This window comes from Typha angustifolia, chromosome 3, assembly GCF_048772165.1.
Source record: "Typha angustifolia cultivar Huaian chromosome 3, ASM4877216v1, whole genome shotgun sequence".
Classification (NCBI taxonomy): domain Eukaryota; kingdom Viridiplantae; phylum Streptophyta; class Magnoliopsida; order Poales; family Typhaceae; genus Typha; species Typha angustifolia.
Window position 1 is genome coordinate 5,781,154 of NC_133241.1, and position 60,948 is coordinate 5,842,101.

General features: G+C 35.6%; 4 protein-coding genes across 14 annotated transcripts; 3 read left to right on the forward strand and 1 right to left on the reverse strand.

Annotated features, from left to right (window-relative positions):
* The first annotated feature begins 9,959 nt into the window (after nt 1-9,959).
* Nucleotides 9,960-12,857, forward strand: LOC140758085 (lysine histidine transporter 1). Its single transcript, XM_073094110.1, has 7 exons — nt 9,960-10,249; nt 10,358-10,741; nt 11,150-11,543; nt 11,833-11,938; nt 12,037-12,128; nt 12,295-12,363; nt 12,444-12,857. The coding sequence occupies exons 1-7, from the start codon at nt 10,065-10,067 to the stop codon at nt 12,540-12,542; spliced, it is 1,329 nt and encodes a 442-aa protein (XP_072950211.1). The 5' UTR covers nt 9,960-10,064; the 3' UTR covers nt 12,543-12,857.
* A 2,757-nt stretch (nt 12,858-15,614) lies between these two features.
* LOC140758114 (uncharacterized) lies at nt 15,615-29,691 on the forward strand. Of its 2 annotated transcripts, none has more exons than XM_073094149.1 (16): nt 15,615-15,763; nt 15,866-15,941; nt 17,193-17,336; nt 17,470-17,839; nt 17,918-18,013; nt 18,091-18,170; nt 18,254-18,329; nt 18,422-18,589; nt 23,458-23,562; nt 23,661-23,756; nt 23,841-23,933; nt 24,144-24,185; nt 24,313-24,354; nt 28,300-28,430; nt 28,521-28,647; nt 29,034-29,691. In XM_073094149.1, the coding sequence occupies exons 1-16, from the start codon at nt 15,688-15,690 to the stop codon at nt 29,181-29,183; spliced, it is 1,872 nt and encodes a 623-aa protein (XP_072950250.1). In that variant the 5' UTR covers nt 15,615-15,687; the 3' UTR covers nt 29,184-29,691. The 2 variants fall into 2 exon arrangements, with proteins under 2 accessions (XP_072950250.1, XP_072950251.1); XM_073094150.1 differs by having other exon boundaries at nt 17,205-17,336.
* A 1,014-nt stretch (nt 29,692-30,705) lies between these two features.
* Nucleotides 30,706-37,985, reverse strand: LOC140778393 (transcription factor GTE10-like). Of its 4 annotated transcripts, none has more exons than XM_073123108.1 (11): nt 37,849-37,985; nt 35,966-37,200; nt 35,795-35,843; nt 35,563-35,715; nt 33,031-33,101; nt 32,545-32,614; nt 32,344-32,424; nt 32,131-32,243; nt 31,969-32,035; nt 31,754-31,884; nt 30,706-31,668 (listed from the first exon to the last, which is right to left on the reverse strand). In XM_073123108.1, the coding sequence occupies exons 2-11, from the start codon at nt 37,181-37,183 to the stop codon at nt 31,405-31,407; spliced, it is 2,217 nt and encodes a 738-aa protein (XP_072979209.1). In that variant the 5' UTR covers nt 37,184-37,200; nt 37,849-37,985; the 3' UTR covers nt 30,706-31,404. The 4 variants fall into 4 exon arrangements, with proteins under 4 accessions (XP_072979209.1, XP_072979201.1, XP_072979191.1 ...); XM_073123100.1 differs by having other exon boundaries at nt 35,966-37,237; XM_073123090.1 differs by having other exon boundaries at nt 37,799-37,985.
* A 7,386-nt stretch (nt 37,986-45,371) lies between these two features.
* Nucleotides 45,372-60,532, forward strand: LOC140758126 (thymidylate kinase). 7 transcript variants are annotated; one of them, XM_073094167.1, is made up of 7 exons: nt 45,372-45,499; nt 46,966-47,068; nt 49,210-49,542; nt 50,816-50,927; nt 51,015-51,074; nt 51,650-51,754; nt 60,169-60,532. In XM_073094167.1, exons 2-7 carry the CDS (start codon nt 46,980-46,982, stop codon nt 60,307-60,309), a joined length of 840 nt encoding a protein of 279 aa, XP_072950268.1. In that variant the 5' UTR covers nt 45,372-45,499; nt 46,966-46,979; the 3' UTR covers nt 60,310-60,532. The 7 variants fall into 7 exon arrangements, with proteins under 7 accessions (XP_072950268.1, XP_072950271.1, XP_072950270.1 ...); XM_073094170.1 differs by having other exon boundaries at nt 51,654-51,754; XM_073094169.1 differs by lacking the exon at nt 60,169-60,532 and adding an exon at nt 59,913-60,156.
* The last annotated feature ends 416 nt before the right edge of the window (nt 60,533-60,948 follow it).

Genomic DNA, 60,948 nt, shown 5'->3' on the forward strand with positions numbered 1-60,948 from the left:
CACCGACCCATCCTCCTTTCTAACCACTGCGCTTGCTCCACCTTCAGTTAATGCTCCATCAACATTCACTTTTAGCCAGCCATCCACTTCTTTATCTCTTTGGCCTTCATCTTAGGGGCATTCGATGCTTGGCAATACTCTAAGGTGAGCTGAGGCGCCCTCATCGTCGCCACCTTTGGACTCACTCTTTCGTTCTGGAATGCTACGTTGTTCCGCTGCTTCCAAATGGCCCATAAGGTAAATGCTATCAAATATCTAGTCCTCTTAGTATGCTCTACTTCTTGGTGGACGTTTCCCATTAGCTAACCCCTTCCTGGGTTGTACGTCATCCCCTGGTTCTGTGCATAAAGCACCTCCCAAACCTATTTAGCAAACCGGCATGTGAAGAGGAGATGTGCCATTGTCTCGCCATGTAGCCCACACACTACGCACGAGTCATTCGAAGCCATTCTCAGTGATCGAAGGTAAGTCATTGTTGGCAATCTGTTCCTGAATACCTTCCAGCAGAAAGTTTTTATGCAACGTGCTATCGGCAAGCTCCATAGCCTCCTCCACCCCGGCCAGCTCTCCTCTTTGTGCTTATTTAGGAATTTGTATATAGACTGTACTCTCAGCTCACCTGCTGGCTGCCAGCTCCAAATCTATTTATGCATGGTGCTACTCCCATACTGCCTCAACTCAATGTGAAAAGCTACCTCCTCACCCCCTTCCTATATTAGCTGTTGCCTCGGCCATAAGCTATATCCAAGAGGTGTGCCACTAGGAGTTCTTCATTCAGCATAGATGCACTCATAGTTAGCGGTTGCTTACACCATGGAGTTTCGGACATCCAAGGGTCCTTAGCCGCTCTGGTTGAATTGTCATTACTTACCAATTTTTGACAGCCGCCTTTAACAGAAGCCACAGCCTTGTTCGGAGGTAGCCACACCCATGAAGACCCTGGCGCCACCCTCGTCTCCCACGGGCCGAGCTCTCCATATTTTTCTCTAAGTAGGTTTACCCATGGAATGTTCTCACGATTAAGAACCTTGAAGGCTAGCTTACCTTGCAATGCCGCCCTTGCCAGCTTCAGCCATCTAACTGCCAACCCTCCTTCATCTTTATTTAGTGTCACCGCCTCTCAATTGATGAGGTGCATACCTCGACTTCTGTTGTTGCTCCACAGGAAAGTAAGGGCAATACCTTCAATCTTGTCTAGGATTGAATCCAGCACCCATATACAGCTTAACCGGTAGGTTGGTATAGACATCAACGTAGTGTTTACTAAGGTTAGCCGACCAACAAGAGAAAGCAATCCCTTCCAACCCGCCAGTTTTCTCTCTACCCTATTAACCAACCCCTGATGCTCCTTGGCTCTGACTCTCTTTCCTGAGATAAGAATACCCAGATAAGTGAAAGGCATTGCAACTCTCCTCAGCCAAGCATGGCAGCTAACTGGTCAGCTGAGGCTGGACTCATCCACTCCGATAGGAACTGTTCTGACTTGGAGAAGTTTACCCTCTAATTAGTTAGGGATGAGTAGTTTTGTAGGCACTTCAATAAGCATTCTACATTAGTAGTGGTAGCCTGAACAGTAATTAGTAAATCATCAGCGTATAGAAGGTGGGAGAGGGTTGTTCTACCTACGCTGAAACCCACCAGCTCCCCTTCTTTGCTCTTGGCATTGAGGATACTAGATAGTAGCTACGATACCAGGATAAACAAGTACGGCGACAATGGGTCGCTTTGTCGGAGTTTGCGATGTGGCGTGATCCACTCCAATGGGGATCCATTGACAAGCACCGCGAACCTAGGAGAAGAGATACATGCATCAATCCATTTGTACCATAGGTTAGGGAAGCCCATATGATGCAACGTACCGAGGACAACACCCTAGCGAACTCTATCGTGCGCCTTCCATCTTGATCATCATAACCGACGGCCTGAGCTTGTCATGGGTCATGCTATGTGCCACCTCCTGGACGGCCAGCGTGTTGTGTGCAATGGAGCGGCCATATACAAACACACTCTGCTCGAGGCCAATAAGATTTGGCAGAAGCCCCTTCAAATGGTTCACCAATATCTTAGCTATCACCTTGTAAGAGACGTTGCAAAGGGATATCAGTCTGTAGTCTTGGACCTTGGTTGGGCAATCTTTCTTAGAAACAAGCGTAAGATATGTCCATCCCCATCTTTTTGGCATGCTGGCAATGGTGAAGAAGAAGCTCACTGTTTTACAGAAGCTATTCTCAAGGATGTGCGTATACCTGATATACACCTCCACCTAGATACCATCAAGCCTCGGGGCTTTCATTCCAGGTAGACTTTAAAGTGCTGCCTTGATCTCCTCGTTTGTTATGGGGAGGGTTAAACCAGCCGCTTCCTCCGCAGAGATGACAGGAAGCTCCAGCAATCTAAGCTCCACCGGGTTTAGTTCCTCTGCTGATCCCCAAAGATTTGAGTAAAACTTTACAAAGGCTGCCTGCAACTCATCATCATTTTGGGTCCAAACTTCTTGTTCTTTCTGAATAGCAGCAGTATGGTTACGTCGACGTTTCATAGATGCAGTGATATGGAAAAATCTTGTGTTTAGATCTCCTTCGCAAACCTATTTCATCCGGGTCCTTTGCTGTCGTTTTATATTTAGCTGTCTACTTAGCACTTCTTTGCGGTGGTATTGAGATTGAAGCTTAGCAAATTCCTCCTCGTCCAATAATCCTTCTGCGTCCAACTTCTCTAGCTGCTTAATAACCTTGGACGTCTCCTGGATGTGGGCATCCAACTTCCCACAACTTTGCCTTCCCCATTTCCGGAGGACCTAGTGCAGTTTGCATAAGTTGTGAGTGAAAGCATGCATTGGGTTATCGTTAGCCTTCTGTGACCAAACCTCCCTCGCTAGCCTTTCACTCTCCTCATGTTCGAGCCAAATTAGCTCAAACCGCATAGGTATTTTCAGTCCTTTGCTCTCTCCTATCATCACTAAGAGTAGGGGAGCATGGTCCGAGCCATTGAGTGTTAACTAGAGCACAGTCTAGCCTGATCCATATTCTATTAGAGCCGAGCTGGTTATTACACCAGGTGAAATGGTCCATCATAACCCAGATCAATGAGGCCCGACTCTTCAATAAAGGTCTTGAATGCTCTACATTTAGGCCCTAGTATCACTAAATTAGCACTCCTTTTTTCATTAACTGATGTATAGGCATTGAAGTCACCAACTATGCACCAGGGGGAGTTGATGCTCAAAACATTGGTGAGCTCCTCCCATAACCCTTTTTGGTCACCTAGCTAGGTGCTAGTGTATATAGCCGACCAGCCCCAAGTTTGACCATTTTTGTCTGAGATAACGATATGTACCGCATATCTAGACGTCGCAAAGACATCCACTCTTCCAACTTCTTTCTTCCACAAAATAATGATCCCGCCAGATCTACCTTCTGCCAAGACTGCAAACCAGCTCCAATATCTCCCTAAAGTTGTTGCCACCCCCTTGGTAGATTCCTCGATTAGGCGAACCACTCCTGTCGTTCAAGCAACACTCTTTGGAGTTTGCTTGAGACTCAAGCAAAACAAGGAAATCCAACCTGTGTTCATGGTTTAGATCTCGGCATCGGTCATGAACCTCTTTCTTCATAGCACCTTGACAGTTCCAAATTATTGCTTTGGACATGATATCAACATAAAAAAAAAGAAAGTGAGCTTAGCTCATTGGGTCCTCCCCCTCTTCGGGGCGTGGGATTTGTCTCCTTCCTCCTGCCTAGGCTGGCCTATGGCAAAGGTCTATTATCACAGTCCTCCCCTTTCATATGCCACCAAGGCTAGCTGGACCTGCCCTTAATCTATCTCCATTTCCTCTTGACCTTCCCCCATGTCTTGGGTTAGGGCCACCTTCAGTTTTGTGACCATTTGATCATGCACCTCAGTCTCCTTTCCTTTGGTTGGCGTTGTTGGTCCAGAACTTGCATGAGTTATCTCTTCTAGAACGACTTCTGCTGGGTATAGTCTTTTCGAAAGGTCCTCCTGGATTCTCTCTTTAATAGTCCTCATAAATGGGGTACGAGGCTTCCTACTATTGCCTTAGCCGAGGCGCACCTACATGCCATTGATAATTGTCATTCTCTGATCAACCACCTCTTTGATGCGACGCTGGCTCTCCTAACGTTCCTCTTCCCCTTTGTCCCCTTTGCCTTCCTGGCGCTCCATATCTTCCTCCCTCCTTTCACTAGCTTGGCAAGTTTGCAGCACCTTCGTATCTTGGTGAAGTTTATCTGAGCTATCTTAGAAGCATGCAATGAACCCACCATAACATCTATTTTGGCTTTTCCTTTGTCTGTCACCCCCAACGTACCCTCTTATAGTTTGGTATTTGCATGGCTTTAGTGTGCCTGACATATGAGGTTAGGTGAGGTGTCCTTTTCGCCAACCATTCTTTTTGCTGAGATATGACCTCCCTTTTTCCCATTTCGAGGAATGGCCATCTCTTGGTAAGACTTCCTTCCCTCTTGTCTCTATCCTTGTGCCCAAATCTCCCTATTGACCTTTGGCCCACTCTAGACATCCCTACTATTTTCCATTGGTTCTCTAGCTGGTTTTGCATAGTTTTTCTTCCTCGGCATGGCCTTTTCTGGACGGTGAACCATAGTCCGTAAATGGACTCCTGCTCCTCTGCTTGTTGCTCCCCTCGGCTGGCCTCGCCTTCAATGTTGCTCGGTTGAGCTAAGCTACTATTCACCTATGTCTCTTTCTTTTCCTTTCTGGCTTTGCACAGCTTCGCGCAATGGGTTGCCCTCCCACAAGTAAAGCAATATAGGGGAATGTTTTCATACACTACCATTTGATCCAAATTATCCGTTCGTGGGCCTAACCATATAGCCATTTTCAACAGCTTACTCAATCAACCTCTACACATACTCGGGCAAAGCGACTTCGAGTATGGTCAAGAGTTGTCTCATTGACTCTCAACAGCTTCTCAAAGTAAGCCGCCATTGGGATGAGAGCCTCAAGTACCCAGTACTCCTGGGACAGGTTATGCAATTGAATCCACACTGGTGTCGTGGTGAATGCATCCTCTGTTGGCCAAAAGTTATTCAGTCATGGTATTAGATTGAAGATCATAACTAATATTGTCCATGCTCTGTTGCTCAGTACATATGCTTAGTCTGTCTCTCTTTCAAACTTGAAGATATAGAATCCCTCCTTTATGTCGGACACTGAGAAACTGTCGATCTCATTCCATAGTTTAGCCGGGATGTATTTGAGTCGAGCTAAGGGATACCGCTACCAAGAAACCGGCCAAACAAGGTTAGCCGCCATCTATCCCGGCACCTATGTAGTACCTCTGGCTCTAGGATGACGCAGTCGTTAGTTTAGGCTTTTATCTAAGCTAGATTTTCTTTCGAAATGCATCCTTTTGGGCCGAGAGTCCGTTGGTTTCCAACCACTACTTCAGCCCAGGTCTTCCTCTCGGCTTGTTTATCTTTAGAAGATTTGGAGGACGAAGCTCTTTGAAGCGACAGATCCTCTCCTCTTACTGGCGCCAGTAGTGTTCTTCCTTCCTCCATTCAGTTTTTCCTGAGTGGTCACGTAGTTGAAGAGTTATGTGAGTTGTTTGGTCTATTTCAAGAGACTATATGCCACCTGCTCTTTGGGTGCATGTTTGTGAGAGATGTATGAGAAGTGGTTGATGGCTACATGGGCATAGGAGGGTCCTTGCAAGCCAAGTTGAATGAGCATTGGATTCTCTCATTCTGGGATAAGGATGGGAGGCGTAACAAGACCATCAAAGCCATAATAGCCTTGAGTATGTGAGAAATATGAAAGGCATGAAATAGCCGAGTGTTTCGAGACGAAAGGAATTTGGCTATAGAGGTTGCAAGGAAGGTTGCACAATTGGCGCTAGAATATGACTAAAATGATACTTATAAGAATAAGCTTGTGAGGTCCGGGAGGAAGGCTAGGTGAGAAATACCACCACATGGATAGTTAAAAGTCAACACAAATGAGGCTTACGATGAAAGTGAGTACCAAGGAGGTAAGGGATTTTTTATACGCATGATAGTAGAGCGCTAGTTGTGGCTGCAGCTGAGGCAATTGCTAAGATTCCTTCGGAGTTCAGCGAGTTAATGATAGTGCTGGCTAGGCTACAGGAAGCCAGGGTAGAGACGAGAAGTTGATCGTGGGATTGGACGCAGAGGTTATGGTGATGATTCTAAAGGGTTAGAGGGTGGTGCCATGGAGGTTACGTGGGCTGGTCGTGAAATGCCAGGGGTTAACCAAAATGTTTATTAGTGTGACCTTTGGTTACATCTATAGGGAGGGGGAATAGAACAGCTAATTGGGTTGGTAGGAAAGGGAGAAGGGTGGCCACGAGGTTTGTGTGGAATGCTGGATCTCGCCTACCAAAAGAACTAGAGGTTATCCTTCGGGAGGACAGACTAAGGGGGGATGAATCTCTGATATATTAACTAGATGAGTTTTCAACTCCTTATTTCCACAAAAAAAAAAAAAAAAAAAAAAAACTCTAGACTTGATTCATATCAGCCACCATTGGCCCAGGGTGTAGCTTCTTTGCTAAAAAAATTTTACAAAAAAACTTGGATTCTTATCGCCAACTAACTCTAGTCTAAAAAAAAAAGACTTGTATATCTACATGGCCGAGAAGGTCTTATAGAGTCTAACTCAACCCAAATTTCAAAATATTATTATAGAAAAACTTATTTATTTTAGAAAAAATTACTTTGTGGTTTGACGGCTCAACCTAAATATTTATATTTAGAAAATTTTATAAATCACGCCTTATATTATACCTATTTTATATTCATACCCCGTATTTAAAGATTTTATAATTCAATCCCTTCTTTTTTTCTATAATTCTTATTTAACACCCAATGTTATTTTAACTTATTTACGTCGATCAAATTGTTAAAACACCCGCGTCACTCTCTCCCCTCCCCTCCTTTATACTCACTCTTCCACCATCTTCTTTCATCTTCCCAACCACCTCCTCTTGTAGTCTTCGTCGCCACAGCCATCACCTTTCCTAATCTTCCTCATTCTCCTCCTCGTTTTCTTCTTCATTTTTCTGAAATGAGAGGGAGGATGAAGAAAACAGAATATTTCTTTGCTAATACCGTTCAAGTTAACCTAGAGTGGGTGCTAGGTTATAAAATCTTTTAAATACGGTATATGAATCATAAAATATGTAAAATATAGTGTATTATAACGAAATATTCCTTTGTTGATACTATGCAAGTTAATCCAGAGTGTTAAATGAGAATTATAAAAAAATAAGAAATGGCCTGGTTATAATATCCTTAAAAGGCGGAATCTTTTTTTTTTATTTTGAAAAAAGATAAGAGCCATTTCTCAAAAGACGAAATATAAATTAAAAATATGTAAAATATAAATTGTGATTTATTGAATTGACTTATATCTTGAATGGTCTAAAATTAAATTTAGATACATACGAAAGAATAAAAAGATTATTCATTAATTTACGTTTATCTATTAATTAGATAAATTAATATAAACTAGAGATATTTACCATGTTACAATGGATAAGATACATACATATTATTTTTCACCGTTCACTTTTATTTTTACATATTCTCGTATTTGTACTCACTCCTCAATTGAATAGAAAGCTAATGAGCTCAGTGTTTTATACACTAAAATACTCTTTGGAAATGAGAACAAAGAGCTCTTTAAACCAGATAAATGTCCACATATTTGATTTAGTAACCAAACACACTAGTTCTTCTAAAAGCACGGTTAAAATTGAGCATGAGTGTTGTTTTTAAAATGGGCAGTGGAAAGGGATTTACTCCATGAGTTAAGAGTAAGGAAACTTAATATGTCGAAATAAAAATAATGCTGACAGACACTATTAACTAAGGGCTATTTGAAGAAGAAGATAAAAAAACCTCTTACATTTTAGTAATAATAAGCTGAATGTATTTATTTCGATACATATAATTTTATAATAAAACACATAAAATTTATATATTGAAAAAAAAATTCAAACAAATATCGTCTCTTTACTATCCAATATAAAAAAGGTATTCTCGCAAATTATCAAGTTTAATATTGGCATTAAAACTAGTTTATAATCAAATATCATATCTTTTTCTAAACCGACTTAAACTATCTTATTCAAATTTAAAAAGGAAATAAGTGTAGCTAACCAGGAGTTACTGCCAGAATATGGCGGTATAGTATGAACACCATTTATATTAGTAACAAGCTCACATGAAACGTAACTTCTCTACCATAAAAGAAGAAAAGGATATTGATATCAAACAGTGGAGAGGATAATAATAGCAATTCTACTCCAAACAAAATAAAAACAAAAAGAAACGGTGGAAAGAGAGTTATAACCGTAGGATTCATGTGAACGTCTCGTGCCTTAGACTTTGCACTCATTCATTGAGAAAGAAAGAAAGAGATAGTTTGAGAGAGAGATTGAGGGGTTTCTAAACTTAGAGTTAAGGCCTTATAATTTACAACTACTGAGTGATGGGTAAATTTCCCAAAAGAGAGAGCTTTTTTTGTAAAGTTTCCGACCAAACTAGTCCAAAAAATATGTGACTATAAAATTATTTGTTAGAATTATAGTAAATTACTTCTCATTTGATAATAAATTGAGTGACAATTTATTTTGATTACAAAAAAAAAACCTCTCTTTTATTTTCCATCTATGCTTTAATATTACCAATATTCCATTTCCTCTTAAATCCTACCCAAATATAGCAACAAAGTTGTCAGATTCCGCGTGACAGATCCTCCTCCGCTCAATCTCTCCTACCCGACCACCAAACAAAATAAAAATAAAAATAAAAATAAAAATAAAAATAAAAATATTCCGGCTGTTCGAAAGATTCATCCCCTTCCACCTCCCCTTGCCTTTTCTATAAGTCTTTTTAACTATTTTAAGTTTATGCCTACATATTTAGTTTATTTCAAAATTTAAAAATTAAATGTGTTTAAAAACTGTTAGCCACTTTCAAATATAAATCTCTAAGTTGTTCATTTCCTGTCCTCCAGTAATAATTAACTATTATTGGAAAAATAATTTACTACCAGCAAAAGAAAATTAAAATAATAAAAGAATAAAGAATGGCAGAAAGAGCTTAATATGGGTGTAGAATCCTTTTGTCATGCCAAATATTATACCCAGATAAATAAGTTATAGATACATGAGAATTATTTTTGGATATAATTTATTAGTTCAGCGATTTATATAACCGCAATGATGTATATGTTTTAAATAAAATTATTAATTTAGATAATGATTTTTGTAATTATGTAATATAGCATTTATGTGGATAAAAACTCAGTTAAGCAGGTAAATAAATTTGTAATAAATATATTGTATAGTTTGCAGACTTGGACCAATAAATAATGCTAGAATTTATGTGAAATATATGGCTCGGATTTGCAATCATTTACGGAGAAAATTATACTTTGAGAGAGAGAGAGAGAGAGAGAGAGAGAGATGTTTTTGAACGTAGATTTTAAGACCATATCACACCTCAATAATTGGGGAGAATTTGCAGCTTCATTTATTGTCATCTATATTAATATTTCTAATTTTGGGATTTTTATACATATGCCCTCAAGTTTTTTAAAATATCATAATAATCAGTACATTTTTAAATGATTTCATCATTTGAATATATTTTGCACTCCAAAGAAGCTTATTTTAGTCATTTGAATATATTTGTTCGTCCGTTAGAATTTTATTTTTTTCGAATAACCGTTATAATGTTTAAAAAATTTTAGTTGTAATTACGTAGAAAACCCTAGTAATTTTATATTTCCTCTTAAGTCCTACCCAAATCTAGTAACAACGCTGTCCGGTTCCACGTGGCAGATTCACTGAATCTCCTCTCTCCGCGATCCAAGATTCCCCTCCTTTCACCTCCTCTCTTAGCTGTTCATTTCCTGTCCTCCAGTAACTACACAACCGGAACGAAGGAGTTACTGTGGCTTTAAATAGACAAGAAGATGATGGGAGGCGAAAACTACTCTTTTCTTATTCACTCTAACTCCCCTCCTCCTTTTAATTTGCGTTTCGGTCCTTGAGGATGGGCGGGGAAGACGACCGCGGCCATGAGCATGAGAAGTGCGAGAAGGACAAGAGCATCGACGACTGGCTTCCGATCACGTCGTCGAGGAACGCAAAATGGTGGTACTCGGCCTTCCACAACGTCACGGCTATGGTCGGCGCCGGAGTCCTTAGCTTGCCCTACGCCATGGCCGAGCTCGGCTGGTGAGATGCATATATATATAGAGAGAGAGAGAGAGAGAGAGGAAAAAGTGATCTTTATATTTGTTTTCTCTCTCTAAAGGTACGTCGGTTATATATAAACATTCTCAGGGGCCCTGGAATCGCCGTTCTCGTAATCTCGTGGGTGGTCACCCTCTACACCCTCTGGCAAATGGTGGAGATGCACGAGATGGTGCCCGGGAAGCGCTTCGACCGCTACCACGAGCTCGGCCAGCACGCCTTCGGGGATAAGCTCGGCCTCTGGATCGTCGTCCCGCAGCAGCTCGTCGTCGAGGTCGGCGTCGACATCGTCTACATGGTCACCGGCGGGAAGTCCCTCAAGAAGCTCCACGACGTCGTCTGCCCAGACTGCAAATCCATCAAGCTCTCCTACTTCATCGTCATCTTCGCCTCCGTGCACTTCGTCCTCAGCCAGCTCCCCAACTTCAACTCCATCTCTGGCGTCTCCTTGGCCGCTGCTGTCATGTCCCTCAGGTAATCAAGAAAAATTTCCAAAGCTATGAGCGACTCCAGCTTTGATTTTGTAACGATATTTAAGGCAACGCATCTTGGAAGACAAGAGTGATATAGGATGTTATTTTTGAAAAAGAAATTCTATATATTATTTGATAAGAGAATTGCTGAACTTTTATGCCATATGCTATCTCAAGCTATTATTTGATTGTATCCATAAACACAGACATGTCTCTGAGCATCAGAGGTGATTTTCTATATTGAGATTTGATCGATTTATGTAAGCTGATGCTCACCGATTGATGTAAAGGATTGCTGCTGAAACCTTCACTTGTAATCTCAACTAAGAATTAGACATTAAGACCTTACAGTTCAACTGTTTACTTCTTTCATACATTACTTCTGACTGATTCTTGTAACTTCCTGCAGTTATTCTACAATCGCATGGACAACTTCAGTCAGTAAAGGGAAGCAGCCGCATGTCGATTATGGTTCCATGGCGTCGACGACATCAGGAGCAGTCTTCGACTTCTTCAGCGCATTGGGTGATGTCGCCTTCGCTTATGCAGGGCATAATGTAGTCTTGGAGATTCAAGCAACCATTCCTACCAGTCCTGAGAAGCCCTCGAAGAAAGCAATGTGGAAGGGTGTCGTTGTTGCCTATATCATTGTCGCACTCTGTTACTTCCCTGTTGCACTTATAGGATACTGGGCATTTGGCAATGCAGTTGATGATAACATCCTCATTACATTGGAGAAGCCTAGATGGTTGATTGCAACTGCTAATATGTTTGTAGTGATCCATGTCATTGGAAGCTATCAGGTGCTACTTCTACTTCTTTTTCATCAATCTGAATCACCTGCCTGATGTGCCATATAGCCAATGTTATTGAATCTATTTGATAAAAAGTCTTACCAAATTACCACAGTAAAATCAAAACTTATCTCTGTTTTGAATCATCTTCAACACATAAAACACCCAAATTTACAGTTTATGTTATGCAGTATGTTCAAATTAGGAGATATGATTTATGGAGAAAGGATCGTCTACTCTTTTATTAGTAACTAGTTAAAATTGTTTAATGAGTTTCCTTTCTAAATCATTTCCGCAGATCTATGCCATGCCCGTCTTTGATATGATAGAGACAGTTCTGGTGAAGAAACTTCATTTCCCACCGGGCCTCGCTCTTCGCTTGATTGCACGTTCCGTTTACGTCGGTAATGTCATTTTCTCGAACTATCTTTAAAAATATCTTCCTTTATAAGCATGCAAAGAAATAGTTCTTTTCAACTCATAATGTTTCGACAAAATGCAGCATTTACTATGATTGTCGCTATAACCATCCCTTTCTTTGGTGGTTTGCTTGGATTCTTTGGAGGCTTTGCATTTGCACCAACAACCTACTTTGTAAGTTACTATACAACTTTTTCTTCTTCTAACTTCAAATTCTTGGCCTTCAAGTTACTCTCTCTAGGATAGCTGCAGTATCTAAATAAGTTGCACTCCTAATATTTTCCTCCTCATCTGCCTGAATAACTATTGATTTTTGAATTCATTTGATCAAATTCTACAGCTTCCCTGCATAATGTGGCTGGCCATATACAAGCCAAAGAGGTTCAGCTTATCTTGGTTCACAAATTGGGTAACTTGTCTGCCAATAGACTTATTTTTCTTTCACTTAACTAATTCAAAAGCTGATACATTGCTGTTCATGGACCTCAGATTTGCATCATACTTGGTGTTCTGTTGATGATCTTATCACCAATTGGAGGACTGAGATCGATCATACTGAGTGCGAAAAGCTACAAATTCTTCTCTTAATCCTACTAGTTACTATATAATGTAAATGATATCGATCTGAGTTCGGATGAAGATGGTTAGATCAACATGCTGAAGCATTGCAGTTTATAGTACTGAAACATGCCACTGTTTGTAATATTTAGACTCTGGTCAGTTATGTGCTTAGGCATATATCAAGATTGTCATCTTGAGGACATGTTGAGCAAGAACTCATTGTCAGTCTTCGTTTTTATGGTTTATTTTGTCTAGTATAAAGTCCTTGCTCTTGCTTGTATTAAAATTATTGTTGTGATGATATTAGCAATTAAATGTTTGTGTCAATACTTAAAATAATTATAGAATTTACTGTCATAGACTTAGGTCAGTTATACTTTGAAGTTCCGAAACTTATCCGCTGGCTCTTCGATAAATGATATTCGAAAATTATGTATACTACTAGTTGGAAGAGAAACAAATGAAACCATTGTAAGAGTTCAGACTCCTGAATGTTTAAGGTAGTACTTCTTATAGATCTAGCTACATGAGTTGCATAAAGCATATATTTGCTAAGAATTAATAATGTGGAACATCACATTGGTAGACTATAATTTGAATACAATTTATGCTTTTCCTTCATTGTTTTATATGTTTCCTTTCACACAGTTAGTGTTTAATTGGAATACTCAAATACCTCAAATGTGATTGTAATTAGGGCTGTCAAAAAGTTTGTCGGCTCACGAGGATCGTAAGCTTGACTTGAGCTGTAAACAAGCCAAGCCGAGCTGAAATAAGTTTTTCAATTAAAACAATTAGCTTAATATATTTTTTAATATAATATAATATATATCGTATGTGTTATGATTTATGATAATGTGTTATATCGCGGTTGGTTATATCCTTCAACCTTAAAATAAGATGTGATATTTAAATTAGTTGGATAACATTTACTCCCACGAGTCGAAACTAAGAATTGGAATCATTTTTATACCCTCAAAAGTTATAGTATTATAGCTACGAGGTAAATATGGAGTTTTTGACCAAACTAGCTATGTTCCAAAACTTTTTTATCATAAACTATTCTTAAACTTATTTATCAAATGGGGTTTAATTGACTATAGCCTTAACAAAAATGATAAACTAATAAGCATTTCTTTCTCTGGGCAAAAACACTTATTAGTTTAGTATTTTTGTCTGGTCCTAAAACGTTGATCAGTTCAACGTTTTATATATATAAATCTATTTAACTTAGTTTTTCAGCAATTTAGGAAAAAAAATTGTTTAGCTATAAAAGCGCTGAATTGATCAACATTTTTAAAAATTATCTAGCTATAAAAATGCTGATCAATTCAGCATTTTTATTAAGGCTATAGTGAATTAGACCCATTTAGTAAATACATTTGAGGGTAGTCCATTTTGACTAAAAAACTTGTAAATATGGTATAAAACTTTGGAAAAGTTTAGCTCAGTAAGCCTATATTATTAGGCTTGTCACACTCAACATTATACCAATAAAACTTTGCCTTTCATTTATTAAATTTTGACCAAACCAACCTTATACCTATATTATTACTTTTAAAACCTGTGTACCCGAATAGATTTTACCTCAAACTTAATAGAGTATGTGGCACGGTAGCCTTACGTAAAATATTGATAAGTTTAGTTTTTTACTTAGCCAAAAGTAAAATGCCGATCATATTAGTGTTTTATATTATAAAACTCTAAAGAGTTAGCGGTTTTTATCAAGAAAAACTAGAGAAAAAATTTTGAAAGTAAAAATCTAGAGGAGCACTATTTTTTTTGCAATTCTGAGTGTATTTAGTTGCAGGAAATGACTTTGTGATTCTAACTTATAGAACTTTTTTCATATCTTCATGACATATTTTGTAACTAAAATAGATAACCCAACCAAAGTTATGAAGTTACAATTTTTTTTCATTATAATTTTACTTATATCTCTCTCAGTTTAGTATTTTCAATAATAAAACATTTAATTTTCAGCATTTTATGTATATCATCTTTTTCTAATAAACCGCTAAATTGTTCAATATTTTTCTTTTTATGTTTTACTTAAGAAAACGTTGATATGATCAATATTTTACTTCTGGTTGGGTAAAATGCTTTAACAGTTCAACATTTTATTTAGGGCTACAATGAAATAAACTCTTTTAGTATTAAATTTGGGTAAAAAACTATTTAATTTATTATTATTATTACTATTGTTATTGTGGTATTGCTGTTGTCATTATTATTATTATTATTATTATTATTATTATTATTGTTATTATTATTATTATTATCGTTAAATAACTCTATTCAATTTAGTCCAATAACCACGAGTGAGAAATAGAGTGCTAGTTTTTGACCGAACTAATCATTTTTCATAACTTATTTATCTAAATAAATTATACCTCAAACTTAATACCAAATGAATATGTGACCCAATAGCTCTACATAAAACACTAAACTTTTCAGCATTTTATCTAGCTAAAAGTAAAACATTAATCATATTAACATTTTATATTAAAAAAAGTTGAAAATTAGAGCGATGTTTTAGAAAGAAATGGGAAAAAAAAATTAGAGCTAAAATTTGGAGGAACTATATATTTTGTTGCCATTCCGAGCATATATCCTTCGGAGACGACTATATGATTCTAATTTATAAAAAAATTTATACTTTCACAATGATATATTTTATGACTAAAATAAATAACTAAGCACAAAGTTATAGCATCAGTAATTTTCTTATATTTTATGACATGTATAATACTTAATTTTTTTAGTATTTTCTGTGTATTATTTTTTCTTTTAGTAAATTGCTAAATTATTTAGCATTTTTTATTCCAATAAATACTGATTAATGTTTTATTTATAAAAAAAATACTGATCTTATTAACATTTTAATTTTTGCGATATAAAATATTTAACAATTTAGCATTTTATTTAGGACTACACCAAATATATCTCTTTTGTATTAAGCTTAGGTGTTAGCCAATTCGGTAAATAAAATTTAAATGCAGTTATTTGGTTAAAAAAACTCATAGGACAGCCTACTTTTTCCCGCCATTTTCTCGATCCCGCCTTCTCTCTCTCTCTCTCTCTCTCCTCCAACTTCTGGGGTTTCCAAAATCTCCTCTCCTCCGGCTTCTGGGGTTTCCAAAATCTCTCTCCAAAACCCAAATCTTTCGCCATGGAAGAAGAGATCAAAGCGGAGTTCGAGAAGAGCGGCTTCTCCATCGACCAAGACGACGGGATCCTTCAGACATGTACCTTCCCCCCCCCCCCCGCCCCTCTCTCTATGCCTCGTTTTTCTTCACGAAACCCTAAGAATGACTCACCTCTTTCTTCTGATTTTTTCCCTCTGACAGTGCTTACTTATTGCATCAATTACAAACTCGCCCCATCGGATCTCGTTTCCAACTGGGAAATTTACTATCTTAACATGTAAGATTGAAAGAAGCATTTAGCAGCTTGTTTACTTTATCTTTTCCCTCTTTCTGTTACTTTCAATAAATTACCTGGTATGGAGGAAAATCGAAGAAGGAAGCAATAAAACCAATAAAAAGGTAGCAAATTTTGACGAGCCCATGATTTTTTTGGCCCCGATATCAAAGTTGTGAGCTTTGATTAGTAGGCTGTTTGCAAACTTTCTGGTGATTATTTTAAACACCTAAAGTTAAAGCAAAGGTTGAATTAGCTAGCGGTTTAGCATAATGACGAAAGTGAATTAGTCAGCATGTATTTTCACTTCTGAACATGCGATTCAGTATTTTGGCGCTAAAGCTTGCTTTGTTGATACAGTCTGAATCTAACATTGGCAAGTCGTTGGGTGTTGTTCTTAGCAGAGGTCTTATAACTGCTTCCCTTTTCTGCTTTAGTGTAGTCCAGTCTAGCTCTAGCATCGGCAACAACTTGCTTGTAAATGTTGTATCTGATCCATTCATAGTGTAATTAGAATGATCTGCGCAAAGTCAACTAAATCTAACAGTCCATTAATTTGGTCCCGGTAAAGACATCATGCAGAAATATAATTCTGGATTTTCATTTCATATTGTGTTACAATCATGTGTTGATATTTATTTCCATTGGCATTCACTGGTCGAATGCCAGAAATGTACTAGACTTGACATGCTAGAGTGGCCTTGAAGGAAGCATCTTACTCAAAGTATCAAAAAGTGAGCTAAGAGACCAAATAGCACCACCAGTACCAGAGTTATGGGGTCTGCATCAACAAGAACTTTGGAAAGATCGAGTGATTTAGTCCTGTGGCTTGAAAAGCATCAGTCATAATGTTTTCGTAAGTGTGTTGTTACAAATGTTTATGCACATGGAGCAGCATTTACATGCAGTGTGCGGCATCCTGCTGTCTTCTGCAATAAGTTTGTTTTAGCTCAAATGTCCTTTTCCATCCTTTAGATCTTCTCTTATATCCAATGCTCCTTCTAAAGTTCGTCAGATGTATAAAATGCTATATGATCAGGTGAGGTTCCCCGTAAAAAAATTGTCTAAAAACACAAAAGCTTATAAGTTATCTCATTTTATTAGTCTTGTAGTATATATATTCTAGTTTCTATGTAACTTTCTGGTTTTCTGTTTGATATGAAGTGCCTCTCTGAAAAATTAATATATAGTTGGACTAATAACAATTTCAAAAATCCCCTAATCAATAGTGCATGTTGACATGTTGATACAAAGCATGTTGGTCAGGCAGCTAAATGGATTGAAAGTGGAAAAAATTCACATGGATGGTTTTTTATCACATCTTCAAAATGAGCTGAAGGAAAGACTAATTAAAGAGGAAGCTCGCCTGCATATTTACTCCAGCAATGATGTCGACATGTGAGTTAAAGATGTTACCAAGCTTACATGTACAACTTTGTGTTTTCTTCTACCTATTTTTTAACATTAATATTCCATTTTGTCCAGGCATGATTTTCCACAATAAAAATTCCTAAAAGGTTCTTTTATGCAGGCTTTTAAGTAATGAACATGATCCTGAAGAGGGGTTCCTTGACACCCCAGGCAATCAGTATGAAAGGCCATATGTGGAGTCATATAATTCAGAGTCAACACCTAGAACGAATGAAAAACCTTCATCTAGTAAAGAGTCAAAAACCCATAGCAACATTGTAACTCCTTTTGGACAGAGAATCAACAAATTTGCATCACATTTTGTTTTCAATGCTCAAAATATGGTTAATGGATTAAGCAAGCAAGAGGTAGGAGACATGGACGAAGATATCATCAGAAGAGTTCAACCTAGTGAAAGATGCTCATTGCAAGTCCACCATTCACAGCCAGAATCAGGATGCAGGTTCATGTATGACAGAACAGAAGATAGGGTAAGGGGCACCACTTGGCATTACAGATTCATGGTACTTTATTTATATTTTGTCTATCTAATTATTTTCTGGTCACAGTTTAATTCACTTGACACCCGTATTAGAAAGTCTATGAACTTGCTTGCTGCATCTGGACTTCATGGAGAACCTGCAGATGCTACAATGGCTTCACAGGTAATTGCTTGCTAGGATCAGAGCTTCATGACTAGTGTAATTTTAAGATAATGACTTAAACTTATCTTTCATCTCAGAAAAATGTATTTTCAGTTGGTATGGTTATTTGTGATGGAGAAGGTCATCTAAATGAGAAATCCGTCTTGCTACAGGGAAGGTAAAATCACCTATTCGCTACATTTTTAACAGTCAATAAAATTTTGGTTCCAGCTTACTGTGGATATCTTTATCTTGTGACAGCATTGAACATTCTCAAGGCCAGCGTGTCCGCCTTGATCTCCAGAACCTGACCCAGTTTTCCTTGTACCCCGGTCAGGTACACCTCTTCCACTATGTCTACATGCCATAATTCTGATCTATTAGCTGTATTTTGGTTCTATGTTCTAACTTCAGTATGGTAGGATATAGGTTGTGGGCATTGAAGGTCATAATCCTAGTGGACACTGTTTTATTGCATCAAAACTGGTCGATTCTATACCCATTTCTGTTGAAGCTGATTTGCCTCCTAATAAGAAACTAGCTGTCGCTCAGGAAAGTCAATCATGTTCTTCCTCTGCATCAAGAGCACTATCCGTGGTATGTTTTCCTTATAGGCTTATACCACTTGTTAGTTGTCAACTTGTCATCACTGTGGTCTGCACATACCCTGTTTTGATTATTAGTTGTTAGTACTATTTTCTTTCCTCAAATCTTTTATTCTAAAATATGATTTTCCACTTGTGAATGCTTATTTTGAGAAACTTCCAGATGTACATCCAACTTTTAAAGGTAATCTATTTTTTATTTCCTTCTCTTGAATGTTTGTTGATGCCTAAACAGTAAAGAGCTAACCAAACATCAAGTGGAAATTAGTGCCATTATGTCAATGATGCTATGATGTGCAGGGAAACTTATTGCATATAGACATCACTACCATTAGTTAATAATACACTTATATAAGCATGAAAGGATTAGAATTTTCTGGGTTTTTATGCTTTAGGAACATATGTGATATGAAGATAATTCATATCATGTAGCTAAAATATCTTTCTATGTAGTATTAATCTCAAACTGTGAACCATGGATACTAATACCGGATACATGGATACGATAAATTCTTAAAAATTAGGATACAAATACGGCAATAAAAAAATAAAATTTTAATATATTGGAAACCAGTACAACATATGGTAAAAATTAATGCATATCATTCTATTCATTGAGTGAATGAATGAATACGTGCTCCAACATGATCGCAGAAAACATCAATTAGGAATGATAAAAAAGAGCAATAAAAACCTCAAATTCTCATATTAAATACAGAGAGAAACATAGGGCAATAGAGCGAGCACAAAGTGGGGTACCTCAGTCACGTGTCACTGGAGGGAGTCATCGTCGCGTGAGAGAGTTGCCGTTGCGTGAGGGAATCATCGTTGAGTAGGGGAGTCGTTGTGCATGGGAGGGAGGGAGGCCTTCATCACCAACTTGCTGGAGGGAGGACGAGAAAAATAGTTGCCGCCTACGGGAGGGATGAGGCTTTGTACCCAGCGCGTGAAGGTTAGGGTTAGATCGCGAGAGGGAGAGGAATGAGATTGAGAGATTGCTAGGTTTAGATTGAAGGTAAGTTTTTTAAATGTTAATGAGTTGGTTAGCAGGTTAATGGGTTTTGAACCAATTTTAATTGAAATCTTGACCCGCTTAACATAAATAACTCAAAAACATTATCCTAACGCATCCCCGCTATATCCCGCCATATTGGGTTATTAAAATTATTTATTTTAATTCACATACTTTTCTCAACCGTATTCAATATGTATAGAGGCCGTATCAATATTTGGTACGTATCCGATATCGATGCGAAAGCCTAAACGAATTATCCGTGCTTTATAGATTTTAAGCCAAAAGAAATAACTTTTTGCTCAATCAGTGGCATCAACTTCATCTTATCTATGCTTAAATTCTCAAGAATCTCTTAGATTTATTGTAACACCACCAAATACACGTGCTTCTCATGTGGATGGAACTTACATGATTTTCACATGACCTGTTGGTTAAGGTTTCAATACAATAAACAGGAGAAAAATCCACATTTTCATAAATAATACAAATAAAAAAAAGTCTATAATATTATAGACCACAACAATTCTCAAAATACATATCCATAGACAGATGCAATTGCCCACGCAGAGGCGACAAACCATCTTGCTTAATTTACAAGAATAAAAAAAGAGAGAAATAAACGACAATTCTTTGGCAGCTCCTCCACGAACTCCATCTCATCTACTAATTTAAAAATATTTCTACTAAAAGATGGTGAGTATAAAGCTTAACAAGTGAACACTTCTACAGTCTAAAAGTAGTGAAAATAAAGATGCAACAATGTGATAAATATAAATATGTTCATTAGGTTCACAATCTGTGTATTAGTACCAAATACTCATCATGTTTATCTAATGCACACATGTATTAGCACTCTTATAATATGATATGCATCAATTCAGACTATTATGTCCTTAAATTTAAACTCACACTGAGTATCACTCGTAGGCCATGTCAACACTATTCAATAAGATATGCATCACCTCAACCTATCAAGTCTTTTACTTAGGCCCATGCAGAGCTATGCTTGTATGCCACATTAACGCTCACACTCGACCACACACTCTCAAAGAACGGTAGACCCTAGTGGTAACTCGTTAACCCATTACTCGACGAATAGTATGATCGATTATCTGCCATCGCAAACTAAGGAACTCAATCGTAAGCTCATCATATAAATTAGTATTTGTATATAGATATTATCATCCGAGCCATTGGCTCCACATTATTGCACTATCATACAGAAAATCATGAGCCACCACTCATGGACGCCTTCACCCTACGTCATCAAGTACCGTTAGGTCTACGTTATTTTATCTTTCGCTTTCTAACTTAAATACCCTAAAGGGTTTGACTCTTGTTAATCGACAAAAAATTGCCATTGCCCGACAAGACAACCGTTTTTGTCTATGATTAATAAACTAAGACCTCAAGCATAGCTATAATATAGATATACAATAAATATCTCCCGCCTCTAATTCTGGCTGGCGAGATGTCAGATATTGTCGAGACATAAAAGTTATCTTCTTTAGGGTTGTGCACGTCTGCAAGTGATATGATATTTTACAGCACAACAAATATAATGGAACATATATTATTATTATACATTACGTGCTATCATAAATAATCATGCCTAACGCAAGTTAACACATATTACTTGCATTACTATCAGTAAATTAATGTATGCACACATGCATAATATGAATGTGATGATACTATAAAATAAGACATTGCATTATCTACATTACTCCTAGATTATAGAAGTTTTACTTGTCTAATATCGCTTTCTAGACAACTGGCTAAAACTGCGCCACAGGATTATTCTCGCATAGTATTAAATCCACCTCGATTACAAAGTAATAAAAAGTATAAGCATAAATATCTATCATTAATTAATTAAATAATCCTACTGACGTTTGCTATAGCCTTGGATAGGTCTATTTAAGAATTTTCATATTTATTAGTTGGGTAGGGTTGGCATCGTTGTACCAAGGCCATACACGTTATTAAATGTAATTAAAATAATTTATCTCAAATTATCATTCAAATCATTATGATTAATTTATAGTAAATCACATATACAACAATTAATTAATCAGCTTCATTAAATAAGGCAATTTGCTTAGTATTAGTTTTCTATATTAATCTGTATTAATTCTTTGATAGGAGCAATTAATACAGATATACTCAGACCACCGACTCTTTTGTTAAAATTGATTTAACCCAAAATTATAATTAACCACGGTAAATTCCACTTAGAGCTAATTCCTCGTCAAGAGCAATTAGCAATGGTGCTCTAATGCTGCAGTCTAATCTCATAAAATTATTTATATTAATTATTATAACTAGCAAGTGATCCTCTAAAACAATAATTAATTTTGCCAACTAGACTATCTTCTAAGGATAATTAATATTTGAGGCTCAAATTGACATGATTAACTAAGTAAAAAGATTAAAGTAAATTAAAATAGATTAAAGAGCATTTAGACTACTTAGTTCAGTTCAAAGCCCAAAGCAATGGGCTTGGCTACATTCTAAGACCTCCATAAAACCCATAAAAGTTGTACCCTAAGCCTAAACTAATAAGAAATAAGTGCACTTGGGTTAGGCCGCAGCCCAACTCCTAACCCAAAATAGGCTGGGCCACAGCCCAACCCACAACCCAAAATGGGTTAAGCCGTAGCCTAATTCATCACTTGGGTTGGGCCACCTCGAACCCAAGTCCACAACCTATAGTTGGGCTTCGCAACTCAACCAAAGTCCAAGCTGGGCTAGGCCGCACCCAGCCCAGCACCGACACTAGCACCAACCCCTCCCTCTGGCTCCACCTCCTTTGACCAAGGACCACCACGAGGGGAGGCAATGGCTGCTGGTAGACACCAACGCCGAAAGCCGAGGCCAGCACACTGGCCGGCGCTCCATCAGTCGAGGAAGGCACCCACGATGCCGACCTGGCCGCGGAGCCGAGAACTCTATACAACAGAACATAAGAATATCAAAGACAAAGAGGGGAGTTACTGGCAATCACAGCCACTGACGACCCCAATCAGCTCCACCAAAATCATCCCCTTAGCTAGCAAAGGCCAATTAAGGGGAGACTCACCGCCAAAGGTGGCTGACAACGAGAATACCCCTCACATTCAAAAGAAAGAAGAATTAAAGCCATTTTTATCTCCTCATCTAGTATCAAGCATTACCATTGCCTTGGCTCTGCTCGCTATATCACCAGCTAGCATCAGTTGATGCTGTCTTTCCTCTTTACAGTATATCCAACAGTTGTAAAGAAGAGCCTTGATCTTAAATAATGTTTCTGAAGGGTTGTGGTCTATTGAACAAATGTATTAGTTAAACTGTGATGCATAAACTGAACTGTCAATAAGGCTTTGGTGTGACAGTAAGGCTTAAGCATCATTTGACAGCCCTCTCTTCTGGATGCTTCATTCTTCAAGTCAGACATCCCTAGTGTCTCTAAAATGTCTAGAAAATGGCTAATCAATGTGGTAACTCATATAAGAAAACCATATGAAGCCAATTATGATGACTCAAAATTCCATGTGTAAGATAATATGAACAATGGTGCACATTGACAGTTCATCTGTGCAAAAAATTTACATTTAATTACATAAAAATGGCGCATATCGACAGAAAAATGAAATTTTATTTTTTGGTGTAGAAACATAATGCAGTGTGCTGATTATTTATGACATGCCTTATGTATTCAGGGAACTTGAGAAATGTACTTTATGTGAGAATAAGGTCACAAATCACCTGTACAAATTGCATGTAACATGCTTTATCAGGAACAGGATAGTTAATTCAGGAACTTGAACTAATTCAATTATGGTGGCAATTGGTTTTTCTTATAGGTTATTGCAGCAGGCCCTTTCACAACAACTGATAATCTGTTGTTTGAGCCACTACAAGACTTGCTTGCATATGCTAGTAGGAAACAGCCTCAACTGCTTATCCTGGTGAGTACAAAGTTTATTGATGCAATTCAGGAAATAGTATCCTATGTTTTATATCAAGCATCACTCTATCTTTTCTATTATTTAAATTGCTTTCACAGATGGGACCATTTATTGACTCTGAGCATCCAGATATCAAAAAGGGAACTGTTGAAAGGAGCTTCTATGACATTTTCCATCTTGAAATTATTAGAAAGGTTTATGATGCTACATTATTCATGTTGGCAAATTTAGATATGATATGGTTGAAAATTCATGGTTTTTATGTTTTATCCATGCAGTTGCAAGATTACATTGAGTATATGGGTTCCCATGTCCGTGTGATTCTTCTTCCATCAGTACGTGATGCTCACCATCATTTTGTTTTTCCTCAGGTACTTATCTTTTTGCAGTTCCAGTATATAGTTCCCTGTTTATGTTTCCCCATGAAGCACCAAATGTCAATAGTTTATATTTAGCAACAAAATTTGTTGTGTTACTTGGCTGTTAAGATGGCTATAGTTTCAAGTAGTCAAACAACTCCTTTTCTCTGATATTTCTATATGTTCCATAAGTGATACTTATGTTGGCACTCTTCTTTGCAGCCTGCATTTGATATTGATCTTCCTGAAGATAGTAGACAGCAGGTATTAGTGTCCTCATTGTCACTTTATCTGAACATCATCTTGGAGCCATGCATTAGAATCATGTACTATTTTTATTACAACACAACTACTAATTTTGTTGTCTTTATCATCATAATGATTCCTGCAGATAACTTGCCTTGCAAATCCAGCCCTGTTCAGTTCAAATGAGGTACAAATTTGTGAAATTATGAAGATAGTAGTTGATGTCAACATACTTGTTAGTGCGAGTTACTTATGACATGCAAAGCTGACTAATTAATATAGTTAAAAACTGACCTTGCTTATTCCTCTTTCAGAAATAAGATAGTTATTTGACTCTTGAGTTATTCTTATTTTCATCAAACATGATTATGTGCTACCCAAGGATGGTTGTGCCGGCAGCGTACCAGCATGTGGCACTAGGGGTGCCGCACGGCATCCTTCCTAATAGCTTCGCCGGTCGCCATTGATCTCGTCATCGAGCTCGCCGTCGCTGATCATTACTGACATCGTCGGATCCGAATCCGCAACTTAAGTTTTTAACCGATAACTCCCATTCTCTCTCTCTCTCTCTCTCTCTCTCTCTCTCTCCCCCTTCCTTGGGCTAGGGCACCTAATGTGAGCTCGGGTGACGACAAAGGTGAGGGCAAAGTCGAAGGTAAGTATCCCTTACCTTTTTCTCTTGTTCTCTTACAGCATGGCCGACACGTACCGGTTGACACGGTCCGTGCTTGTGGCATGGCTATCGTCGATCCTACCAACATGCAAACCTTCTTGACAATTAATACTAAGAATTAGTGCATGAAGCTCTGACTGCCATGGGCTTCCAAGTCTTCTATAATATGACATATCTTTATTATGCTCTATATCCACAATCTGTATATATTTATAGTATGTTTATATCTGTGCCGGTGCTAGTCGTTTCCATGCATGTTCACTATCATATCATGTTATAGGAGAATTATAAAATTTCTATTCGTATGAAGCATTGAAGACTATTTGAGACGTTACAACATGCAATACTATCAGTAAATGAGTTTTAAAAATTATTGATAATGTTTAATGCAATATTCTCATGTTATCCTTGTACGGGCAAATAAAGTCTTAGATCCTCCTCGTTATTCTACATTCAACTAGATATTAGTTTTAACTATTTAACTATTATTAATTAATATTATATGTTGAATGTTATTATGTGTTCAGTTATATTATGGAGTATTCAATCATATTATAGAACATTCAATCATATTATGGAGTGTTTAATCATTAATATTAGTTTTAGTGAATGTATTCAATCATATTATGTGTTGAATAATATTTATATTTAACTGTTGCTTAATCTTTAATAAAATAAGTTATCTGTAAAAATAATCTAAAGATAAAACATTATAATGTAGGTTTAATTAACATATATTTAAATTAAAAACCAAAGATTGACATGCCAAATATCCAAAAATATCTCTAAACATTCTAAATTTTTTTAATTAAAAATATTATAAATGTGTAGCAGTGGCATGCAGGGGTGTGTCGAGGGTGAGTCGGTCGGCACGTGCCACTAGCACGACCATCATTGACAGGGTGTACCAGTTGCACACCCTTGTGCCAGTCCAGTTCCGTGCCAATGTGGAGCATTTTTTTTTATTTCCATCAATTATCATCAAATAAAATATTTGACCATTCTCGTTATTTTACGTTGAACTAGATATTTGTTTTAATTATTAAACTATTATCAATTAATATTATGTGTTGAATGTTATAATGTGTTATGGAGTATTCAATCATATTATTGAGTGTTCAATCAATAATATTAGTGTTAGTGAATATATCAATCATATTATGTGTCAAATAATTATTTATATTTGGCTATTGCTTTATCTTTAATAAAAAAAATATGTCAGTTACAAAAATAATCTAAAGATAAAACACTATATTGTAGATTTTAATACGTATATTTGAACCAAAAATTAAAAATTGACATGTCGAAGACCTAAAAACATCTTAAAATATTTTAAATTTTTTATTAAAAATATATTAAATGCATGCTAGTAGCATGTAGGGACGCGTCGAGGGTGTGCTGTGCCGATGGTGGCCCGGCTATCTTTGAGTGTTACAAGCCATTTTGAAGCTAAGTTGGTTTTTAGGGATTTAACAATGCTATGCATTAGCCTATATTTGGAAATAGGGTCGCCTTGAATAATATAAGTGAGGTATGGTATGTGGAGAGGACTTTGATCCTAAAGAAAGGCACTAAAAAGTGGTGGAAAATCTGGATGGTTGCGTTTGTGTGGTCTATTTGGCTAGAATGTAATAGGTCATTTTCTTCTCGAAGAGTATGAAATATTGGGATGAACTATTATACAATATTATCCTTGTTATCTGTTGGGCTGGTTTGTTGGGGGAGGGAGGAATGCAGAAGGCAAAACTTATTCTGGAAGGCAATAGCAGTTGAGCTGAAGGCGTGCTGATTTTGTTTTTTAATGTTTCGTTTGTATTTTGGGTGAGCAGACTTGGTGGCTATTTATCCTTTAGCTGGTGGAAGATATATGTTACTATGCAATATGGATGACTTTTTGGTAGGGATTTGTGTTTTTGGATGTAAATAATTTGGTGGAGTATGAGGTTTACTGTCCTGTTGTTTGTTAATAGTAGTGTAATGGCTTAGGATGTGGTTATAGGAGGTATGTGCTTTTAGTTGTATGTTTCAGGTAGCTAGGAAGTTGCAGCAGGTCGTATAGATTGGTAACCTCCTGAACTGTTACTTGGGGCCCGTAAACATGATAAGAAAAACCTGGGATAGAGATAAAGTGAGGACTTATCTTGGGATAAAGGTAGTTTTTATCCCAATTTCATTTTGGGTATTTGGTTGGAGACATTGGGATAGGTATTAAATAGAAATATGGGATAAGAACAGTATTTAGTTGTGATAAGAGATAAAAATGATCAAATTAACCTTATTTACCTTTTCTTAGTTTAATGTATAGATTTTTTTTCCTTTTTTGGAGAAAGATGGACAATAGGTTTAAAATTAAATATAAATTGTAATTTTATTATACAACTATTATATTATCTTCTCACGGGTAATTTTGGAATTCTTGGCCAAAAATTAAGTTGACTTAATTCACCAAACTTTACACAATATATATCATAAATAGCATCACAAATGAACATTCCACATCACAATATTTTTATTACAAATATGTTTTAATATATTACAAATTACTATATTATAAGGCCATATGACAACATGAGTACCTGAATATAAATTGGGATAAAGATTGGTCATTTTAATATATTATGAGGGGCAAATTGGTTATTTTTCCTTTGGGATAAAGGAGTGACATAACCCGTTCTTTTTAATCCCAACCAAAACCTGAGATAAAGTTACCCCAAAAGATCCCAATTATCCCATTGTTTTTATCCCGACATTTTAACACTCGTTTGGCACTGATCTTTGGGATAGGGGTCTATCCCACTATGTCAAACTGGCCTTGGTTTTGCATGTTGTAGTGAAATAGAGCCCATCAAGCTTTTATTTAAAAAAAAGGAAACAAAAAAGGAGAGATTTACTCCTCTTTCGTATCACCTTTCTAATCCTAGGTGTTCTCTTCATCTCACCTCCATTAACAGTCTTCACTTCTTCCTATTACTTTAATCTAGAAATACATCTATTGTAAATCATCTATATACAGAATATGCTCAATTTGCTGATGCACAAGTTATGAAACCCTGACTAATGAGAATGAGACTCAGTAGCAGAAATATTACCCTCTTTAAGGTTTTTGATAGACTTATAGAAGGTATATGTTTAACTGAACTTAACTCCCTAATGCATGGACTCATTTTGCTTCCTAGAGTGGTGGAGATCCTCTGCATTATTTGAAGCCGCACTTGATTTATTTCACAACAATAACCTTTTCTTGTCCATCCATAGTTCTTGATACCTTGTTTGAATTATCAAAGGATCGCAATTGACACAAATCCTAGTATTATACAGCTGATGTAGAATTGTAGATTCACTGTTCAGTTTCCTGCACTTCATTTTCACCTTTGCTTTTGATCAGCTAGCTTCCATCCTTGTAGTTCTGCATCTCTGCATCTTATATGGCTAGCTCTGATGCAATCTTTTCTTTCACAGATAATGTTTGGTTGTTGTACTGTGGATATCCTGAAACAGCTCAGTAGTGAAGAGATTTCTCGGAATCCACCTGATATACAATCTTCTGACAGGATGGGCCGACTTGCAATGCACCTACTGAGGCAACACAGGTAATTGCAATAATTTCTTTTTGCCTCAAACAAAAAGTTCTCAGATGATTATTGTGTTGATGGATTGACATAATTTTACTCTTTCAATAGCTATTATCCTCTATACCCGCCCGCGTTGGGTGTTCCTTTGGATTTTTCCCTTGCACCGGAAGCTTTGGAGATCCCATCAATTCCAGATGTTCTTGTTCTTCCTTCTGATCTTGCTCCTTTTGTGAAGGTAATAATGGTTAGATTTATTTTCCAGTACACACAGTAGAATTGATTTTCTTACCAATGTTTTCTGTAAGTGCATAATCACGGTCCTGCCATGAGTTGTTACATTTTCTTTTAAATATCTATTACTTAATTTAGTTAAAAGTGAGGCTGATAGTCTATCCTTCAGTGAGATCACCTAATGAACTGAGTGAGTTCCTTGTCATGAGATTCAACCGTTTTTGCACCACCTTTTTTCTTTTAGAGAGTTTTTGCACCACATTACCTGCATACCTAAAACAATGATAAAGAAAAGCAGTGTACTACTGCTTGAAACATGGGGTTTATGTGCGTAGCAGCATTTAATCGCTTGAGCAGCTTAAACGATGTGACAACGGTTGGATGATGCAGGTGCTGGCCCTTGGAGAAGGAAATGAAGACAAAAGGTGTTTGTGTGTGAACCCTGGAAGATTGGCCAAGGGTATTGGCGGGGGTACTTTTGTGGAGCTCTACTACAATGAAAACGTTGACCAGACAAATGCCTCAATCATCCGAATCTAGTTTTACAATTGCCAGGTACTTGATACATCCAGCAACTCATTTCAATTTTCCTCTGTTGTTTGCATCATCTGGAGTATAGCTCGACCACTCCGTTATCCATGAATCCTTGGAGGTTATATGCCCTATATTCAGTCAAATGATGCAGTCATTTGACCAAGGATGGTTTGATGATATACCTCCTCTTCAGTCAGCGTAATTGATTGTTTAGCTAATTAAGATTGGAGGGAAGACATCTATTGTCACGTAACCATGTTAAACACTGAAATTTTCTTTAACGTGTAACTATTTCAGTCCGACTCTTTGCCATTTGTGTCAAATGTAAGTTGTTTTAGCAGAAAGTTGTATTATCAGCATTTGAAGCTAGGAGGGAGCATCAAAACTCTTTTATTGTTCTTTTTTTTTTTTTTGGCTCTGGTGGCAGCTTTAAATGTTTGAAATTCATAAGAATGAACTGTTTCCAACACTTACTCGATGTATGGTACATAATTTCCTGTTAAAATGTTTTAAGGTAAATAAGAGACGTTGGTTCGCAATGTTATTCCAGCTTATGCTAATTATGGAGTTGGTTTCTGCTCTGCCTTCACATTGGAATTGTCTCATTTATCACGACTTCAGAACTGCTCTTCGTTAAAAATATCAGATTATTAGAGACTTAAGCTATTCTCTTATACGTTTTCTCATTTAGTGGATCAAAGATGGTTTAGTAGTGTCAATATTAGTCAAGCAGAAAAGAATACTGCTTAATGCTTTATCAATAGTAACCTCCAAACTCATAGTCAGGGGAAAATAAACTTGGAGCTTCTTTTTTTAATTAACAAGTCTATAGGCCAAGTGAACTGAACAACATGAATTACCTACCTCTCAAATTACAAAGCTCAATGGGCACTCAAAATATCTGCATAACTCTCGTGGACACAATATTTCGCTAACATGATCGCTTTTAAGAAACTCAGTCTACCTTCAACACAATTCAGAGACATTAGTACTACAAAATTTTGATGCTCTCATGGTTAAAAGATGAAGGCAGAAAAAGGATGAATCAATTTCGACAATAAAACGGTGGAATATAATATAGTAACGAGCAAACTTACCCATCAAAATCTCATCCAGAAAACAGCAACCACATATATGCCTAAATCAAGTTACTTCAGCACACTAGCAACTCTAGCACTCGCAAGTCTTCCATTACAAAAGATAATTTACATCACTTCTGCCAATCTCCAGATCACACGGCCAAGAATTTCATCCAACTTCCAACAATATCACAAAAGAACATACATACACATATATGCAACCACAATAAGTTGACAAGCGTTGCATAGTCCACGCATCAGTTAAAAGTGTCATCCCATCTAAAACAGCGAGACAAATAAGCAATATATTTTCGGGCATATGCACTAGTTTTGAGATGACATACATGACAAAGAAATGTCTGCGGTGTAATGCGAAAAAATAAACATGCTATGCTTACGAAGAATTTCAACTAACAATATTTGATTCTAATGTTCCAAAATTGACACCATTGAACAAACGCAGGCCCTTGTTCTGGCTTCAATACTAAGCTTTCCCTATTTCTGGTACCGGAAGTATACAAAGCTCATTTAGTACAAACTACCAATGGCAAAAATTTAGAAAGAACAGGAGGCTTTATAGCCTATTTTTAAGTATAGAAAATGAACAAAGAAACAGTGAGGCACTCCTTGGAAAATGATGCTCTCTCCCCACCGTTTCAAGTCAGGATTACCTTTTCTCTAATTATAAACAGCAATCTAAACCTGCCCCCGCTGTCTGCCGTGCAATCACACGACTGATCCGAGGCAAAGGAACAAGTAACTGCAATGTTCCCAAACCATGCCAAATGTCCAAAGATAGAGAATCCAATGCCATGAACTAGCAACTGTGTCCATCAGTTGCAACATGATACATAGGCAGGCCTCTCCATCATTTGCTGAGCTCATAAATAAATTCCCAGCAAATCCAAAAACAAGGACTGCTTAGAAATGTCTGAAGCAAAAATTTGGACAGCTCTCAGACCTCACATTATCCAGCAACAGTCTTGATCTGGTTGGTCCAAAAAGATATATTCTATTGAAAGCAACAAGCTGGCAAACAATCCTCAATCTCCCCATGTACATTTTCAACTTTCAAGGACCTCAGAAGTCAGAACCAAGTCATCTGAGTAATTCAAGAGCAGGGACGGTACAGATGGACAAAAAAAATCTCAATCAATTTCACCCTCCTCTGCATCATTAACAGGATCACTGCTTGGCTCACCTTCTTCCTCTTCTTCATCATCTACTTTCATATACAGACCAAGTTGCTCTAAAGGGTTACTACCACCAAGCCTGAAACCTGCCATACCATCCTGAGAGTGCTCTGGGCTTGTCTCATCAACAGAGATCAGCATATGCTCAGGAGGAACAGTTCTAAGCATTTCTAGATCCTTAAGAATTAGACAGTCATTCATCTCCACAGTCTTTTCTATCTGCATTCAGTGGAAATATTAAAAACCCAACAACAAGAATAAAAATCAATATTTATCACCCGCAAAAGAAAGCATAGGTACTTGCCTTCAGCAAGGCCTGCCGTGCTGCTTCCCTTTCAATTTCTCGTTTTTTCTTAGCTTCAGCTGCAGCTTCTGCTTCAGCTCGCTTGCGGGCATCCTCGGCAGCTTTAGCTTCAGCTAATATCCGTGCCTTCTCTGTTTTCAAATTTAAATGATAAGCACTTAGCAGCACCAACAAATGATCTCCTATAACTGAAGTAGGCATTGTGCACTATATACCTTCCCTCTGCTGCCTTTCAAGTTCCTCCCGCTCAAGCCGCAGTTTTTCAGGATCGCCTTTTTCACCCTGCTCTCATCAAAGATTTTGCCAAGTCAAGAGCAGTACAACTAACTGAACATAGAGGAATTACTAGAAAACAAATAGAAATCTATGCAACCAACCTGAAGTGTCTTTTCTCGAGCTTTAACAATTGTATCAGCAAAACGACTCCTAAGTAGTGCTGCTCGGTAGAGCTTGTCTGGGGAGACCTGCCTCTCAGATTTAGCATTCTCCCCTATATTTTTTTAATAGGGAAAGGATAAGCTTATCCGTGCAAACTAAATGCTTAAGACCCTTGGGGTCTCATATATTTCTTCTCAGAAATTCATGCTTACCCTCTACATGTTCATTAGCCCCATCAGATGGACGTATAGAGTCAGAATCTTGTTCGGGATGATGCGACCCACTAACAGTTCCTGTATATTGCCATAAGCAAGTTTATACCATAAAAATGTAGAGCAAACGAATATCTAGATTCTAACAAGCTTCCTTCTAAAAGATACAAAAACTAAGATTAACTCAAGTAACAAACTTACCGTTTATATCAACTGAACGAATAGCATCACTCTTTTCTGGGTCAAAAGCTACCTCAAGTCTTGCATCTTCCTGAAAGGAAGATTGGCAATTTAGTATAAGAAAAAAAAAGAAGTGTAGGCAAGCTTACTTGAAAGGAGAAGAGTCTGACATATGAAAGTATGCATGCATGTATGCATGTAAGTACGTTCAAATTAAAATTCCAGCAAAATTAAAAACTAACATATTTGAAAAGATTGCCAGCAGACATGTAGAGTTTGCAGTCAGCGTGATTTAAATATTCCTAGGTCATAGAAAAGAACTGTGAGGCATCGGGATGGTACTTATGTGAATTTTTTATGCTTGTAGGAGTATATTTATGCAAATTAGGTTTATTTGACAGGAAAATGAGTTTAATATGTACGTGTGTATTCATGTAGTCTACGGATATACATAAAAACGCACCCAAAAAAAGAGGGAGATGTGTGTGTGGTGGGGGGGGGATGTACCTTTGGACTTTTTGTAGGGTTAGCAACTCTCTCATGTGATTCACTTCCAGAGGAACTACCAGAGTCCGAATCTGCAGTAGGAACAAAATTCAAAATCATTTACCAGAATACAACAATTTAAAATAAAAAGAGTTCACATCCTCACAGAGAAGCCAGAACTCTCCAAAAAATATAAATGAACATTTAATCTTATTCTAAAATACATTTGGCTTGAATCATGTTGCAATTCACTTTCATGCCAATACATTAGTTAGGCTCTTCCATTACATTCAGAAAGTGATTCAAACCAGATATGTCAATCTGATATCTTTACTAGCAAGCAGATTCGGAATAATTTATTAGCTAGAGTAAGAAGCAGGAGTCTCCAAATCTGTAAGCGCTAATCTTATACTATCCAGTTTCAAGCCAATCAAGCAGATTGGCCGAAAAAAATAGTTAGAGTGAATGCAGAAATCTAACTCTAAACTCCTAACTTCCTGAGTAATAAAAAAAAAAGAAAAAGAAAAGTGATCTAACTTCTAAAATTGGTCAGGTGGCTGCCATGGTATTCAGGCACCCATCTGCCAAAGCAAAAAGCGTATGGGATTAACGTGGGCAGTAGGTCAACTGCAGAACTCACAAGCATATTAACTTATCCTTTAAGATAGGCCCAGTTAGTTCACTAGGCCTAAAAGGCCTCAATCAATCTCAGAAGCCCTAGGTTTGAGTGAAACAAAAGACAGCAGAAAAGATAGAGGGAGAGAGAAGGAAGAGAGGGGAAGGCACTGTTGCTGCCACATGCACTTGCCAGCCTTGCTACACTCACTGCCTGCTCCAACATTCTCTTGAGTTTCCTCTTTGTTTTCCTTTTCTTTTCTGGCCTTTCTTCTATTTCCTTATTTTATTTTATTTTTCAATTTATGCCTCCATTGCACAACCCACAAGGTTCTAGTTCTTGCTCTTGTGCATTTTAACTTGGCTGTGTGTATCTCTGCAGCCCAGTACAGAAATACCCTACAATTGGGTACTTCCTCTGTAGCCTAGCAGCAGAGATTTCCAGCAGCCATTTTCCTCGTTCGCAGCAGAATGCAATCATCTGCAGCCCTTATTGCAGGAATTTCCTGCAGTGAGTACTACAGATGACTGCAAGAAAGCGTTATAGTCAGGGCTGTAAAAGATCGAAAGATCGACTCTGTATTAAGTAGTATATACGGAAAATTCTTAAATAGTCGCATTTAAATGCAAAGTCTCAATTGAAGAATCCTCATTTTCTCTTTTACTGATCTGCAATAGTAAATGAGTAGCAGAACACCAACTTTTGATGGATGAATGAAGAGGTCAAATTAAATAGACTTGCTGACATATAAGAATTTTATATGATACATCCCTAGCTGAATAGTTCTTACGCCTATCTTATTGGATTGCATAAGAAGAGTAATTTAGGACAGGTAAATTGCTAATATATTTTTAGACCCGCCTCGAGCTCATGTCACCCACCATGTTGGATGCCATGAAACCTCTTGGGTGCTATATGTCCACTACACGCTTTTTAAAACACTAAATAGAGGAAGACAGGTTTCAAAATTTTCTTTTGCAATTGAACTATACATCCTCTGGCAGTAAACACGATCTTTACATAGAGCAAGAAATATGAATACTGCAACCATACTTAGTATAAGATTAGTGATAAAAAAATCTGTACATAGGATGAAATGATTTAAAATACTGAAGAGGTTAATTGCATAGACTCTTGCTCACATACATGAATTTTATATGATATATCACGAGGTGAATAGTTCTGATGTGTATTTTATTGGATAATGTGGATTGGACATAAGATGAGTAGTTTAAGAAAGGTAAAAATGCTAATATATCTTTGAGACCCGTCTCGAGCTCATGTCAGGTGTGAGGAAACCCCTTGGCCGCTATGTACACAATATGCGCTTTTTAGAACATTCAACAGAGCAAGATAGAAGTATCAAAATGCTGAAGGCGTCCTTGGGGTGACCTCGTAGTTCCTACGGGGTGGAGACAATGGGTCAGTCCATGGATTTTCCTTCTTTTTGCCACATTTTGCTCAAACGGTTGTATACAATTAGACTTTATCTAAATAGAGGGTTTATACATATACATACATATGCATTCTCTGAAATAGAACTATACATCCTCTAGCAGTTAAAAAAAAACAGAAGTAAATATTATAAACATACTCAATATACAAGCAAGATTAGTCATAAAAAAATGTTGTACATAGAATGAAATGATGCAAAATATGCTACCCCACAAAAACATCTAAGATGACAAAAATCCCAGTAAAGACAATGTTTCCACTGGAAAAATGCTAACTCAGGAGCTGCCTAAAATTTAAGATGTACACTATAAACATTATAACCATCAATATAAATTCGTTTAGTACAACTGACCATTATATTTAAAACCAAGATGTATAGGGAAGCACATGAAAAAAAAAAGGAGTATTAGGAGAATTCCAAGCAAGGCAATAAATGATGTACAACAAAGAAAAGAAAGAAAGAAGCATATAGACAAACGAACCACTAGAAGAGGATCCAGAATCACTGCTAGAACTGCTAGAACTGCTGCATTTACTGCTTCTTAGTTGTGCATCCTTCTCTATAGAAATAGCAGGATAGCTTGAGATAGGAGGATCATTGCCACAGATATCAATATCCTCTTCAACAGGATCACCTGCATAAACAATATATGACTTTCCCATTCCATATCCAGATATATCATTGGAAAAAGTAGAAATGTACAGATTGCATACCTTTGCAAGGATGCATTGATGTATTGCTAAGGCCAGATACATTCAAAACCTGCACAGAAATGTGTAAGAGAAGACATCTGGTGGTACATAATTGAATATCACAATTTCACCAATGACATAGGATACTGTTGTTTTAATCATAAAAGATAGGACAGCCTTGATTTCACAAACCTCCGGTTTGGCCTGCTGACCCTGCTGCTTCTCTAGCAAATAGTTATCCAAAAGCTTCTGCAACTCAAATAGTGTATCATCGCCAAGCGAATCAATTTCAACCTCTATTTCCTCCTCATCATTCTGATTTGCATTGTCGCTGTGCCGCCTCAAGAAATCAATAATGTTAACTGGGAGTTCCGCAATCAGAGATATCAAACGTGTACCCAAATTTTGCTTCTCCTCGGCTGTCATCCTTGGTTTCAACTTCTCTGTCGCAACAACATTATGGTCTGCAGAAGGGGTCTTCCTCTTCTTCAATTGTGGTTCAGTTTTGACAGACTCAGTGTCTTTTTTAATGCGTGCATCAGCTGCAGCCAACTTCTTCTCTATGGGTTTCCATCTTGTTTCAAAAAATTTGCTCAAGGTATCTGCCATGATATGGACATCATTAGTTGGTGGGTTATAAGTCATCGCATTTGTAAAGGTGAGCCTCACATCTGCAACAAAACCCCACGGAGTAGTATAGTCACCCGAAGCAACTTTAGTCTTGATGGTTCCAAAATCCATCGGATGCTTAATAATGGTGTAATAATCTGGAATGTTCAACTTCACCACATCAACAGGACTATTAAAGACCCAACCATACTTGTGCGACATCAGTCGCTTAAGAAGATTCTCGCATTCTTTCATTAGCATTGCATCTGAATTACTAACAGTAGCTGGAGGTGGAGCGCCTTTCACAGACTCAAACCGTCCTTTAACACCTCGTTTCACCTGGGAAACATTCTGTCCTCCAGCACCCTGTTTCTTCCCATGACCATTGGCTGACGACGACAGAGCAACACCACTAAGAGCACTTACATTTCGTGTGAGTAATTTATCCTGAAAACCCTGAATCTGCTCAAGTTCTAACCTCAACTTCATTTCCAACGCTTTCCTTTCTGAACTAGACATCTTTGATATAGAAAACACTTGCATTGGGACATTGAAACCATCACCATTTAAACTTATGCATTTCCTCTTTGGCGCGGAAGAGTCTTCCGAGTCAACATGCCCCTGGCTACCAAACCCCTCAGACTCACCAGTTGTCTCCAAGGCATGCCGATACTCAGGCACAAATCCAGATGAGAATCCTTTTGAGACCTGCGATTTCCCCATCATCATGATCGACAGTTCCTCAGAATTTCTCTTCAGCTGCTTCTCTTTCGTGTACTCATAGAGAACCGTCGGTGCCATTAGGCTGTCCAAGAAATCTGTACATGTCAACCAGGGTACCGTCACTCAATTTCCCTGGCAGCATCCAAATGCATTTAATCACTATACTATTGTATTAAAACCTAAATTAACTTGCTTTTGTGTTTTCAAATTCAAATTATCCGAATGAGTCGCCTTTCAAACCCCTTTCATTTAAGGATCTATCTGTCAACTATTTGGGAGTGAGATTAGCATCAAAATCGAGAATTTGATATCCACAAAGGGGATATCATGAAACTAATTATTAAAACCTAAAGACCTATATCCAATGAAACTCTCATTCCCAGAGCAGGTAAAAAAAAAAAACCAACCCAACTTCGAATTAATAAACCTTGAAAAATCCCTAAATCAGAAGCTCAAAACCTTAGTCTCCTATAACCTCCCTCGAATCAAATAACATAAAACCCTAACCCTAAATCTTCCTCCCGCACACCAAATCCTAACCCCGCAAACCAATAAAAACCCTAGAATTGCTAGAGAACAGCCATGTCCAATCTCCGAAATCTCCAAATTAAGCGCGCGAGTAGATGCAAAGAATTCCTCTAAGGATTAAGAAAAAAAAATCCAAAAATCCTAAAAGAAAATCTAATAAGAAACCTGAGCCTGGAGCCCGAGTAGAGCAGCTTCCTCGCTTAAAGAATACTAACCCTAAAAATCGAATCCCTCTTCTTCTTCCTCTTTCCTCCCTTCTTCGCTCCTCCTCCTCTCTGTCTCTCTCTCTCTATCTCTCCTCCTCCTCCTCGGCCGTAATGAGATATTGATACGAAATTTCCCCCAAAAGCCGAAGCCACTAGCAGATGGAAGCGATCCAACCCCTGTCCCGCTATTTATAATCTCCAGCCGACCCAATGGTCGGTGCTGGACGAATCTACACCGTCCGAAAGGATTGATCGGACGGCTGTAGTTCCGGATCGAGATGTGTTTCCGCGTCGGATCCGCGAGATCCGGTGTTCGGACCCGAACGGCGGAGCATTGTGAAAGCGAGAGAGAGTTTTGTTTGACTTCGGATAAGTCTGAGGATGCGAGTGCCGTTGTAGAAAATCTGTGCGACGATGACGCGGGGCATTCGGGAAAACGGCACGTGGCGAAGGAAGCCAAATTACGCGCGCACGTGATGGAATTGTAATTCGGTGGCAATTTCACGAGATCCGGGATCGTGCTGTGCACTACTGATTACGGTCACCGCCAGTGCGAATAACGAGTCGGTGACGGTATGGAAGCTCCCTCTACCCTAGCATGGAAAGTTTCCTACTTTGGATCACGTAGGTTTATTTGTTTACATAATTACATACGTGTTTGGGCCAGGCCCATTGGGCTATGTGGGTTGGGTCCGGAGCACTAAATGGTGAGATATTAGGACATTTATTATATGTATAGCATATTGATAAAGGAATTAAAGCATGCTCAAATTTGTTTCTATTTCACTATTTTGTAGTATTTTTAAATTATTTAGATATATATAATGATAGATTTAAGTATTTTTTAATGACCTATATACCTAATATGAATTCAAGTAGTAAGATAGAAGAACAATTTTAGGCTCTATTTATCAAATGTGCTCTAATTTAAGATGAGATATGAATTCTTTGTGTGTAGGTGTTTATGTTTAAATAATTCATGATACTAATTGCTACGGAATGACATAAATTATTTCATATAATAAATGTATAATGTATTTTTAATTTACAAGTATGCAAACTTTAAAACGATATTTATAATAAAACTATATTGGAAAGATATTTATTGAAAAAGAATCGAACTAAAATATTTAGAGTCAACAATTATACGTTGGGTCTTCCTATTTTATCCAACATAAATGTACTACACTAGTTGTAATTCTATAAATGATACTATCTGACATGATTGTAGAGAATTTCTAAAAGGAAATAGTTTCTTCTCCCCAATAAAACGTGGAAAATAAAACTCACAACAATTTACTTTCAGCTTTAGTTGACAAATCATTCGTAAAAAAATTATTAGGATTTCTCAATTCGCATCTCATATTGTGTAAATATTATTATTTACACTATATCATTGTACTACTTTTAATTCGAGTTTTATATTTTCATTCAAACAAAGACAAACAATATTAGTTTTGTTATCAATTTTTCAAAGACGATCTTGAGTTATATTTTTGTATAATTTAATAGAAATTATGAGATTACTATTAGAATAGTGATAAAACATATGCAAGTGGTAATAAACATAGAAATCAATATGTGAAATGATAAAATTTCGAAAAAGAAGAAATGATAATTGATTTGGTAGTAAATCACTACTTCCTAGTAATTCAGCTTTAGTAATTTTTTACAACCCGAGATATAGACCATCATGTATTTTGTTTTAAATTGATCATATGAACACTTTGTACGACTTTTCTAATTTCTAGTGTCAACTGTTTTTCTATCCACATAAAAATATTTAGTATGTAATAGTAAAAAATTACTGTTCTAATGGATTCAAATGATTCATGTCCCTACTATAATATTTTAATGAGAGGAAAAGCATAAAAATATTCTTATTTAATTATTTATTTAGGTAGTTAATTAAATTTAGTTAAAATAATTTTATCTTACTTGTGTACCTCTTTCTTTTTATATATATATATATATATATATATATATATATATATATATATATATATATATAAAATTTATAAGTAGATAAAGTATCAATTCTACTAAGATATATAATATCATATAATAGTCATATGTATTTTTATATTTATATGTCCTATATGTATACTTATAGAATAGATTATTATCTTCTTTAATCATTCTTGAAGAGCTCTTAGCTTTGGATAGTCTAAAAGAGTCAATTGTACTAGATGAGATAGTAATAATAAAGAAGATGATGTAATCTTTCTTCCGATGGAAGCAACTCTCTCCTTATTCCTTCATCCAAGGGCCACTCTTTTTAACTAAGTTTTTCTTTTCAAATAAGATAAATTTAAGTTTGGTAAAGATTGTTGCTATAGCTAAGCATATCCTTATTTCCACTACTAAGAAATTTTAGGATAATTATTATTACTACTAATGCCATTTTAATTTTAAGATATCTAAAAATATGATAATTAGCATAGTAGTGAAAACTGCGAGTATAATATGCAACAAATAATTATCAATGTTGATAGGCTAGAAAGAAAAAATATAATGTATGTGAGATATTTGTGACTAATTTTTTTTTAATATTATATATATATAATAAGAATGAGGATGTGATAATTTCAAAGATTTTCTTAATCTTGTTAGTCTCCTCACAATATTACTGTTGATCAACTCAGGCAATTTATAAATTATACTCTAATTATATTTTTTAAAGTTTGACACTTTATTTTTAGCACTAAAACCCATATGTTATACTTTCTTCCTCAGCCATTTTAGCTGGTTGAGAAATTCTAGCTCTTGCAAATCTCAATTGTCTTGTATTTTCATCACTCACATATCTATTGCTGGCTATAAATATTTTAAGTCATCGGATAATTATAATCTCATCTCTTTTGGCACATTATTTAGAGGCTTAACTCTGATGTTAATAAGTCTTAGATTACATAAATGAGTAAAACCCCTTTGAAGGGTATACAAATATTTATAATTAATCAATAATTAATCATATTCAAGGTCTATAAAATTATTTGACAACCGAATGAATTTGATAGGTTGGATATGTTAATATGATTAAAATTTAACAAATATAAGTGTATTAAATCTCAAAAAGAATCTAGAATGCTCATAATAATAGTCACAATAAGATGCAACACATAAAGATATGCAAATCTTAGAAATTGAAGGATAACAACTTTAACAAGCCTTATAAACTACAACAAATCATCAAGTAAATATATATATATTTAGATGTAATAGGATTGTAACAGTCTTTTTCTTTGTACTTGTCAAACGACAAATCTTATAGAGTAATGAGATTTAACATATGTGGACTTTTATAAAACTTTTTTTTTTGACGCATACTAAGTAAGAGACCGTAAAAAAATGTGCATTCTGTATCTACTTCTATCAATATATTAATGATTTAGTTGTAAGAGATTTCTTCTGACTAACTCATTATAATATTCCTTTATTATATCTGTTATAATTTGGTCACGTTCTTTTATTGTTTAAATAAAAAGCTTGATTCAATTATGCACAACCCCATAGAAGTGAGGCATTGGATAAAAGTAGCACACAAAACCCGAACGGGATGAAGTTCGTAGGCAACCCACTTTTCCCACGTTAGGTTGCTTAGTCAGCTGCCCGGTTGCTCTCTTTTCTAACATGCACTAACCGACTGTTTACAAAAGAGCTAAGTAATGTTTTGCACTCAGCAACTAACCCCAAATTTGCAAAGGCAGCTGACTTGACCACCTTCTCTTACTTTAACAAACACTTCAGCCACTCAAAACTTAATAAAATCTGTGTCCAACTATTTTATTTTTTGTATAGAGAGAGCAACAAAGGAAGCACTATTTAAGTTTAGGGAATACATCCTCATAATTAAATATAGAGCTCCCGTGAGTTCTTCAAGAAGCTTGCTTATAGACTAAGCATGATTTCTAAAAAATTTCTCCCATTCTCTTTTGTTTTTATCATTTAACTATGGTGCAACAAGCTTAGTAATAAAACACAATGATTCTATTAGTAACAACTGTTTCATATAAAAGCGTATTTTAACTAATCAATAAAATTACATGATTTTCAACAGGGAATTAGTGGGTTCCAACAACTTTACTCAACTAAAAAAGGCAGGCTCATGCCAATATTTTGTTAGAAGATGAATAAATAAGCTTATATGCTTATAACTTTTAATTGATATCTTAGAATTATATTAATTATGGAGATTTGGAGAATTTCGATCAACCTATATATATATATATATATTTGTTAGAGTTGAGAGATCATATTTAATAATGTGAAATGTATAAAATTTGGCAATTAAAGGAAACACTCACAATATTAACATTTTAAACGGGATTGATTGTATATGAAATCATATGCTAAAATATAACAAGCTCATAAATGAGGGTTAAAATAAAAAAATAAGAAATTAAGCAAAAAAATATTTTAATTGAGGGGCTTGATTACCATGTAAGAATATATTTTTATAGAATGGAAATTGAGATGGTCATAGGCTAAAGAATGTGCCATTGGCGATAGTGGCTGATAGGAGAGATGATATATAAAGAAGGAAGTGAATAAAATTAAAGATGGCGAGCTTAGATAGGTAGATAAGGATATAAAAGGACAATAAGAAAAAGAATACAACTTTTAATGAGTAAGAGATGAGTCAGATGAAGTCAATTTGGAATGAAGGGAGAGAGGAGCAGAGATAGAGATGAGAGTAAATAAATAATAAGAAAAAATAGTAAAAGTTGATTTTAGCTTAAGATTGATGAGAGAAAAGAGAAGAGTGAAGAAAAATAAATAATAATAATAATAATAATAATAATAATAATAATAATAATAATATAAGAATAATAGGTATAAATGAAACAAAAATATAATAAACCAACCAAAAATTTAAAAAATATTATTAATAATTGAAAAACATAAAGCTATTTCATTGATACTATATATTATTTTATATTACTTTTATCATTATTGTATTCATTTATTTATATTTCTATTATTAGCTGTATTAAATTATTATTTTATTTATTTTTAATACCTAGGCTACTATTAATATTACTACCATCTGTACATTATAATATCTAATATTATTATTTTATTCTAATTTACTCTTGGTTGTTACATCATCAAACTCGATATCTTGATATTTACTTTTAATTTTTTTTTCCTATCTTTCCCACTCTCAATCCTAACTTAACTTTTTTTAGGAATTGAAAATCATGGAAAGCAAGAAGAAAAAAATAATTAAAAGCAAAGAAAAATATATTTTTTTATGTGGTTCATCTAACTAGATCAACATCTATAAAGATTACACCGATTTTACTATGTGAAAATTAAAAAAGACTAAAAAGAAGAAATTTATCTCAATCTAAAGCTAAAAAATTTTAAGTTTTTCTTCAATTTTCAGTTCGTCAATGAATCTCTCAAAATATTTCACGATGTTATATTACTCATGCAAACTTACATAGTTTTTGAAGAAAACCCAAAATAATTTGTTATGAATAATTAATAAATGCATTTGAATATCCTAGGATACATTTGAACGCTTTCATGATAGTAACTTTCTAGAAGTCATATTTGAAGTCTGTTTGAAAGTCTGTAAAATACTTATTCTCTAAAAACTCCATTTGAGTGTCCAAACGCCCTATTTAAAAGTCTTGAACAGTAAAATTATCCAAAATTATTGAGTATCGAACTTCCTATTGAATGCCTAATAAGAAAAGTTCAATTCATCTCCACATCTTAACAATTTTACTTAGAGATTAATCTAACTTTTCAAATGACTTCTAAAAGTGGGTCATCAACATGTACCTTCACTCGACCGCCAATAGAGTCTCAACACCATCTTCAACCTAGAAGATCAATAAAAACTAAGTTGGGTTTTTGCTTCTCTATAGTGACAATATATATCAATTAGATTCTGACTTGTTCTAGTCTTTATTAGTCTTAAGGTTTCGTTTTTCATATAGTGTCTTTTGAAATAATATTTAACAAAATTACAATCTTCATAAAAATCATGGATCCATTGAATTAAGACCATCTAGTTTCTCTTTTGATATCACTATTTTCATTTCTTTCTCATTCATATGCTCAAGTCTTCAATGTCATATCATAGTGTCAATTTTAGATACAAAAATTACTGTTGCATTGTTATTTTATACCATGTAAAGTCTCATCAGTTTGTCTCAGATTATAATCATATAATTTTATGATCTATCATGAGTCATTTGTGAATATATTAATATATCGTAAGTCTGTCAACTAATTGAGAGAAACCAAATTTCTAATCAATTTAGTCATATATTTTATATTTTTTAAGTTGAGCTCTAATCGATTTGCTATTTTGACTTGCGTATTTCTTTTTCGGTGATTGTTAATATCACTAATATACATATTTTCAATTTTTCTTACATATAATTAGAAAGCAAATTTATACTTGACATAACATATATAAAAAAGTGTGACTAAATCTAATATCTAATATTCACTTTGATTATCATAAAAAAAAATACAAGAGCATTATTATCATATGAAGATTCATTTAGAGATGTTTGTTGAACCCTTCTCCTAAGTGTTATTTTTGACTTTTTTTGTGTCATATAGTTACTTTTAATACACCATTTTTTGCCGTAGTTCCAACACTCTCATGAAGCTTTTGAACTGTTATTATTTGATTTTGACTATCTTCTATTTTTGTTATTTTTCTTGAGACATTTTATATGCTTTCAATGCCTGAAGTATTTCTAGATGCTTCCGTTGACAAGATGCTTTTCCTTTTAGATTCAAGGTGCTTATAATCGGACTTTTTTTAACTATTCGGTAGACCAGATAAAATTAACTGAGTGATAACTTAATCACCAAACTTGATATAAACTAATTCCAATTGATTTATGATAGTAACGAACTTGTTTAAATATTCTGCTAAACTATCCCTTTCGGACATTCCCATGTTAAACAATTTCTTCATCAAGAAAATATTGTTTAAACAGAAAGTTTTTCATACATTCTCGTTAAAACTTATGTAGTCATTTTTTCTCAAAGATTTATCATCGAGCAATTAACAATTATCCTTTTTTTTTTCCTTCAAATTATGAAGCATCAGTGCAGCAATCAGGTTAGTTTGTAACAAAAGGATTTGGTTGCTCAATGAATCTTTGAGAATACTGGCTCAATGAATCTTTGAGAATACTGAAGCAGACATCATCTTTTGTTCTTGAAATTCTTTATGTTTAAAAATATTTTTATTTTTTACTAATCCTTTTGTTACTAATTCGAGCAGACGCTATCTTAGATTTCACTGGGTAGAAATCTATTTGGTTTTTACCATATCCAATGTTTTCAGAAACATTTTTGGTGACGGTCTAAGGCGCTGCTACGGCGAGGTCGACAACATCGGTCGCCCCGGCAGTGTGCCGGGAGAATGTTTTTGGCAGGCCGAGTTGGTAGTTTGCTGGCCGATTTTACGGTTGCGGGCCTGGTGGGCCGACATGGCGCAAACGGGTCGGGTCGTGCGCTACGTGAAAGAAAGAAAAGATGCACTCTCACACCGAGCCAGCCCGAATCTCTGAAGATCCCTCTCCTCTTCTCCAACGGTGACGGCGAGCGGCGCACGACGCTAACCATCTACCTTCTCGCCGTAACAGCAGCACCTCCCGCACCTCCCCAACCCCCCAAGGTGAGAGCATTTGGGTGTTAAATGTAAGATTTTGGTTTCTACTACTAATTTCTCCTTAATTCTTCGGGTTAGCACTCTTAGTGCTGGACTGCTTGTGCTGCAGTCTTTCTTTTATTCCTTTCGATTCTTTTGGGTTACTAGAATTAGCTAAGAGTTCCACTCCCTGCTGTAAATCCGACCAATGCTTACTCTTCTTTAAGGATTTCTTGGAAGTTTCTGCGGTACTGGCGCTTCTTGGGAAATTTTCTGTATCTGTTGGGATTTTCTTGTTTGTCCTGGCGCTTATTTAGCTTATCAAAATGCTGCATTTTCTTGTTGTTGATTTCTTGGGGTTGTATCAGAAATTGCAAGTGGCAAGTGGGTTTCTAAAGGCCATGTGATTTTGTCTCATTTATTTCCTTTTCTTGTTATGAAGTGGCTCATTTATTTGCTTTTCATGTGTTTGTGAATCATGCTCATGAATAATTGAATATATGCACAGATATGCTAATAAGTAATTAGCTATACATGCTTGTTTGCTAGTCCCACTCATTAGTTGTTTGAGGATAAGGATGGCGTAGTGGACTAAATGTTTGAAACTTCTTTACTTTTTAGTTGTTTGATGGTTTTGAATTTTGATTATGCTTTGTAATACATTAAAAATGATTATGGTTGTGAATTGTGATCATGTTATTTTTAATTTTGTTGTAGTGCACTATTAAATTATTTATATTTACTATTTTTGTATGTATTATATATCATTTTTTTTAATTTTTATACATTAAAGATGATAGACCATTATGACTTTTTAATTTTAATTTTATATCAGTATTTATATTTACCATTATTTTTAATTTTTAATTTTTATACTATGTATTTGAATTTTTGGGAGATATATTTAATTATGACTTTGCGAGGATCATTAATTCTGTTGTGCAAGGTAGTAAAGTAGAACAATATAACTTTCTCATGGTTTATATTCCTGGACTCTATGAGAAGGAGAAAGCTGAGAATCAGTTTCTGTGCAATATCTATTTGCTGGGCATTAAGAATTAAGATTAAGTAAAATGCAAATACGATGAATCCGCAATTGAGGTTATCATGCAAAAAGCCACTTGAAATTTTCATGGAGTTTTGTTGTTAATTTGGACATCAGAAGCTGTCAAATTGTGTGGAACCGATTATGGGCTATAATGTTCATCTTTCTCTTGTGAGGAGACGAGTAGAAAGCACTTGTTAGGTGTGTGTGACTTGTCAGGTATTTATGCGGAGGCTAGGCTAGGAAACCGTATCCTAGAAGGGACAATAGTTGTGGATATCCATTTATTTCTCAACTGCATTCATGGTTTCAAGTTTCAACATTATATCGGATATGAGACAGATTTGCTACTTCATAACTAGATGTTCTATTAATTTCCAAGAGACTTGGCTATGATATGAATATTTAAAAAGTTACTCCTTGTCTTTTTTCTTTTGGATTTGGCTAGGATCAGATGCAGGGATGGCTGTTCTTTCACATTTGAAAATATTTTCTCAAGCCTTGCCTCAGCATGCACTTAGTTGTGCGCACAGGCAACTTGGATACACAATGTATGTCTTCCCATTTGTGTCTTTGTGATTCTGTACAGCATTGCTTTGAACTACTGTTATAGTTAGTGGACATGCATGAATTTTGCTGTTTTCTTTTCTTATATCTGCACCAAGAGCAAAATAAACATGATGCTTCTGAATGGTGATAGGCTCCGCAAAATTTAGTGGCAAATTGGCAATATGATATATCTAATCAGCTTTATCTTGTTTGTTTTCTCTAATTAAGTGATAAGTTTTGAGAGCACAATTTTGAGGTATAAATGAAATTGAGAAACAAAATAGAACATGAAATTAAGTCTTAACTAAATCTGTAAATTAGCAAGGGTAAAAAATAACACAAGAAACTGGGCAGTCATAATCATGGTTCTCAATTTTGGCCGATCCCGATCCTACTCCAAAAGTAGTCTTTTATTGGTCGGATTGGCCAAGTTTTGGCCGTTTTGGCTGAAACGAACTGGATCGGCCAAGAGAAAGGGAGAAGAGAGGAAAGATAGCAAGAAAAAAAGGGAGAAAGAGAGAGAAAAGAGTGAAGAGCTCATTGTAGAGAGGTTTGCAGAGTAGGATCTATGTCAGAAGAGTTCGCCGGAGGTTGATGGAACTGGATTTGCATCAAAGAAGTTTGTCGGATGTTGATGGACATCGGAACTATGTCGGAGAAGCATCACTTAGGAGAGAGGAGTTGGAGAGGAAGATGAGTGCGTGGGAGAGAGAGAGAGGGAGAGGTTAGGATTTGAAGTTTTTTGGAGAGGGAGAAGGGGAATAAAGATAGTGACAAGATGGGAGAGAGGGTTAGTGGGAGAGTTAGTGGAAAAATTAATAGGAGAGAGAGTTAGTGAGAAGAGAGTTAGAAAAAAAATTATTTGTATGAGAGGGGAGAGAGAGAGAGTCCATAAGTGATAGAAAATAATATTTTTATTTTTTAGACTTCATATATGAATAATTTATATGTATATCTTGTTATTATTTTTTCTAAAATTTTTATTATTTTTCTGTATTTTAAAAATTATATTAAAATACAAGTTGATACCGCCGATGCTTGGAACCTTAGTTATAATGATCAAGTCTTATTTGCCCCTATTTCTCCCTTCTATATTGTTGATTTCAACTTGCCCTTTATGATTTAGTTTAGTATATTAAACATTTTCTCTCTTATGTTTATTACTAAGAGAACATTTGTTTAAAGTCAATGCCCTTTCCAAAGTTATTTGCCGACGAGATTTTGCTGTCCTCTAGTAAAAGTAGTGGTGGAGTTGATTTGTTTGTGCCAGGCCATAATAGATCCAATTAGATGCTGAGGAAAAAGTTGGGTTAGCTACATAATCCTTTTCCTTGCTCTAGCTTTGACGATGTCATTTTGTCAAGCTGTAGGTCATCAAATCTGTCCTTAACTTTTTAAACCTAGTTATTTGTGTTTTCGACTCCTCTTTGGACTGACTTACTTATTGATGACTGATAATTATATCAAAAGTACATGGGTAGTTGTCGAAGAGATTGTTTAAAAGGTAAAATTCCAACACACCACCTATGTATGAGCTAAAGACACTCATATAGACCCAAGATATGGATTTTAATTTAATGGGGGTAAGCTTTATATTTTAATTGATCAATAGACCTAAAGTGACTTGAACTGAGGATCTCTTGCTTTGGTATCATGATAATAGCCTAAGTAATTAGAAAATGGTGGCATTAATCCTTTTTATAATAGACTAATAAAAATGCCCCTGATACTCTCTGATTGCAGTAGTCCTTACATTGAGCATAAATTGAAGAGGATGCATTAGAGATGAGAGAATATAGAAAATAAAGATGAAATGAACTAATTTTTCTAATTTTCTTGAAAGGTCTGAATTTCTACTTTTTCTTTCTACCCATAATTGGCACTATGGAAGTTTCTTTACCCTTTGAATATCTAGGTAGACATATGATGCCTCAGACTAGCACTCTTTTGCTAGTAACTAGTTGTTTTTTGCTGGACTTATAATACCTTTGCCTCCTACACCAGAAGTATGCTTGACCTGAACACATTAATTCCATTCACCTCAACTAATCTCTTGAAACTTGGAAAATTTCTACAAGTATTTTTTCTAATATAAAACGCTAGGCACTGGCTTTTCTTTTTGACTATTTGATTCTTGTTGTAGATATGCCAGAGCATCAAGGACTTCAAGGGGTGCAAAGTTATCGTGTCAACATATAAAGAGATCTTTCCCTGCTGTACATATGGATAATGGTCATTATAATAGTGCACGAGGCTCTCTTATAGTCCTAGAAGGACTAGACCGAAGTGGGAAAACATCACAATGCAGTAATTTACTCTCATACTTAAGAGGAACAGGGCTTTCAGTTGAAGCATGGCGATTTCCTGACAGAAGCACTAGTATTGGGCAACTAATATCTGCATATCTTGCAAATGAATCACAATTAGATGATAAAGCAATCCACTTGCTCTTCAGTGCAAACCGTTGGGAGAAAAGGTTGGTACTTATTGACATGTATTGTTTATATAATTTAGCACATGTAGGTCTGAAAGATCTCATAGATAAATGCATGTGCGTGTTCGCTTTGATGTAGTGCTTATTCATCTAAATGTGGCTTATCAGAATCTCACTGCAACATAATTCCAGCAGGCTGTTGGAAGGAAGCAATGCCCTAAATTTACATATTTCAGATAGGCCTACCACTTATGAGCATCAGCATGCTACACTAGCTACCAGGAGCTTATTAGTCAGCATGCTGACCTTTGAGGGCTTTTGCTTAGTGTGATGGTAAGTCTTGCCAATGTGTCCCCTAGTGGCAGCTATTCGACTTCTAGACACAACTTCACACTTAATGATCTTAATACGGTGTAAAACTTGGCCTTCTTAGACCCCAAATTGTTGGTAAGCCTCGTACTGTGTTGATGTTGAAACAACATCATGTCTGCTCTGTTGGATACTATAAATGATGCTAAAATTGCCATCTATGAAGCATTATACATTTTGCTTTCACTTTTCTGGTATCTTGATCTTCCAAACAAGCATCCAATAACTGAAAAAAAAGCTGAATTTATGTAAGAAATTCTTATGGGCACATGTCAGTTCAACTAGACTTTTAATTAGAATCCTACTTATGTCAATTTCAACTAGCTTTCTGATTATATTTCAACTTTCTTTCCAATTATCTCTCAGCATAAATTTATAACAAAATAAGCCATGAGCCACAACATAATTTTTAAATATGCACCAATTATCTAAGTCATCCATTTGAGTGTGGTCTAAATTTGAATTCTTTTTACAATGGCTCTTAAAGTGCATGTTGTCCAGATAAAATGCTTTTCTTGAAGATCAATATGCATGTTCATAGAATTGAGATGTGATTGAAGAAGGAACTGTCTTTTGGCATGAGACTCTAATCATGAATTTTGATATTCTTCTATATTCCATATGTCATCTTTCAGAACTGAATAACATGGTTAAGGTTTGAAGCACAACTTAAAAGATCAGTATCACATTTTTTAAAAAAATCAGAAGCTGCCTTTACTGATTCATTACTTAGTGTTCTAAGTCACGATGATCTCTTTCTAACAACAAAATAGTAGATTTCTCTACTGCACTAAAAGTTCATACAAAATTCAAAACTTTTTGCAAGACAAACATGTCTATGTGTTTGTCAAGTGCCAATCTCCTGGAGTGATATTTTAGCAATGTAAAATGACTTTGCGACATAGAGCAATAGTTGAACTTTATTAAGTTGGTTCTTCATTTGCAGAGCTTTGATGGAAAACAAACTAAAGAGTGGAATCACCATTGTTGTTGACCGCTACTCTTATTCAGGAGTGGCTTTTTCAGTTGCCAAAGGACTTGATATGGGTTGGTGTATGGTGAGTTGCATTAGAAACTAAGGAATTTTTACATCTTCTAGACGTTGCATGTTTTACATACAGAGAAAATGATGTTCCTTGTTTCAGGCTCTGGAAATGGGATTAATAGCGCCAGATCTAGTCATATTTCTTGATATACCTCCAGAGGTAGGTCCCAAAAGTTCTGCATTATTTCATACCGACTTCTAATAAATAGTAAGAGTTTAACTAATCCTCATTCTCAACAATTTCATATCTTCATGCTCTTGCTGTTTTAAACTGCAACTGTTTCTCAACAGCCAGATGATTTAATGTTTCCTATGGTTGACTTGTGCTCATTATAGGGCTCTAGTACTTTTTTTTGGCTAGATAGGCATTTTATTAATCGAGCGGGCCTGGTTGGGACTTTTCTCCAAACAAAAAGAAAACCAATTTTCAGATTTAAAGATAAGTCTGGCAAAAAATGGACCTTAGTCCATTATATAAAAATTTCTCTATTGTTGGTCTCTTTCTCATGGGCGCTACAATCTATATCAAGACCATCCAGTTTGAGACTGAAAAAGGAAAAAGATTCTACCATATCATATCCACTTATTGTAATCTTTGTAACAACTGAGCATTGATTGAACATGCAGTTATTAGTATAAGCAAAATCATGACAGTGAATTTCTTCTTGTCTTGAGTCTTCACTTTTTATTGTTTGTTATTTGTTATTAAATCTCAGTAAAATGAAATTGTTTTAGAAAGCCGCTGAAAGAGGAGGCTATGGCACTGAGAGGTACGAGCAACTTGAGTTCCAGAGAAAAGTTGCCAAGCACTATCATACCCTCTGTGATGCTTCCTGGGAGGTAATTTACTAGGATAAAATGCCTTCCATTTTCTTTAAATTTTTGCTAACTTTTTCTACTCTAACATCTGCAGTTGATCTGTTCTTGTAAATGCATATTATTACCTGAGTAGCCATCCTTTGGCTTTACTGGTAATGCAATTATTTGCATGAGTAATAACAACTGTTATTTCATTTTTCAGGTAGCATTAGCTTTCCGATGTCCTATTTGTGAATATGGATATATTTGTTAATTGCCATTCAGCTGTCTGCACTACTATTGGTGTCTGACTTGAGTGACCTGTCTTTAGGGGTGAAAATGGATTGGATACGGATCGGATAGTGCTCAACCCACATCCGAATCCATTCTTTTTTTATCCGAATACAGATATTTGACAAATAGCAAAAATTAAAACTATATCCTAAATAATCGAATGCAGTTATTAGTCGGATACGAATTGGATCTTAAATGAATACGGATTAAATCTTAACTGGATATGAATATGAACTCAATCACTAAATAAAATTATACAATGCTCAATAGATAAGGAATTCTTCTTTTTAAAACACAAGTATAAGTGAACTTGCACATATACAGATAATTTTATATGCTGATGTGAAACCATGAATATACACAAATATACACAAATATACATTCTTGTATATAATTTGTTCTGTCTATAGACTATAGTACACCTACAGATAAGAGTTGCAGCATATAACAAAAAACTGTAGTACAAATTTCAAGTGCAAGTAACTGCAAATTTGACTACCTTTATGGCTGCTCATATTTGTCAAATAGGTGAATTTTAACCAAAATTAGTCTTATTAAAAGAGGGTGAAGAACCAAGAACAGATGGAAACATCTTCTGCAGTGATGATACCCTTTACTAGAACTGGAAAGCTTGTTATAGATCTGAACCATTATATGTCCCAAAAATGCCAGATGCTAGTTAAAATCAAAATCATAAAGTACGGATCTCATAAGTTTAATAGTATAAACATCTTCCTAAACAATTTCCAAGCATTTAAGTCTAATTAGAAAAGTAACAAATACATTAAGAAGTATGACTCCCAGAAGAGATCAACAGTCTAATAGCCCTAGTTTTCTACGTTTAGAATTGCCACAGCCCACATGAATGGTCACATGACTAAAATTTAAAAAAGTTAAGAAGGATCTAAAGTCACATACTCAAATCAATAGATTGCTAAAAAATAATTAAATAATAGATTTTTCAACAACTCAGTGATTACTAATGTAAGATCTACGGATGATTTCTAGATACAAAGGATCAAAGTCACCAAAAATTGAAAAGGTCAAATGAAGATTACAGATAAGATAATCTTACCTCACCAAAAAGCATATCCCTGTTGGTCCTTAGAAGCTCCAAAACCTACAAATATTTAACAAATTAAGACAAAAATCTTGCAAAAATTGCTAATTTTCCACCTAAAAAGAGGTAAAAAAGAGAAAGAGAAGATTCGGTAGATCTCACGAATGTTTTCCAAGTCCTCGAGGGTGGCATCCTGCTGATCACCATCGGAGATGCACACCTCGGTCTCTTCCTTGCCGACGAGGCAACAACGACGCTCGGTCTTTGATGGTGGCGAAGGAGTGAGAGATGGGCGGACTAGTGAGGTGAAGAGGAGAGGAGGAGAGATCTGGAGAGAGGAGGGAGAGGTCTCGAAGAGGTTCGGAGGATGGAGGTTTCGGAGGAGGGAACTGGTAGACGTAGAGCCATCTTGGCGACGACGGTGGTATGTGGTTGTAGTGGCAGTGGTGGGCTTGGCGATAATGGTGATAAGATCACTTTAAAGCAGGAGTTAGAGAAGACGACATAGCGAAGAGGTGGGAGGAAATGGTGTCGTCGTCAAAAAAGACGATAGAGCAGAGGAAGATGATGGAGAGCGACTCATCGAGTTGACATCGGTGAGGATGAGGTGATCGTGGTAGGACACATGGCGGAAGAAGGAGACCAAAGAGCTTGGTGGTGGTTGAGAGAAGTCTATTGGATGAATGGCTAGGTTAGGGATAGGTTTTAGTTGTTTATATATAAATGGCTAAATGAATATTTAATATCCGAATCCAACTAAATTATATAAAACTGTATCCGAATTCGGATCCGTCTTTTTTTTTTCTAAATCTCTATGTGTGGTACGGGACAGGTAACAAATTTGCACTCGTATCCGATCCAATCTAGATACGGTTTTGGTTGGATCCGATTAAATCCGATCCATCTTCACCCCTACCTATCTTACATATGATGTCGTTGGATAGTTGTTGAGTTATTGTTAGGGGTGAAAACGAATTGGATTGTGCTCAATCTATATTTGAATTCATATTTTTTAGTTCAAATATGGATATTAGATGTATAACAAAATTTAAAATCATATCTAACTAAAGAATATGGATAATTTTTGGATAGAGGATTGGGTCTTAAATAGATGTGGATCAAATTTTAAATAAATTATGATCTTTCTTTTGGAGACAATTTAATACAAAATATTAATAGTTTTAAAAAATAATAAAAATTTTGCATGTTAAATACATATAAAGTTAGCAAACTCGATCTCTATAAGCAATGTAGAACACATTATTAGTAATAATATCAATATTCAATATTTAAATAAGCAAATTAAAAACTGTAAATCAATTAAAAAAATATGTAGATAAATGGATATCCTATATCCGTATCCGTATCAAAAATTTATATCTGATGCGTATCCATATTCGAGTTTTTTAAAAAACTCTACCTGTGTCCAAATCCGTATCTGGGTTTTTTTAAAAAATCTTACTCATCCGAATCCATATCTAGGTTGGGCAAGAATTTTTATCTGAATTCGATCCGAATCGGATCAGATAGTGGATTAGGTCAGAGTTAATTCGACCCAATTTTACCCCTAGTTACTGTTATTGAGCTGTCCTCAAATATCCAGGTAAAATAGGTCTTAAGGACGTTACTAGCTGTAACTGACCAGATCTGGATTGATCCGGATGTAAGAAAATTATAAAAATTTAGGTAGCGATAGCCTCACAAGATAAGGCTCTAATGGCTCTACACGTTTAATCAGATGTTTGGATGAAAATATATAATTAAAGTAGTGGAGTCAACGGGGCAAAACGGTAAATATCCGATGTTTTGGCGGTCGTCAGAGGGTGGCGGATGGCTAAGAGCAGTGATGGATGGCCGTATAGTAAGGTGGCTGCTGGAGGTGATGGTGGCTATGGGTTGGAGGTAGAATTTAGGTTTCTAACTTAGATCTACTCCTAGAAAAATAAAGACGATCTAACAGCTACGATAAAAAAGATAAATGCGAGAATAAGAAAAACTAAAGTTAATTAATTCGTAATGTTTGGATGAATAAAGTCTAGCTTCTCTTTATATATAAATGTCGGGTACAATGAGTTCTACTCGGACTTAGTCCTAAAGACTTATATGACTCGAATTAGGACTTGCCTTAGAGATTTACATGACTTAATTGAACTTGTCTTAGAGGTTTACATGACTTAATTGAACTTGATTTAGTGGCTTATATGACTTAACTAGGCTTGCCTTAAGGGTTTACATTAAAGATAAATATGACCTAAAGATAAATATGATTTAGCTAAATCATCATTCCTTATCATTCTGGGAATATTTCTTCATTATACCACAATTTGAGTCCTAATTTGGAGAAACTTTGAATGCGAAAGTTATAGATCAGGACGTCTTCGATCTGCTCCAAATGGTTTCATAATATTATATTCGGTCAACTGATGAATATCTGCAAAATATTTTTCTGAAACTGTGCATAAGTTAACGAACTTAGCTAATTAAATAAACTTTAATTAAACTACATAAGCAAAATAAATATTGCTCTTAGAGAGTATTGATTTGATTGGATCTAGTTTTGTTGCTTTAGAGAGTATTGTATTGGATTGCCCATTTTGTGCTAATTGTGCACTGGTTATTCTGCTCTTTGATATTGCCCTTTCTGGTTAAATTAAATATAAGTGGTTAAACTAAATACAAGCATATTTTTTTTGTATTAGATTTATATTAAATGGGTTAGACGGGTCATATTAATGTGTCGGGTTAACACGACCCATTTAAGTATACAAGTTAAACGGGTCATGTTAGTGTGTCGTGTTAACTCAACCCGCTTATTAAATAGGTTAGGTGGGTCGGGTCGTGTTACCTGTTTATTAATCGGATTGTGTTCGTGTTTACCAAATGGAACCCGTTTATTAATCGGGCTATGTTCGTATTAAGGTAAAGTTGAACCAACCCGAATCTGACCCGATTTGATACCGCTTAACCCGACCCGATTGCCACCCCTACCAAAATATCGAACATATGTACATTTATTTTAGCAATGTATTACGATATTTAAAAGTCAATTACGAAATTTAGCAGCAGATTACACATTTCTCAGTGGATTCCTAATTATCAAAAAATTGGCCATCATTTTTCAACAAATTGATATCCTCATATAAGTGTGAATTTGAAGATTCTCGTGAGAGATAAATATTTAGATGATTGGATGAGTTTTCTAATGCAGTTAAAATAAATATCAATTGGAGTTGAGATCATAAACATATAATCAAAAGTTCGAACATATGTACATTTTTTAAGTAACATATTTTGCCATATGGAAAAGGATTAAGACATTTAGTAGCAGATTATGCATTTATCTTATGTTTTTTTAAGCAACAGATTCCTAATTATAGAAAACTGGTCATCATAAAAAGTGAAATTGTATGATATAATGCATAAAATCAAATGCAATGTATGCACTATTTTCTGCGGATTCACATCATTTATCAATAAATTACGTTGATTTTCTATGGATTACGTTGATTACCTGTAGATTTAGAGCATTTCTTGCGGATTTAGAGAATTACTTATGGACTGTATTATTTCTATGAACGTAAAGCATTTCTAGTGGATTTACACCATTTTCTGCAGATTTACTGCATTTCTTGCGGATTTATAGTATTTCTTACGGATTTATATTATTTCTTGTAGATTTATAGCATTTCCTGTGGATTTAGAATATCAGAATTTACGTAAGCTTAGTAAATTCAAATTTGAGTTTTAGGTAAATATGACTTTTGTTTGGTTTGAGGTTAAGCTCCGAACTCGATTAGTTAGTCTAATTTTTTTGTTTTGATTTTTTTAAAGAGTAAACTTGAATAATTATGAAAATGATAAAAAAAATGTTTAGTTACTGAATAAGTTTAGAGGTTCTTGAACCAATTTATTAGGAGTCCCTAAACTCAAAGCAAATAAGGCCTATTTGAGTACCAAGTAACATCAAATAAAAAAAAAGAAAATCAAATTAGTAGTCATATGAGCTAGTATATGGCTTGTGCAGACGATATTGATTAGTTTATTAGGTAGAATGTTGGTAAAACAAAAGGATGAAGAAGAGGAAAAATATTTAATTCATTGGGTTTGAAAAGGTACCGTCTTCTCTAGAAATAATATATTGTTCTCTTTTGAAAAATGACATATGTTATTAAATGAAAACAACCTTTCTCTCCCCATCTAAAAATAAAGAAAGGGCACTTTGGCCTAAAACCAGCACGATTGGGTGGTTTTGCAATCGAAAATGGAAATTGGGTGAATTTGTAAAGTGCAAAATTTCTTATATTCTTCATGCAAAAGGCTCCAAGCCTATCAAAATGTGAGCTTAGATTTCAAAAAAAAAAAAAAAAGTAGGCTTGTTAAATTACTCACCAGAGCTTCAGGTTAGCAATCACTTACCAATGCAAGACATAATTCCACCAAGGAGATGGTTCCAGCTAGTCAACAGTGAGAGGTCTAAAGAAGTTTATCTAGTGTTACCAAGTTAATAAGTTATCTTGACCATCTCATAATATGTGGACCCTAACAATGAAACACAGAGTTTGCCATCTAGCCTAATATACTATATGTACATCTCTCTTAGTATACCAATACTAGTTTTCCCTAAAGATTGCACAAGTTCATTTTACTACATGGTAACTCCATGAAGAGGGAAATTCTATCATAGTTTATTTCTTTGCAAACTGACAATTAGCCCTTCTGTGCTTCAGGATTTCCTTTTCTTTTCCTATTTTAGATTAAGGAACACTATTTTAGATTATAAAAGAAATATCAAATTATCCCTACTCTGGATTAGAAACAATACTCAAATTATTATGCACATACACTCAATTTACAATTTTACCCTGGATTTGAAAAGTTTCTTTAAAAATTCTCTCCTCTCTTATACTACTCAATTTACAATTTTATGCTCAATTTTCGTACCTATCTCTTCTTTCCTGCTACCTATTTATCTCCTGACATATTTGCAGTTATGCATTGCATACCTACAAATATGCAAGGCATATCTATAAATATGCATTATATACCTAAAATAAATGAGAACAGTTTAATTTAAATTTATATGTCAAATCAAAGGTATTTGAGTTAATTTTCAATTCTCATTTGTATTTTATCTCGACTTTATTTCACATTAAAGATAATTGTTACACCGCTATTTTAGATTATAAATAAACATTTGAATACCCTACCCTAGATTTAAGGTACACTTTTAGAAGTAAGAATTTAGAATAGCTATTCTAGATTTTTCACTAATCTCAAAGCAAATGAGGCCTTAAGGAATTATTGTAAAATGACTTTAGTTAAGGAATCATCTTATTATCATGTTAAAAAAAACTAACATTATAACTAGCTTAATTAGAGGCTAAGTAAGGCTGAAAAATACTCAGCATGATGTCCCTTACAAAACTCACAACTTTAGGCAAGGGCAAGCATAGGGGTGTAATCGAGCTGAGCTTGATCGAGCCTAACTCTGATAAACCTTGAGCTGAAAATAATTTTGAGCCTAAATTAAAATCATTTCAATTCACACGAATTTTGAGCTTGAACCGAGCTCAAGCTTAGACGAGCCAATAAATAAGCAATTTCAAGTCTTAATCAATTCAAGCCAAATTTCTAGCCTGATTAAACTTGAATTAAATTAAGTTTAATTTAGACTTAAATCAAGCTTAAAATAAAGCTTAATTCAAAATTATAAACTTATAAAAATATCCACGTATTTAAGATTAGATAGGATCAAAATTCAGAACTAAACCTTACAAGATCAAAGTACATAATAATCCACTTAAGTAAATTTTGAAATATAACAAAAGTATAATATAGTATAGAAAATATTACTCATATTATATATATATATATAATAATTATTATTTTGAGCCTTATCGAGATGGCTCATGACCAAATTTGGCTCTAAATTATTTTCGAGCATATTTTGAAGATCAAGCTCAACTCAACTCATTTTCGTGCCGAGCTCAAATCGGCTTGATTATTTTGACAACCCTAGGCAAGCAGTCCCTTATTCTTGCCAATAAGAGATTCTTCTTGAGGTAGCTTTGCCTAGAGCATATCCTAATGGTCCAATCTCTAGTCCCCTTTCTGTTGGAAGAAAACAAGACTTCTTTCTTTGTAAATAGAATATCCGAAAGAGGAAATAAGTTATGGATGAGAATTAAGGAGATTACTTAAAAGCTTAAGGTGAAAAGAAGAAAGTAGGTTGACAGTTTGGAGAAGAATGTGAAGGAAGCAATTATTGAGCAGAGAATCGTCACAATTTCTGAACAACAGCTTTGGAAAGCAGAGGATAATAAACTGTCCTTTTGAAGAGCAAGCCAGAGCAGTCTTGTTCTCCCTCCTGTACCTTGGAATCTAGGAGCATTGCCTCTCTATCGCTAGCCACCTCACACCTTGGCCTTCTTATTCTTTCTTCTGTTATCTGCAGGAAAATCGAGCATAGTAGATCTTGTCTCTAGGGCGGTAACTTTGTCAAAAGGGAGAATCAGAGGGTATAGATCACATGTATCAAGAGACATTTATCAAGGTAGTGGGGCTTTAACCCCACCAATGTACATTCGGGCTTCAGCCATAGATCTTATATAAAACAAACTTGAGTAAAAACTTAGAAACAAGACTTAATAGGTTAATTCTATATCCAAGACTGCACACTGACCATTTGTCTTCATTAAGGTGCATCCAGGGTTAGCAACTTAAACGTTTTTCAGCAAAAGCTCCACAAAGAATTGAACTTTTGATTTTGTACTTCTTTAAAAAAGAAGAGCTTGTCTCACGGTGCTATTTGTGTCTTTCCTTTTTCTTGTACTGTGGTGGTGACAGGCATTAAAGTTGGCCAATTCTGAATCTGCTGCAAATAACCTCTACAGTCTACATATCTATGGAGTTATGTCATAATGCCCTTTTCTTGTGTTCAGTAAAGATGCTTTATTTATACATGTATTTAGGTTCTTTTTTGTTTTCTTTTGATTCCAGAACCACTCTCATATCACATTAGGTGTTGTACTCTAATCTCAACTGACAATCTTTCTCATCCTAGCTCATAATCAGTTTTTTTTTTTTCCGTTCTTCATTTCAGGTTGTTGATGGCTCCTTACCAATGGAGGCGATCCAGAAACAGCTCAGAGATCTTTCAATGCATTGCGTAATGAAATGCCAACAAGGAAAGCCACTGATGAATCTCTGGTCAAGCAAAGAAGATTGTCCACATTGCAACTAATTATTTCATCATACTGGAGGTTGTATATTTCAGTTGGACATACATAGTGCTGCCATTTTTATAATAATTTTAACCAAGGCTATACACAATTTTGTAAAATTCTTCAGACATACTTCTCGATAAATCAGTGAGAAAAATTCCTATATCATTTCTCCTGAGCATTTGATAATTGTCTGGTCTTACTTATCTCACTTGTATGATTGCTCTTTTTTATTTAATGAGAAATTAGTGGCCTTCGAATCAAACAGCCTTTTATTTTTTTATGAAGTCCGTAGACAAATGATATTCATTGAGAACATACATTACAAATGAGATCCAGAGGTGGGTCAGTCCAATCATGGGACATATGATGCCTGATGGCAGGACTGGCAAGGTTATTATAGATGGTGTCCTTTCCAGACCTACAGAACTGCTGCTGCAGCTCGGAATCATTGGTACAAATGTTGAGATGACTTAAATGTGAGAAATGTGGATGGATGCCACATTCACATCATTTTTCAGAAAGAATACTTAGCATCTTTGTTTTCACTGAAGACATGATTTGATACCAGCTGAAGCTACCATCAGCAAGCATGAGAAAGCGAATATCCTGGGCTTCAGATCTACCTAATAAATCTATTGTGGAAGTTACTCAAGAGT

What these genes read in the sequence shown, in the direction of transcription:
- LOC140758114 (XM_073094149.1), top strand. Translation starts at nt 15,688, where the DNA reads ATGGAAGAAGAGATCAAAGCGGAGTTCGAGAAGAGCGGCTTCTCCATC. An exon ending in TCCAGCAATGATGTCGACAT is followed by an intron (nt 17,337 to 17,469) that starts GTGAGTTAAAGA and finishes TCTTTTATGCAG; the next exon opens with GCTTTTAAGTAATGAACATG. An exon ending in TTTCCTTGTACCCCGGTCAG is followed by an intron (nt 18,330 to 18,421) that starts GTACACCTCTTC and finishes GGTAGGATATAG; the next exon opens with GTTGTGGGCATTGAAGGTCA.
- LOC140778393 (XM_073123108.1), bottom strand. Translation starts at nt 37,183, where the DNA reads ATGGCACCGACGGTTCTCTATGAGTACACGAAAGAGAAGCAGCTGAAG. An exon ending in ACCCTACAAAAAGTCCAAAG is followed by an intron (nt 32,615 to 33,030) that starts GTACATCCCCCC and finishes TCTTCCTTTCAG; the next exon opens with GAAGATGCAAGACTTGAGGT. An exon ending in TCGTTCAGTTGATATAAACG is followed by an intron (nt 32,425 to 32,544) that starts GTAAGTTTGTTA and finishes GGCAATATACAG; the next exon opens with GAACTGTTAGTGGGTCGCAT.
- LOC140758126 (XM_073094167.1), top strand. Translation starts at nt 46,980, where the DNA reads ATGGCTGTTCTTTCACATTTGAAAATATTTTCTCAAGCCTTGCCTCAG. An exon ending in TTGATATGGGTTGGTGTATG is followed by an intron (nt 50,928 to 51,014) that starts GTGAGTTGCATT and finishes TCCTTGTTTCAG; the next exon opens with GCTCTGGAAATGGGATTAAT. An exon ending in TCTGTGATGCTTCCTGGGAG is followed by an intron (nt 51,755 to 60,168) that starts GTAATTTACTAG and finishes TCTTCATTTCAG; the next exon opens with GTTGTTGATGGCTCCTTACC.
- LOC140758085 (XM_073094110.1), top strand. Translation starts at nt 10,065, where the DNA reads ATGGGCGGGGAAGACGACCGCGGCCATGAGCATGAGAAGTGCGAGAAG. An exon ending in GCTGCTGTCATGTCCCTCAG is followed by an intron (nt 10,742 to 11,149) that starts GTAATCAAGAAA and finishes AACTTCCTGCAG; the next exon opens with TTATTCTACAATCGCATGGA. An exon ending in ATGTCATTGGAAGCTATCAG is followed by an intron (nt 11,544 to 11,832) that starts GTGCTACTTCTA and finishes TCATTTCCGCAG; the next exon opens with ATCTATGCCATGCCCGTCTT.